Raw genomic sequence first — 72,089 nt, 5'->3', positions numbered from 1 at the left:
TGGCTTGGGCTTTAGAAATAGGGTGTAGTGAGTTCTTAATGAAGCAGTTCTTTATCTCTGAAACTAAAAACTGAAATGCAAACGACTGCAAAATCATTAAACACTGCGGCTTGTGCAAACTATCTTCAGACATACCTCCTACCAACAATTTAGAACAGTGTTCTAACACATAAAAATTAGAATATAACATAATAATAATAATAATAAATAAAAGACAAATAAGTAATGCTGCTAGTAATGCACAGATCCATACCATCTCTCTCTCTCTTTCTCTCTCTCTCTCTCTCTCTCTCTCTCTCTCTTTCTCTCACACACACACACACACACACACACACACACACACACACACACACACACACAATTATAGCAATAAATACCTAAACAGCTGGTGTTGCACAGTGAGAGCCAGTACCTTTTACTCTCCCTGCATACACAAGCACACACAAAAAAAATATGATAGCAATGAAACCTACCTAGGCAGGTAGTGATGCACAGTGGGACAGTATTCTCTATTTTAAATTTACTTCTCCTCACTCACAATAAATAACCTAGCAATAACGAAGCCAGCTCCCCTTCTAGTAATAGTCATCTATTGGTGTAGCCATTTCTACCCACCTGCTTGGTTCAAGGCATCAGCAACTACAGCCCAGCCTTCCTCTGCACGGTTATGGGGCTCCTTTGAACTCATGTTTAACAATCACTTGAGCTCAATTGAGGTGCTCTTGAGATGCACCGCATGTTCTACTTCCTGTGTTTACTTTTCATTCTCAGTTTTCCTTGCCTATTGTTGGGAACCATTAACGCTTGAGCTGCTCACCAGTATATGCTGCTAGATTACATTCAGTCGGGACAAGAAAAAATCAAACGTCCCATATGCTCCCACTGGCTTGACACTTGATTAAGAGGCAAAATATACGAGTCTGGACTTCTCACACACTGCTACACAATCTGCAGACTAGAGGCGGTCACCACATATTCAGATCTGATGAGAGGCTAAAATCAGACTAAGCATTATGTAAGCCTGAATTAACACGTCAGTAGGATCATCAGCACTAGTCTATAGATTTTGGACCATCAGAATAAAATCTATGAAAACTGAAGTGTACCGGGGGCACAGATTCCATTTTCTTGCTTCTTGATCTAGTTTATGAAAGTAACAAAATTCATTTTTTTTTCCATCCTGACTCTGGATCTAATCTAATAGTACGAGCTGGTTTTAATGCATTTCTTCATCAAAGCACACTACACTACTCAGACCCCCCAGAAAGTCGCGATGTTGCGATTTGCAACTTCAACGCAACTTCAAGCAAACCCCGCGAATTCAGGGCGGTGTGGCAACTTCAGCCAATCACTGCAACATTCCCGCAAATTTGACCAATCACTGATGTCGTCTTGATGTGACGTCGACAAACTCCCGCCTTACCTCCGTATATACTAGGGGTGGGCGATACTCGGAATTTTGGTATCGATACGATACTGGTTAGTATCGCCGATACCGATACTTCCAAACCGTTGGGGGGGGGGGGGGGTAATTTTTACTTGAAATTATAATCCATTAATATAATAATTTATATTAAATTATATATATTTTTGCTGATGCTGGTCCAGCGTGTCGCGTGCCAGTGATTATGCCTCGTGCCAATGGTGGCACGCGTGCCATAGGTTGCCGACCCCTGTTGTAGACGGTCAACCAGTTTCAGCTGTGGAAAATTCAATTAAAACAGGCGAATACACCACAATTAAGCCAACTACAGGAAAGTCTGATGTATGGAAGTCATATTCCATTGTAATTAATGGAGAGGGAAATCGGCTTGTTGTGATTGATATCAGAAAGTGTTGGTGTACGTCACCTGACGGCATGTGTTTTGACTGTGGTAAGAAATGGGACAGCGCGATCCATCGCTATATTGCTGTTTTAATAAATACATAAGAAAATTTCAAGTACTAAATCTAATTAATTCAATTCATATTAGGATTGCGGGCGGGGGCGACAGAAATGTGTATGTGGCGGGCAGGTGCGGGATTAAAACAAGCGATTTTTTGGCTGGAGCGGGCGGGAGGGGGATTAAAACAAGCGGGAGCGGGATTAAAAAAGCAGTCCCGTGCAGACCTCTAAACTGCAGCAAAAGAATCGATATTTTCTCCGTGGTATCGATCCGATACCGATCCTCACCTTTGTATCGATACTATCGATATAAATATCGATCCGCCCACCCCTAGTATATACGTTCAAGAGGAGCAGACTGAAAGCAGCATGAGCGACGAAAATAACGGCAAAAAGATCGGGAAAAGCAGTATCCCGGTACACTACATGAAAGCGGGGATAAACTGTCCAGATCAGACCCGCGAATTGATTATCTATGGCCCCCTGGATGATATTTAATTACTATTAGAACCGGCCCGCAGGCCACAGCCGCCCGATGGTGTTTTGCACACACAAACACTACATTCCCCACAATGCAACAGTAGCCCGCGAAGTCACTGCAGCGCACGCAAGTGGCGAGGGTCTGAGATAAAGTTTATAAGTTTAAACTTTAAACTGAGATAAAGTTTAAAGTCAGAGATAAAGTTTATTTATCTCTGATCCATATCTATGAGTTACTAGTTCGCTCTGGCACCAACCACTGGCGATCGATCTCGATAGAATACTTAATTTGTGTCCTTTTTACAAGCCGCCCGGTAACAACTTACGTTCGCTAACCCCGCACCCCCCGCCCGTCAACAATTAATGTTCGCCACCCCCTCCAGGTTCAAATCTCACTTCAAGCGATCTTGAAAAGTTGGCAACCCTGAATAAATAGGTAAATAGATAATTAAAATGGACTACTAAATAGCAAAAACACACCGCAACTTCCATCGCAATTTTTTTGAAAAACACACGCAACATCAAACATTTTAGCCCGCAACAATCACAAAAAAGGCCCACGAAATCCTGGTGGGACTGACTACTGGATGTTATAGCTTCTGTCTCTGGCATTGTGGTTCCCATGTCACTTTGTTCCATGTTTGTTTCTTGGTGATTTTGCTTTAGCTTATGTGCCCCTCCCTGTCTGCCCACCCCAGTCACGTACCTGACCCGTGTCTTCTCCTTAGCACCACCTAGTGATAATCCCCAGATGTTCTTTGTCTGTCTTCATTTTCCTGTGTATATAATCCACTGTTATTGGCTTTGTTCCTTGGTGAGCAACGCATTTCTGTGAAGGTATCGCTCCCTGTGAAGGCATCACTCCCTTGTTGTTACTGCTTCTAAGTTTGTTGTTCCTTTTGTTTCTTAGTCCCCTCAAGCTACTGTATTTATTAGTCTCTTTGTATCTATACATCATTGTGTTTGATCTTACATCCCCCTTTGTTGCTATTTCTTTGTGAGTTCACTGTGAAACACAAATCTCCCATGTGTCCTGCTCCCATACACTACATGTCCACGTCTGCCTTGATATCACCTTTTGCAGGGATGTAGTAGATAAACAGAAGAATACGTGTCATCCCTAAACTTCAGTGTCCATCTGGACACCCAGCCTACACCTGGTCACACACATCTGGATATATAAAAAGAAATAATATTTGTAAGAATATTTGCAGTGCTGTTGCATCAACTAAACTATTTTTTTCAGATGAACAATGCCACCACTTTAAGATGGTCTTTGAAAGTCTTTCATATTTTACTGAAATATGAAGAATGGTGTACCACTGGTACTCTTGAGATGTTGATTCTTTGGGAGTCCTCCACACAGATGTCAAAAGATGTTTTAAATGCTCACAATTATATGGGCTTCTCATCTAGATGAAAATAATCTAATCTATTATCCATTATGGGTCTATGGACAGGCTAAGCAAAAAAAAGAGTGTGTTATCTTGTCATGTGTTATCGTTTGTGTGTGTTTGAGAGAGGGATAACGCTCTTTGATACTCCTGCTCTGTGTTATGGGCGTATGTGTAGAGGAACAGGCTGCCAGCTGTATGTGGAACACAAATACACCAGCTCACTTTCATTCTGTGGTTTTCATGAAGCAGATAGCTGCAAAATAAACTCCCCAGCACACCCACCGCCAATCAACAGTTAGCTACCTGCTCTGGTTTGTGGAGATTTATGCACTAGACATGTTCTACAGTTTGCCTACACCCACTCAGTTTCACATAGGATGGGGTACAGAAGGAAGACGTGGCCTGCTCTGTGGTCCCCAGGACTAGATCAGAAACTGGATTTAAAATTGGAAAACAAACTGGATTAAAAACTGGGTCCTAAGACTCCACCAGCACAAGTGTGGGGTAGTTAAAGCAGCTGAGAATAGACTACAAGCTAAAAGGTGCTCGTGTGATTCCTCTTTAATCAGCAGTTCCCTCTGATCAAATAAACCTGAACACAGTCTCAACATCTTTGGCAATCTGCAGTGTTACTGCAGGCCTCAATACCAAATCTTGTGCCTTTAATCCCAAAACAGCAAGGCAGCTAGATAGAACACATCAAGCATGAATATTTGTGCCTTCGGACCGAAGAGGCATATTTCAAAAGCGGGTCAATATAACCTAAAAGGAAACCCATACTTTACGCTATACTTACTATACTTTCAAGACAGGTCATGTCTTAGGTGTAAACGCCCATGATGTCTGTGTGTGTCTGTGTGTGTGTGTGTGTGTGTGTGTGTGTGTGTGTGCGTGTGCGTGTGTGTAAAGAACACTCATGCTCAAAAACCACTCATGCGTGTTCCGCTTTTAGCACTGTGTCAGTAACACGTGGAGTAGTGGAGTGTCTCTGGTCTCTGCCAGGGAACAACTGGCCCTGGAAATGCTCCCGTTCTCGTTTGCAAATGAATATTTCATGGCTGCTAAAGGTTACTTATGGACAATACCATCTATAATTCATCCTGCGCAAAAAGCCTTATGCAGCCCCCGTGACATTAGATTTGCTTGCCGCTCAATAATGCATGGGTCCCTTCTAAGGTTTGCATGTATTTTATCTTAAATAATTCATTCATTGTTTAGGTAGAAAGTGATTGGTTGTTGATGCAGCCCCCGCCCCCTGCCAAATGAATAAACAGCAGCTGTGGCTGTAATAGCGATGCTCTCGGACGTCACTACATGCCCCCATTGTGGGGGGTGGGATGCATGGGGGTGGGGTGTGGGTGGCGGGTAGTAATTAATGAGGCAGAAGTAAATAAATAATGACTAAAGCAGAGATGTTTGCTGTGAAATCAAAGCAATTTGTTGTGAAGAAATAATTACTTTCAAATAACTATTCATTTCCTCTTTTGTTTTTTTGTGTTCCTGGGTCAAGCGAAAATAATTTGTATTCTGGCCATAAGCTCTGATATGTGAGTGCAGCAGTGTGAGGATGAGGATGATGAATCATCTTCAGAGTGGGAAAAGTCCAATGGTTCCATTCACAACCAGCTCACTAACTGTGACTTATGTCAACATAGCAAATATGAAAATGAGATTATGATTTATTTAACATTCAGGGGGGTAACTGTAGTGTACACAGAAGTAGTACACTGGTGTAGCACACAAGGTTTTCAAAAGAAATAGCTGGGCAAACACAGTTACGCCAATAAAGGTACCTGTACAGAGCTCTGAACTGAATTGAAAGATATGAGAGGAACACAGTCAGAGACAGAATAGAGAAAGAAGCTCTCTCTCTCTCTCTCTCATATATATATATATATATGAGAGAGAGAGAGAGAGAGAGAGACCCGATAAAAAAATTAATCGAGTTAATTAGAAGCTTTGTAATTAATTAATCGAAATTAATCGCATTTCAATATTTAACATGAGAAATATTAATTTAAGTTTGAATGATGAATGAATCAATGAACATAAGCATAAACTTCAACATCTTATTTATTTTTCCACCAGTCTACTACACAGACCAATAGATGAGTGCAGAAAACAGAGCAAACAGTTTTCAGAACACTGGAAATTTTTTTGCTCAGAATATTGGAATAAGAAGAACTTAAGTAAATCAGAAGATGTTTTTAATACCATTTTAGATGGTAAAGTTTTTCTTTAATTTCCCAGGCCTCTGCCACAGCCATAAAGTTCTCTGCACAGGCATATTCATAGTGCTTAGAAGTGGTCTTCTGCATGCTCAAAGCAAATGACTGGATCTTCCATTCATCATCTATAATCAGAGGTGGAAAGTAACTAATTACATTTACTCACATTACTGTACTTGAGTACTTTTTATGAGTAATTTGTAATTTTCTGAGTAGTTTTTGAAATATGTAATTTTTACTTTTACTTGAGTAAATTTTGACCTAAGTAGTTTTACTTCACTACATTTGAACGCCCTCACGTTACTGAGTAAAAAATATTGATGGTGAAAAATTAAATGCAGGCAGAAATTTAAACTTCCCAGAGTCCCAGAACTGAAGCCCAATTGCGTGGCCTTGCCTTGCGCGCGCCCTGTCCATTGTCTCATAATCAGGTCGTAATCTGGTGCACTTTTAAAAAAATTTATCTTCTATCTATCAGGTTCTGTGGCATCCTGTGTGCATTTTATTGTGAATAGTGGGATCCGGTGTGCACTGTATTTTGAATAGTTGGATCCTGTGAGCACTTACTTTTAAATTGTGGGATCCTATGAGCATTTTTTTTTTGATGTGGGATCCTGTGGGCATTTTATTGTGAGTAGTGGAATCCTCTTGCATTTTAGTTTGATTTGTGGTATCTTGTGGGCACTTAATTTTGTGTGCATTTTGTTTTTTGAATACTTTGTAATTTAAACATCTTTATTCTCATCATGGTGTTGTCTGTTGGACGATAGGACTGAAAATTGTTTGCACTCTATGGTACAGGTTGTGACTATCCTTGTACTGTGAGGAAGTATGTTCCTGAGCCCAGCTGATCTTTTGCAAGTGTGGGTGTGCACTTAAATACACTTTGAAATCGATTAAAACAACTTGTGCTGAATTTGGTTCATGATTCATCCATGCATTAAATAACTGAAAGCAACTAAGTAACTTTTACTCAAATTACATTTTAAATGAAATAATTTTGTACTTTTACTCGAGTAAATTTTGAGATGGGTAATTTTACTTTTACTCTGAGTAAATTTTAGGCAAAGTAAAGATACGTTTACTCAATTACAATTTTTCAATACTCTTTCCACCTCTGTCTATAATATGAGCTGTCACACCAAGATAATTCTTTCCTCATCATACAGCTGCTGGATTTTCTTTGACATTGTGTTTCTGGACGGCAGCTCGTAACTTGCATCAGCTGACGCAAATTGCAGTGCTTCTTGTAAGCATTTATCTTCGACCACAGAGAGCGGTCTACAGTCCACAGTGATCCATCTCGCCAGTGAGTTGGTCAATTTGTCTGACATGGACTTTGACATTTTGTTTCTTAATTTGAACCCTGACATGTGGTCGAGTGTTAACTTGCGACACTGTTTGCAGGGTTTCCAACTTTTCAAGATCGCTTGGAGTGAGATTTGAACCTGGAGGGGGTGGCAAGTGTAAATTGTTGAGGGGGAGTGTCGAACGTAAATTGTTACCGGGGCAGTGTAAAATGGACACAAATTAAGTATTATATCGTGATCGATCGATCGCCAGTGGTTGCTGCCAGAGCGAACTAGTAACTCATTGAATCATAGATATGGATCAGAAGTAAATAAACTAGATTTTTTTTTGAGAAATCGGAAGTGTGGCATGAGAGTGTGTGAAGACAGTCAAATGCTTGTGTCTCACACTCAATGCGTGAGTTGGCAACCCTGTGTTTGCTCGTACTAGGAATAGGCTACATTTATCAGCTAAGTTATCATTACTTACCTGCGCATTAGCCCCAACATGTTTTGTGTTGAGGTGGTAACGAAGGGTGGGTGTGCTCCTGTGGTAAGCGAACTCCTTCCTACATAAAGTGCAAATAACACTATTTTTGTTTTCTCGTGCACTGAGAAACATTCCACTGTGCAAAAGTGTCTCATGCGTAAAAAAATTTTTTAGTTCGTTAATTTCCCTGTAATTAATTAATCGAAATTAACGCGTTAAAGTCCCACCACTAATATATATATATATATATACACACACACACACCCCAGAAAAATGATCTTCCAGACTGTAGTCCTTCATGAGCTGTGCAAGCAAGCTGCTTATATATAAACCGATAGCTTTATAGCTTTAGCTCTGTAGCGCTGGAGTGGGACCTCAGAAACATACCAGCTGTTGGTTTGCCTCCCCTCAGACCGGAGGCTTGAAATTTTGGACGTGTTTCACCTTAAATGCGTTGGTCTGTTCTATCTCTTATTCCTGTTAAGACCAGTTCTGGCCTGAGTGTCACTGTTAGTGTGTCAGCTGGTTCTAAAAGTCAATCTTCAACAGGCAGTCACGAGCTGTTACTGGCAGAACAGGTTTGGCGCTGAGCTCGGACCGGGGTTCTCCTGCTCCGACTGAGGTGATGTGAGGCCTCGCTGGTCACTGAGGCTTGCTCTGCTGGATTCCTGCACCGGTCATGGTGGAACCTCCCTTCTGCCATGGTTTGCAGGTAGCAGCTCAAGATCTTCTCAGTCATGGTGCTCACGCAGGGGTGTTGACCCCAGCTTGACCCCAGCGATGTGGGGTGGAAGGACATGGAAGCTTTTTGGTGCATCTATTAAGATCAGTGCACCAGTGCATAAGGCTCAGGGTAGTCTCAGTGTAGGCTCAGGGTAGGCTCACAGTAGGCTCAGGGTAGGCTCAGTGTAGGCTCAGGGTAGGCTCAGTGTAGGCTCAGGGTAGTCTCAGTGTAGGCTCAGGGTAGGCTCACAGTAGGCTCAGGGTAGGCTCACAGTAGGCTCAGGGTAGGCTCACAGTAGGCTCAGGGTAGGCTCACAGTAGGCTCAGGGCAGGCTCAGTGTAGGCTCAGGGTAGGCTCACAGTAGGCTCAGGGTAGTCTCAGTGTAGGCTCAGGGTAGGTTGCATGCTAAGCTCAAGGTAGGCTCAGAACAGGCTCAGGGATGGAACTTTGTTGATCAACAGTGGCCAGAGAAGTCTTGGCAGGACGCCATGCTGGTGTACCCACGGCTTGACCTTCTCCTGGAGGCCTGACAAGTCTTCCTGCCGGAGGCCTGCAGTGCTGCTCAGGGAGCAGTGGAGAAGATTCTTCCTCCAGCACCTGACAGGCTTCTCACTGCTGGAATTTGTACTCCTCCAGATGACAAGCGGTGCTTGTCTGACACTCTTTCCTTTTCAGGGATCTGGATTTGACTGCCTTAAACCCCCCCAAACCCTCCACCACCAACTCCCCCCGCCTCAGGGACTGCTGCTGCCAAAACAAACTTTTTTCAGTTCGTATGAATTTTTACACCTCTATCATGTTTCTTTTTCTTTCTCTCTCTCTTCCATCTCCATCTTCTCTGTCAGTCTCTGTCTGACTGTCTGTTCCTCTTGTGCATCTTAGATCAGTTCAATTCCACATTCAGATTATATTGGCCTGAGCGTACCAGGCTGCCAAAGCTAACAATTAGGGCTATAATGACTGGCTTCACAGAGTGCACATATTCAGAGTAGTAACAACACGAACAATTATGTTTGAGATAATATTAGAGATATAATATTAGAGACAGGAATGGTGGTTATAGTATTTGAACATATTATTAGACTTACCTCATCTCTCTCCCTCCCTCTCTCTCTCTCTCTCTCTCTCTCTCTCTTTGGTTCTCTCACTTGCTCTCTCTCTTGCTCTCTCTCTCTCTCTCTCTCTCTCTCCCCCCCCAACCACTTCCTTTCTCTCATATGAATCAGGAGGCAGTGGTGGTATTGCCTGTCAGCTCTCAGCCTTCTCTCCTCATAAAACAAAGAACAATGGCAAAGTGAGGGCTGTAAAGATGATGAATTATGTGTGTGTGTGTGTGTGTGTGTGTGTGTGTGTGTGAGTGTGTGTGTGTGTGTGTGTGTGTGTGTGTGTGTGTGTGTGTGTGTGTGTGTGTGTGTGTGGCAGTGTAGGTGCATGTCCATGGCCTCTTCTTAATAATACTGCCCGCCTGCTTAAGTTACAACATGTAACCTTGGAGATTAAATTAGGGGCAAAAAATAGCAACAGTTCACAGTGGACTCTGAGGTACTGTGTGTATGTATGTGTGTTTGTGTGTGTCAGTGAGTTTATGTGTGAGACAGCGAGATTGAGAGAGACAAGGAAATGATAGCCAGAGGTGAAGGAGAGCATTCGTTGAGGAGGAGAGAGATGCGTGTTTGGAGGGTTAAAAGAACAGTGGGGCTACTGGGTGGATATTTGGAAAGTGAGAATGTGGTGTTGAGGTGGTAGAGTTAGGGGTTAGGGGATGGATCTGTCCTTACCCCCTCACACACATCTACTGACAGAAAATGGATGTCTCACATTATCTGTCACATTCTCTCTCTTCTCTTTCTCCTTCCATCTTCATTACTCTTTCCCCTCCCCTCCTCCCTCTCTTTCACCCCTCGCTCTGTCATCTCTCTCTCATCTTTCTCCTGTCTACTCTTTCTGCCTCTCTCTCTTTTTCCTCTCTTTCTCCCCCTCTCTCTTTCTCCTCTCAACTCTTCTCTTTCTCCTCTCTCTCTCTCTCTCTCTCTCTCTCTCTCTCTCTCTTTCTCTTGCGTTGACTGTTGATGTTTTTTTTATCCCCTGAAGACAGCAGGCAGACGTAGGTGGAGGATTATTAGTTAGACCCCATGCTGGAAGACCTGAAACTGCTCATATCAACACACACACACACACACACACACACACACACACACACACACACACACACACACACAAACACACACACACACACACACACACACACACACATTTTGCTAACTCTCCTCATTGTCTCGCACCAATGTCTTGTGCATGATTTAGCACTTAAACTTTCAGATTTGACATTAGACTAACAAGCTAAATGTGGCAGTATTAAAATCCCATCAAAGACGCAGTGACACACACACACATACACACTCACTCACATACACACATACACCTCACACATATACACACACATACACACCTCACACACACACACACACACACACACACACCTCACACACACACACTCATACACACACAGACACACATGATTTGTAGAGCTCCAACTTGCCCCAGCTGACTGAAGCAGCAGTGTATTTGTGCTGCATGTGCTCTTTATAAGAGCATCTCCACACTATGAATAAGCCATCAAGAACTTCAAAGCAGCATCGAGGACCAACTCTCTACATCGACTGGAGTTCTGCCAGATTCTTCTGCAGGCCTCAGTATCACCATAAATCATTAATGCATAATCACATGGCGGAAATTAAATGATCACAGGCCGCCATTGATTTGCGTTCACGGACAAAACGGAGGGACAATTCATCTCTGGCGGTGGACACATGCACTTCTTCAGAATGGCTTTCAGCTCATCTCTTGTGGTGGAGATGTTCAGGGTCGGTGCGCCAGAGGATGTACTCCTCACAGGTCTGCAATGACACAGGCATCTCTATCAGGCTACAAAGACAGGACATGGTGTCTCAGCAAGGATGAGTGTGTGTGTTTGTGTGTGTGTGTGTGTGTGTGTGTGTGTGTGTGTGTGTGTGTGTGTGTGTGTGTGTGTGTGTGTGTGTGTGTGTGAGAGAGAGGGTGTGTATGCACGTTCGTGTTTCCATCCTAACTGATGTACAGTGCCTCTTGGCCTCTTTCAGTGTTATGATTGGTTGGATTGCTATCCACAGTCTGATTCGTTATCCACAGTCGGATTCCTGACTAAATCTGATTGGGTCTGAATTTACTAGTGTGTATGCTTGATTATTAGGATGCCTGGCATGTATGTGTGTTTGAGACAGGCTGGTACAACTGCATGCTATTGCTAAAGCCCTCAGTTACACAAGAGGATGTGGTTTTGATCAGTAAGCCTCACTAGTCTTCACGAGTCATAATGAACTCTTACCTTTCTGAACTCTTCCTGCCTTTCTGAACTCTTCCTACCTTTCTGAACTCTTCTTACCTTTCTGCTTTAAACCAAGCCTATCATACCTGATTAAACATTAGAAGTGCTTGGAATAGTAATGGAACTAGACACTTTGGGGCAGTAGGGCTGCTGGATCACGGTGGTAAGTAAACTAACTCTTTAGGGTGGTCGAACTCCTGAAGAAAATTGATCTCCTGGAGTAAGATGGGATTTGAACACCCTGCTACTTCTTAGGAAGCAATGACACACAAATAAGTTATTAGGAAATCCCACATTGTGATTTTCAGGTTTTTTAGATTATGTCTCTCACAGTGGACAGGCACCTAAGTTGAAAATTTCAAACCCGTCCATGATTTCTAAATGGGACAACTTGCAAAATGGCAGGATTTTCAAATACTTATTTTCCTCACTGTAGATCTCCCATTGCAGGGTGGTATCTAAACTCCTTGGGATGGTAGACTTTCTGGAGCGGGGTGGTATCTAAACTCCTTGGGATGGTAGACTTTCTGGAGCGGGGTGGTATCTAAACTCCTTGGGATGGTAGATCTGGAGCAGGGGAGGAACTAAGCATTATTTATGGACACTGCAACCAATCTCAGGGGCAAAAGGGGCAAAAATGGCATTTCACTGCAAACCAAGACTTTCTGGACAAGCTCAGTATAGTATGAAATACTTTTGAAAACAGCTCTGCAGGACTGTACTGTAGTCATGTCCACTGGAGCCCTGGTGTACTGTGGGAAACATCAGTAACTGAGGAATCTCAGTAAGCTTCAGCCTGCCTTAAGCACCCCAGCGCAGGAGGAAACAGGGAGCAGGAGACCAGGAAACTAGGTCAGAGCCTTCATAACAGTATTGGGGAGTGTGGGTTATCTTAACTGTTAGAGAGAACATTCACATTCATGGTACTTGCTCTGCTGCCTTATTGATCTTCATGTTGGGAAACTCACTGAGAGTGGCTTTTCTACCACATCATTAGGCTGGCTGCACAAATTAGCCTTTGGAGCTGGAGAGATGTTTATGGGTGCAGGGTTGGGGGTTTGGAGGTGGAGTTCCTGATCTGACTATATAGTGGAAGGTGGGGCCAAAGTTACTGATCTAGATGTAGGTTGGGGGTTTGCCTAGGGATTTTTTAAAATGAATTTATTAATATTGCTGCCAACAATGAGTAGAAAGTGCTGCACTGATTAATGAATGACTTATCATTTCATTTTCCACTGAATTCTCCACAGTCCTGGGAGAAGTGTTTGCCATTTTTGGATTGTCAAGACTGCAAATGAAAATGGAGAAGTTAATTTGACGCCATACAACTACTTCATGACGCAGTTCGAGCTCTGTGTCAGGCTGCAGCGAGCGACTCCTGCTCACATTTCGGCTCTGGACACTCGAGGTATCAAACTGCTCAGCCTAGTTAAAGGCAAAACAAATGACTCCCTGGGGGAGTGTTTTTTAGTCCTGCGCCGACAGTGAAACCCTGGCCTCTGTTACCTTTCTTGTTTAAGTGGTGTTTAATGGCTGGTTTTCAGGTCGCTGGTGGATTTGGTCTGCGTGAGCGTGGCGAATCCCTGGAGCGGAATGCATTAGCATTGGCTCGCTGGATCACGGGACAGAAGTTCGTGCTGCAGGGACTCGGGAGGCCTCGGTCTTCATGGCTTCTGCTTATGGACAAGGTCAGGTGACACATTCATGGCCATCCTGAAGACAGCTAGCACTGTTCTCTCCCACCTAATAGTTCAGTTTTATATGTTGGCTTTGATTAGCAAAGTAGTTATAATGTCCATTATTTCTGAACGCAGACATTGTGTTCTAGAGGAAGCAAATGTAACAGGAAGTAAACCCATGATAAATGAACACATGGTGGGTGTTCCATGCTGACATGCAGGGTTTCTTCTTATTTACCACCGTTCTTGACCTCCATCGTCCCAGTTTCTCTATACAAGCTCCATAGATCACCAGAAGTGTTTTGTCATTGAACACCTGAATTGAGGACCACCTGCAGTGATCGGTCATTTTAATGAATCAACTATGAACTAGCTGTACCAAAAAAATAAACAAAGAATAATTGATTCAGGTTGTGGAAATGAATTCAATTTAGGCAGTCCAAATGAGTTTGTTGAACCAAAATAATATCAAATAGCTATGAAATAAAGGTCCCACAGATACACGATCTAAACAAACAAACCACAACAACAGATAAATACTACTCATGGCCAAGTTTCCAAGCCTCTAAAAACGAAAAAAAGAATAAATCTTCAAAACTGTGGAGTTCTTAGAAAAAAGCCTCTAATGACTCGTGAATGATTAGCAGTATACTTTCACTCGCTGAACGATGTAGTCAGGATGGCTTTTAATGGTGACTAGAGATTGGCAAGACACACGGCATGTATCCTGTTATGGGCTGTAAGGGTCATGATCAAGTTTTACAGTAAAAGAGTGAGCCACAGTAAACTAAACCCAGGGCTGGAGACTCAGTTTTATTGCTACTGCGTTGTTAGAAAAGAGCCTTGGTGTTACAAAACAACAGTCGGAACAAGAGTTGTTACATCACATTATAAAAAAGTGCAACGTAGCAGAAAAGAAATCCATGAAGCTGACTGAGTTGAGAGTTTCTCTTAGTGCTTCATTCTCCAACTAGCTGAAGCTTAATTTAAAGAGGCAGCAGTGTTTCCAGCCAGTAACACAGCAAGGTTACACACTTCGTTGTGCCCAATCTAGATGGTATTCATGCATACACTAGTGTCCCAATGTCATGCAATGCTAGTACTATTATATTTGTTAAGTTATTGTGTGGTTATAGAGGTCAAATGTTATGGGGTTTAGAGCCACTATTGCATTAGGTTGCACAATAGCATTAGGATTTAGAGAAACTGTTTCAGTTTTATCATAATAGTAATTAGGGAAAATGAAATTATTGCTGTTATTTAAAACTGATACACGTCTTTACAATGCTGTTTTCTTGAACCATAACAATCTGATATTGCAGATTGTAAATATACAGGATATATTTAGCATATGTTAAGACCTCAACAGTCCCAATTAAAATATAAAAGTATCTTCCCATCAAGTTCTCACTCAAATGCAGATATGTGTAAATATATGACAGTTTACATTTAATTAACATATCAACATGTGATAAACATTACTCAGGTCCAACAGTATATACACACACACTCACACACACTCACACACTCACACACTCACACACTCACACACACACACACACACACACACACACACACACACACACACACACACAACACACACACGGTCGTATGTGGTGAGTTGAGATGCCAGAAATAATATATGGGGCTTATGAATGAATTCAGAAAAGATTTAATTATTATATTTTTTAATTTGAGAAATTTGTAACATGAATACTCTCATAAAAAAATTTAATTGGATTACAACTTTTTATCCTACTCACAACAGGAAAAACTTAATAATTATTTGTAAAGTTCATTTACACAAAGACATCAGGTTTAACTGAAGCCATATTCATCCTTAAGAACACTAGCATTAGAACTGTCTGTGGATTTAGAATTAAAATCGTTCTTTTTATCTCATTAACTCCCATCCTAATCTAATAGAATGGATGTAGCTGGACAGGCTTTTGAGTGGGCTGCTGGTTTATTGCTATATGAGGATCTCCTCATGTATATGTGTCAGATCAGGTTGAACAAAACTGCCTTCCCAGCAGCTGGGGAGTGAGTGGTCCCACGTGTGATTCAATGGGGAAGTGTGTGGTCCCACGTGTGATTCAATGGGGGAGTGTGTGGTCCCACGTGTGATTCAACAGGGGAGTGACTGGTGCCACGTGTGATTCAGCTGAGGAGTGCAAGTGGGCGTAGAACTGTATTGGACAAATTTATCATCCTACGGCTCTTTTTGAATGATAGCAAAAAGCATGTGTTGTTGTCATGGTAACATCCGGGCGTACTTCATTCTTCGAGTTACACTGGGGCAAATCACACTTTATTAGGCGAGTGAGATGATGGACAAAGTGATATTATGGACAAAGTGATATTTTTTGTATCATGTGAAGGTGAAAAAAGTGCCCAGTTGTGCCAGCATGTTACCATGGTGACCTCTGCTTTAAGTTTGATTGAAGAGTTTATAACTGTATACAGTGAATGCTGCCAACATGGACCACAGAGTCACAGCAAACAGATTTCAAATATGAACCAAATCTTCTCTCTCTCTTTCTCTTCTGTCTCACTCTATCACTATCTCTCTCTCACACACACACACACACACACACACACACACACACACACACACACACACACACACACACACACACATGCCCTTTACACAACCTTCATGACTGAAAGGTAGAGAAAATTATATATATATATATATATATATATATATATATATATATATATATATATATATATATATATATATATATATACACATACATATAGCATATATGTGTGTGTGTGTGTGTGTGTGTGTGTATGTGTGTGTGTGAGTGTACACGTGTGTATGTATGTGTGAGTGTATGTGTGTGTGTGTGTGTGAGCGTGTGCGTGTGTGAGTGTATGTGTGTGTGTGTGTGTGAGCATATGCATGTGTGAGTATATGTGTGTGTGAGCGTATGCGTGTGTGAGTGTATCTGTGTCAAATATATTCAATCAAATATATTTGTATAGCGCTTTTCACAACATATGTTATGTGTGCGTGTGTGTGTGTGAGTTTATGCATGTGTGAGTGTATGTGTGAGCGTATGCGTGTGTGAGTGTGTGTGAGCGTATGTATATGTGAGTGTATATGTGTGTGTGTGTGTGTGTGTGTATGTGTGCGTGTGTGTGAGCATATGCGTGTGTTAGTGTGTGTATGTGTGTGTGTGTGTGCATGTGTGTGTGAGTGTCTGTGTGTGAGTGTATGTGTGTGTGAGTGTGTGTGTGTGTGTGTGTGTGTGTGTGTGTGTGTGTGTGAGTGTGAGTGTGTGTATGTGTGTGTGAGTGTCTGTGTGTGAGTGTATGTGTGTGTGCGTGTGTGTGTGAGTGTGTGTATGTGTGTGTGAGTGTATGTGTGTGTGAGTGTCTGTGTGTGTGAGTGTGTGTGTGTGTGTGTGTGTGTGTGTGTGTGTGTATGTGTGCGTGTGTGTGAGCGTATGCGTGTGTTAGTGTGTGTATGTGTGTGTGTGTGTGTGTGCATGTGTGTGTGAGTGTCTGTGTGTGAGTGTATGTGTGTGTGAGTGTGTGTGTGTGTGTGAGTGTGAGTGTGTGTATGTGTGTGTGAGTGTATGTGTGTGTGAGTGTGTGTGTGTGTGTGTGTGTGTGTGTGTGTGTGTGTGTGTGCGTGAGTGTGAGTGTGTGTATGTGTGTGTGAGTGTATGTGTGTGTGAGTGTATGCGTGTGCGTATGTGCCCGCGCATGTGTGTGTGTGTGTGTATATATATATATGCCTGCTGAAGTTATATAAGAAAGTGCAGGGTAAGCATGGGAAGGGATGCATACCAACCACTGAGATCTTATAGTCCTTGTTCTCATCCCTCGTCCTTCTCTCCAGTTTCACTTTGCTCTTATTTAGTTATATGCTCCATTTAATCCTCTTCCACTCTCAGAGTAATGTTCTCTCTCTCTCTCTCTCTCTTTTTCTCTTTCTCCCTCTCTCTCTCTCTATCTCTTTCAGATAAACAATGCTGTGGTCTCAGAAGTGCAATTATTAATGAATTATTCATTATTAATAATTAAATAGTACTGAGAATTTTGAGAGCATTTTCTTTGATAGGTGGCAAATCACACACACACACACACACACACACACACACACACACACACACACACACACACACACACACACACACACACACACACACACACACACACACACACAGATCCCCTGATATCACTGGGATGGGTATGGTGGCTCAAATCTATCTCTGTCTTCCCTTCTCTTCCTATCGATCACACTACGGCGGTGGTACCAAGGGCAGGACAGAACCAGCTCCTGATTGGTCAGTCAGCAGAGAGCAGATGGAACAACATTATGCCGTCTGTGATTGAATTGTCTAAGAAATTCAGAAAGACTTTTAACAGACATTGCACCCTCAGGTTCCCCAGGTGCAGCCCTATAAAGACACAAGCTCAGACACACTGAACAGCGTCCAACTCATTCCAGAGTGAGCAGCATTACAAACACTTCAGTGCAGTGAGAATCAGGCACTGGGGCCCTGCACATCCTTATACTGACCTTAGGTAGTCCTCTGCTATTCTGAAATGTTAAGTACCATTTATAAGTGGAGACAGGGTATCTGCGCTCAAAGTTTGCATTGAAATCCTGGTCCTGAGATTATTGATAGTTCCCCACAAATGCAGAAGGTCGAGATAAGGTTGAAAAAAGTCAAATATTCCTGTAGGTAAATGATCAGTACCTCTAACTGAGTCTATAAGGCTACTGAATAAGTTCTATATTTATTTATATATATGCACTACTCACAAAAAGTTAGAAACATTAGGCTTTTGGGTGAACTTTGAGGATGAACCTAAAATGCATGATAGACAACCTGCAAGGGTACCTGACCACACCACCAGGAACTGGCATCATCATCTTGCATAGGCCAGGGAGCAGGGACCAGTGTGCCTCAGTGATGTTCACTGATGAAACTTGATTCACACTGAGCAGAAATGATGGTTACCAACAATGTTGGAGACATCAAGGAGAGCGCTGTGCTTCAGTGGTAGTGGTGGTGTTACAGTGTGGGCAGGTGTGTCTAGTCAATACAGAACTGCCCTACACTTTGTCAGTGGTACAGTGACAAGCCCGTACTACTTGAATAACATCATTAGTCATCAGTCATTGTGCCTCTGCATGATCAACACAGACCTAATTTCATCAGCTTGATTGACAATACTCAAGCTCATTGAGGTCGTATTATTAGGGAATGGCTGCTGGAGACTGGGGTTCCTCCGATGGAGTAGCCTGCACTTCCTCCAGACCTGAATCACAAAGAAAACAGAGTTGCAGTGTAGAGACTCTGTACCCCAGAACCTCAGTGACCTTTTTTTGACTTTTTCCCAAATCCAAATATTCCTAATATTTTGGAATATTAGTAGTGTATATATAGAAGCCCTTTGTAGCCACATACTTACTTTCTTACTATTTATGAATTACCTTAATGAAATTTGTTTGTGAGTGCAACTTCTTCATGAAGCCTCAGAACACGATTCACTGTCAGTAAACAGTTGGTCGAAATGTCTGCCCCACCCGTGTAGTCAACGTCACCTACATGACGTCAGCTGGAGCTCGGTGCACACATCGCTAATGGCAGCGGACCGGTTCGTATTCACCCAGCGCAGGCACCGCACGGCCTAAACAGAAGCACGATTCTCACCGAGCAAGCGCAGATACTCGGGAGCAACAAGCTGTTGCCTGTGCAGTTCGTTGCCATGCTCAGCGTCAGCCGGAGAGATACCGTTGCGTTTAACGTAGTTCAGCCACATGCTGCTTCCTCATGCGGAAAAAGCAAGACAAGCAAGGCGTATCGCGTGCTTGGCATATTTTATAATAAACGATCACCAACAATCACACTTTTGGCTGCTGAAGCAAATGTAAAGTATGAATATGAGTTCCGGCTTTCTTTGGCACGACTGCATGTCTGTACTGAGAGGAAACCGCCACTATATTCACATGGACACAAGTCTTTTGAAGGATAGTGTACCAGCCTGAATGCAAATGTTAGGCAGGTCCTGGGTCAATTTACCATATCCACCATCGAAAACATCATAGCCTTGTCAATAACTGAGGTTCAGCTCAGCCAGCACCTCCCCAAGGCAGTGTGTGGAGCGTGTGTAGAGGGTGGAGTGCACTGCATTAAAGGATGATGGTGATCCTGGTTCCAGTGGGGACACAAGCTGCAGAAACCGCCGTGGAGCCCACACACCCATATAAAGTAGTGATCCTTTTATAAACACCAATAACAAAGAAGTAGATCTGCCGTCCCACTAACGTTTAGCACTGTATGTGATCCGTAGTGCAGCAGATCCGTAGTGTTCTTATTGTATTGTTTCTTCTGACCTTCTGAGGATTTACACAAGTTTAGAGAGGGCCAGTGTACTGAGTCCCTTTGGCAAATAAAGTCATTGTGATTCTGACCCAGTCAAAGAGGTCATGATTTAGTTAGACTGAATTGGATTGGGTATTAAGGAGTTGCAGAAAAGGAAACCCAACAAGAATACAAACAAGAATACCAAAGCAGTCCAAATATGATGTCAGATATTATGATATCACTGAAAATATGACACAGCACACACACTGCATATAATTTCTTTTGATGTTAGTTTGTATGCAGTATGATTCATTCACTCAACCACCACCTTGAACACTAACTCAAACACCACCTTGAACACTCACTCAATCACCACCTTGAACACCAACTCAAACACCACCTTGAACACCCACTCTAACACCACCTTGAACACCCACTCAAACACCACCTTGAACACTCACTGAAACACCACCTTGAACACCCACTCAAACACCACCTTGAACACCCACTCAAACACCACCTTGAACACTCACTCAAACACCACCTTGAACACCCACTCAAACACCACCTTGAACAACCACTCAAAGAAAACAGCAGCATGGAACCCTAGGTTCATCAGACCCTCCTAATACTGCATAGTTATTTCAGATCTTGCCAATTGTGCTTGGAAAATATGCTTAACTGCACAACTCGGTGGAAAGATTACACTCCACTCTACAAGATGTGGTTCTTAGGCAGCAAATAAAGGACATCCACAAAAGGATGTTGGGACATATTTTTAGGTGCTGTGGAGGTGGTGCAGCAGACTTTCTGGAGAGAAAGACCGATGCTGCCCTGTTCATCTCACAGCCTCTTGATAGCATCTCAGAAACAGACACAAGCAATAGACAATGTCTGTTACACTTATACTGGTGGACAATGTCTGTCTATTACAGTTATACTTGTGGACAATGTCTGTCTGTTACGATTATACTGGTGGACAATGTCTGTCTATTGCACTTATAGTGGTGGACAATATCTGTCTATTAAACTTATACTGGTGGATGATGTCTGTCTATTACACTCTATTACAATGCTTACAATATGATATTAATATGATTTAATATGCTTTAATAGGTTTTTCTCAACTCTGCAGACTTTTTCAGGACATCATAACTCATAGTAAACCTACTTGAAAACTAATAAAGGACCTGCTCATCATTTTTGCTGTCCCTTTATTTCTAATCTTCAATGTGAGCAGAATGTGGATCAGAAAACGGCCCCTTAAGCAACAAAGTGAATACTGTGCAGGACAGTGCAGGAACGGATTGCACTATGTGAAATGTGAATGCCATGTTCTCAGTGCAATATGCTGTGTCAAATGTACGTTTAAATGTAGCTTTAAATTTACATAATGTTGTCATGGTGGGTCAGCCCAGATGTCACCAGAGGGCGCGCACTCGCACGCACTCACGGTCACTCGCACCCACTCCCGTGAAGCACACTCCCTCTCGTACCAGACCACTCCCTAGATCACAATCCCAATACTGACACCTGTTTCTCATTTGCGGCCCACAGGTCGTGCAGTTCAGTGCTGCACATTGCCAAGCCTTCGCCTCGCAACACTGGATGTAGCTTACTACCGCCACAATGAAGCCTCCGTACCTGCTGTCTGCCTTCAATTCCAGCCTTGATTAGTCTTCATGCATTATTGTTGCCTATTGGCCTGAGAATTTATGTTTGTTGGACAATGGACAATAAAGCACTTGGTTTGCAGCCTCTGCCTTCTGTCGCCTCTATCCCAGCATCACAAATGTGAGTTGATTCTTCCGTACATGTATAAAGATTGATTGTTTTGTAAAATATAATAATATAAGTATTATTGTAAATATAATAATATAACTATAAAAATGGGCCAGACAAAGAGTGATCCAAATAACCCCTATGGAATTTTAAAATAACAGAACCCAGATACCCTTTCCCAGATGAGCATTACTGGGGCCTCACCCTGGAGCCAGGCCTGGGGGAGGGGCTCCTTGGCGAGTGTGACGCTGGAAACATGAAGCAACACAGACGCTTGCAGACTTCGAATAATTGAACACTTTAATACTTGAAAGGGAAATCCAAAGAGAGGTCGAGGGCAGTCCAGGTCCGTACACAATAAACAATCCAACCGAGCAGAGGTACCAGAGGGCAAATTCAAAAGGAGAAAAACGGGAAACGCTAATCAGGTCAAACCAGAGAATCAGAGAATAATATAACGCTTGGTATGCTTTCAGAGAATGTCGGCAATACTTCGCAACAATGTATACACAAGAGAGGTCTTATGTAGAACCTAGCTAATAAGCGACAGGTGTCTAAATCTCTGGGGAGGTGGATCTCCGCCTTCGTGGCATGCTGGGAAGTGGAGTTCCCAGAGTTGGAGGCCGTGACAGCGAGCGCCTGGTGGTTGGGTTTCTACCTATGGGGCCCGGCCGGGCACAACCCGAAGGGGACACATGGGTTCACTCTCCCATGGGCCCACCACCTGTGGGAGAGGTAGTACTAGGGGTTTGGTGCATTGTGGATTGGGCAGTGGCCAAAGGCGGGGGCCTTGGCGTACCGATCCCCGGTTACTGAAGCTGGCTCTTGGGACATGGAACATAACCTCTCTGGTTGGGAAGGAGCCTGAGCTGATGTGCGAGGATGAGAGATACTAACTAGATATAGTTGGGCTCACTTCAATGCACAGTTTGGGTTCTGGATCCAATACTCTCGAGAGAGGCTGGACTTTATTATTTTCTGGAGTTGCCCAGGGTGAAAGGTGGAGGGCAGGATTGGGCTTACTTATATCTTCCTGGCTCACTACCTGTGTGTTAGAGTTTTCCCCAGTAGACGAGGGTTGCTTCCCTGCACCTTCTGGTCAGGAAACAGGTTCTGACTGTGGTGCTTATGCACCAAATGGCAGTTTGGAGTACTCTGCCTTCTTGGAGTCCTTGAAGGGGATACTGGAAGGTGCCCCTTCTGGGGATTCCATTGTTCTGCTGGGGGACTTCAATGCACACATGGGCAATGACAGTAGGACCTGGAAGGCCGTGATTGGGAAGAATAGCCTCTTCGATCTGAACCCCGTGTGGTTTTCTGTTATTGGACTTCTGAGCTCGTCACACTCTGCCTATCACGAACACCATGTTTGACCACAGAGGTGTGCCATAAGTGCTCATGGCACCAGGACACCTTACGTCACAGTTCGATGACCAAATTTGTAATCGTGTTGTCGGACTTGCGACTGTGTGTCTTGGACACTTGGATAAAGAGAGTAGCTGAGCTGTCAACTGATCACCACCTAGTGGTGACTTGGATCAGATGGCAGGTGAGGATGCCAGACAGACCTGGCAGACCAAAACGTATCGTGAGTGTTTGCTGGGAACGTCTGGCAGAGGAACCTGTCAGAAAGATCTTTAATTCCCTTGCAGAGCTTTGAGTCAGAGTGGGCTTTGTTTTGTCAATGCGGCAGACCAGAGCTGTGGCTGCAGGGTTGTCTGTGCCTGTCGTGGCCGCAATCCCCAAACCCGGTGGTGGACGCTTTGGCCGCTTTGGCCGTCAAGGTGAAGAAAGACTCAAGAAAGAGTCCTATTGGGCCTGGTTGGCTTGTGGGACTCTGGAGGCAGCAGACGGGTACAGGAGGGCCAAGTGGATCGCGGCTTTGACTGTAGCAGAAAAAACTCGGGTGTGGGAAGAGTTCAGTGAGACCATGGAAGGTGACTTTCAATCGGCTTCGAGAAGATTCTGGAAAACCATCAGGAAACTCAGGAGGGGAAAGCGGTTCCCAACCAACACTGTATACAGTGGGGCTGGGGATGTGCTGACCTCGACTGGGGATCTCATTAAACGATGGAAGGAATACTTCGAGGATCTACTCAATCCCCCCATCACGCCTTCCACAGAGGAAGCAGAACTGGAGGAATCGGACGGGGGTCTGCCCATCACTCAGGCTGAAGGGACTAGGGTTGTTGTGAAACTCCTTGGCGGCAAGGCTTTGGGGGTGGATGAGATCCGCCCTGAGTTCCAACCCCTTTGTGCAGAGGCCATTTTTGAGCATCTTGTACTAGTACACTTTACATTTACATTTACATTTACTTTAAGTTGTACATATAGGAAAATGATCATCTAAGGCTAAAACTGAAGTAGACAGTTGGGCCAACATATTGATTCACCTCCAGGCTTATTTTTCCATAATTTTGTTTCTATGTGAGCCTCTAATACAGAAGAAAATGTCTAAAAAACAAAACAGCAGTTTTGACTTTGGAGATGTAGTTTGTATATGCACATTGGTGATGTGGAATTGTTCTATAATATAATATATAATTCAATAGGGTCTTGTCTGACAAAATAAAAAATATTGAGCACTTACATGCAAGTATTGAAGAGTTACACAGCATTGTGCCTTACTTGTCCCAAGTGCCACACCCTTGTCCAAATATGGCACACCCTGGTCCAAGATATTGGCCCATCATCAAAAGCAAACAGCATATATATATATATATATATATATATATATATATATATATATATATATATATATACAAAATATTATATTAATAGGATAGAGATGTCCAAGAGTCCAAGAGGCTAGCTAAGCTAACCATGCTAACTAAGACCCTACACGATGCTGAGAAAGTACTACAGTTCTTAAATTCTGTAATACTGTTTATTATCTAATATTTAGGTGATATTTAGTATGAATTCTAGCATGTACAATTGTTTATTTGTACTCACAAACACAAACGACTCCTTCATAGAGCTTCGTAGCTGTTGTTCATTCTATCTTCCGTATCAATGTTGAACCCAAACAACTGGACATAAACTCCAGCCAAAGTAAGCCTTTTCTTTTCTATGATGTTCAAAAGTATACGCGATCAAAATATCAACTAACAAAATTATCCACAACTTCAGTTTCGCCAAACAGAGTCAATCGCGTGTGTGCTGGCAAGCGTAGCTTATCTTGGCTTAGCCTACCTTAGGCTCGCATGTTTACAACCCAACTGGCTTGTTGCGCATGTCCTTGTTGGAGCAAACATTTACCAATCATGGCAAGTGAGGTGTTAATCTTTTCAGCTTTGAGTGAACTATTGGTTAGAACTGCTATCAATCACTTGGAAGGTGTCAGCTGGTCGCTGTCAAGGCTGTTGCTTGACCCACTACCCTTTCACACCTCGCCAGGCAGAGTCATTCAAAGTCACTACCCAATCCAGACCAATAAAAACGACGGATTCTGAGCCAGAACAGCTCCAGCTTTGTAAGAACCGATGAGGTATCACAATGCTGCGATGTCGCTGAGAGGTCGAGAATTGTTTGTTGTTCTCAGCAAGGGAGGATTACGCAATTTTTTGCAATGAAGTGGGCAAGCAAAAAAAGGTATTTACCAACATTTCCTCTACTGTTTTAGAGTGTGATATTGAAGCTTTGTTAGTAACTGAATTTTAGGTGACAAAACATGATCATTTCATGTTGTAAACCTGCATTTTAAATGGGCATTTAAAGAGATCCATGTGGTCCAAGTCTTTTCAACAACTTCAAAGCCAGACTTCTCATGATCGGCTGGATGTAGACGGCAAAAAATCTGTATGCATGTAGAGTTGATAGGAATTTTTTTATTTATCTGGTTTGTTTTGAATTCTGTCAATGTTAAATACGTGATTTGATGTCAAATTCATGCTGGGCTTGTTGGCCCAGCAGGGGGTGCTGCTGTACAAAAGAGAGGCTCTGGATGTTGTGAGACTGTCCTAGCTGACATGTCTTTGCAGCATCGCATGTACATCAGGGGCAGTGATGAAGACATTGTGGGTTCCGTCCTGGTTGTGAAACACTGGACCAGCTTTTAATCCTTGCAAGGGTTCTAGAGGGTGCATGGGAGTTTGCTCTACCAGTCCACATGTGCTTTGTAGATTTGGAGAAGGCTTTCGACCGTGTTCCTCTGGGATTCCTTTGGGGGGTGCTCCGGAAGTATAGGGTACGGGGCCTGCTGCTTCGGGCTAAGGCTAAGGCTAAAACTGAAGTAGACAGTTGGGCCAACATATTGATTCACCTCCAGGCTTATTTTTCCATAATTTTGTTTCTATGTGAGCCTCTAATACAGAAGAAAATGTCTAAAAAACAAAACAGCAGTTTTGACTTTGGAGATGTAGTTTGTATATGCACATTGGTGATGTGGAATTGTTCTATAATATAATATATAATTCAATAGGGTCTTGTCTGACAAAATAAAAAATATTGAGCACTTACATGCAAGTATTGAAGAGTTACACAGCATTGTGCCTTACTTGTCCCAAGTGCCACACCCTTATCCAGTCCCTGTTCAAATGAAGCAGGAACTTGTTTTGCATGGGCGGCAGTAAGTCAAACTTGTTCCCAGTGGGAGTTGGACTCTGCCAGGGCTGCCCTTTGTCACCAAGTCTGTTTATAACTTTTATGGACAGAATTTCTCTGCGTAGCCAGGTGGCAGAGGGGGTTCGGTTTAGTGGTCTCAGGATTCCGCGTCTCCTTTTTGTGGATTATGTGTACCTATTGGCATCATCAGCTCTTGCTGGATCAGTTTACTGCTGAGTGTGAGGCAGTCAGGATGCGAATCAGCACCTCTAAAATTGAGACCATGGTACTCAATCGGCCAAGGGTGCAGTGCCATCTCTGGGTCGGGAGTGAGTCCTTGCCTCAAGTGGAGTAGCTCAAGTATCTTGGGTTCTTGCTCACGAGTGAGGAAAGGATGGAAGGAGAGATTGACAGGCGGATCGGTGCTGCGGCTACAGTTCTGCGGATGCTGAACCGGACCGTTGTGGTGAAGAGAGAGCTGAGCCAAAAGGCAAAGCTCTCAATTTACTGGTCAATCTACCTTCCGACTCTTACCTTTGGTCACGAGCTCTGGGTAGTGACCAAAAGAATGAGATCGCGAATACAAGCGGCTGAAAAGAGTTTTCTCCACAGGGCTCTGCCATAGAGATAAGGTACGGGAGAGGTTTGGAGTACAGTTGCTGCTCCTTCATGTAGAGAGGAACAAGTTGAGGTGGTTCGGGAATCTGGTCTGGATGCCACCTGAGCATGTCCAACTAAGAGGAGACCCTGGGGAACCCCAGGACATGGTGGAGAGATTATATCTCTTGGCTGTCCTGGGGGTGCCTCGGTATCCCTGCAGAAGAGCTAGAAGAGGTGGAAGGGAAGAGGGAAACCTTGGCCTCTTTGTTTAGGCTACTGCCCCTGCGACCCAGACCTGGATAGAGCTGATGAGAATGGATGAATGGATGGAAGTTATGGAAATAAGTATTTTTTCCTATGTAATACAGAGATGGCTTTTGTCACACCTTCAGCCTCCAGCAGGTCTCAAACTGGTAATGCTTCCCAGAATCCTCTGGTGCCCTCTCAATATCCTGACTATTAATACCACCTGTTGCTATATGTAGGTAGCAAATTTCATATTTTGCTGCTTCAGCTGTTCTGTGCTCACCCTTTTGCCCTTATAGCTTTTTTGTTTTGCTCTCTTGAATTTGCATGCTTTGGCTCCATTTCCTGGACTGTGTTTTCTACAGTTCCCTTTTTGGTGTCGATCAAACCTGTGAATTAAACCTGTTATAGGTACCTGTGCTTCTGCTTCCTGACAGCTTTCCATTCCACGTTTCCCTAACAACCATCCCTACGTCTTACTAATCAGCCATGTCATTGCACTGTTTGACTGAAACACCAATTTTAGTCAATCTTGCTTTTGGGTGTGTGAGTGAGAGATGATGATTAGAGACAAAGAGAGTGCTCGTAAGTGTGTGAGATGATGATTAGAGAGAAAGAGTGCTTGTGAGTGTGTGAGTGAAAGATGATTAGAGAGAGAGAGAGAGAGTGCTCGTGAGTGTGAGTGAGAGATGATGATTAGAGAGAGAGAGTGCTCGTGAGTGTGTGAGTGACAGATGATGATTAGAGACAAAGAGAGTGCTCGTGAGTGTGAGTGAGATGATGATTAGAAAGTGAGTGTTCGTGAGTGTATGAGTGACAGATGATGATTAGAGAGAAAGAGAGACTCTGCTCATGCAGAATAAACAAAATTAAAATGACTTCAAAGTCCGCTTCCACTCCGCTTCAGTCAGACTGCTTCACAATTCAGACACGAAGCCAACAGTTTCTCATGCAGAATAAATTCTTCCTAAAGTTAATTCTAATTAAACTCACAATTAAGTGGCTTCAATTGTACAAGTATCATCTATATTGAACACCATATAATTTTTTTTTATCTCAGCATTTATACCAACTGCAAAAATAAGGCTTAAATATCAATGCTATGCTAAGATTTTTGTACAAACTCAAACATTTGTTTATTGAAATTGCACATTTAGAAATCTACATCATGTAACGTCTGGAGTGAAGAGGCAAATGGTCATAGAGGCAGATTTAATAAAGGGCAAATCATACTCAGGGTCATAGAAGCAGATTTAATAAAGGGCAAACCATACTCAGGGTCATAAAGGCAGATTTAATAAAGGGCAAATCATACTCAGGGTCATAGAAGCAGATTTAATATAGAGGCAGATTTAATAAAGGGCAAACCATACTCAGGGTCATAGAGGCAGATTTAATAAAGGGCAAATCATACTCAGGGTCATAGAGGCAGATTTAATAAAGGGCAAACCATACTCAGGGTCATAGAAGCAGATTTAATAAAGGGCAAACCATACTCAGGGTCATAAAGGCAGATTTAATATAGAGGCAGATTTAATAAAGGGTAAACCATACTCAGGGTCATAAAGGCAGATTTAATAAAGGGCAAATCATACTTAGGGTCATAGAGGCAGATTTAATAAAGGGCAAACCATACTCAGGGTCATAGAAGCAGATTTAATAAAGGGCAAACCATAGTCAGGGTCAACGAGGCAGATTTAATAAAGGGCAAACCATACTCAGGGTCAAAAAGGCAGATTTAATAAAGGGCAAACCATACTTAGGGTCAAAGAGGCAGATTTAATAAAGGGCAAACCATACTCAGGGTCATAGAGGCAGATTTAATAAAGGGCAAACCATACTCAGGGTCAAAGAGGCAGATTTAATAAAGGGCAAACCATACTCAGGGTCATAGAGGCAGATTTAATAAAGGGCAAACCATACTCAGGGTCAAAGAGGCAGATTTAATAAAGGGCAAACCATACTCAGGGTCATAGAGGCAGATTTAATAAAGGGCAAACCATACTCAGGGTCATAGAGGCAGATTTAATAAAGGGCAAACCATACTCAGGGTCAAAGAGGCAGATTTAATAAAGGGCAAACCATACTCAGGGTCAAAGAGGCAGATTTAATAAAGGGCAAACCATACTCAGGGTCATAGAGGCAGATTTAATAAAGGGCAAACCATACTCAGGGTTAAAGAGGCAGATTTAATAAAGGGCAAACCATACTCAGGGTCATAGAGGCAGATTTAATAAAGGGCAAACCATACTCAGGGTCATAGAGGCAGATTTAATAAAGGGCAAACCATACTCAGTGTCAAAGAGGCAGATTTAATAAAGGGCAACCCATACTCAGGGTCATAGAGGCAGATTTAATAAAACCGTACTCAGGGTCAAAGAGGCAGATTTAATAAAGGGCAAACCGTACTCAAGGTCAAAGAGGCAAGCTTGGATCAAACCTGAGAGACAGACTGACATGGACCAGAGCAGCTTGCAGCATATGGTTATCTTTATTAGATAGTTTGTTTACACGTTAGTGCTTAAACACACACAAGTCAAAATAAACTGAATAATGACAGTCCGTCCGCCCATCCACTGGAACCAGGGGGGTCTGGGAACAGAACAGCCTACAACAGCCTCCCTAGTGACTAAAAAGGGAAGCAAAAAAGGGATGAACACCAGGACAGAGATAGTCACAAAAACACAGAGGCACATTGAAGACCGTAGGCACAAATGGAGCCAGCAGGTTAGGTAGACATACAGGGACAGACACACACACGGGAATAGAAACAGGAACATTAATTAAGGAGTTTCCTGGACACCATGCCGGGAAACCTGCATGAGGCTGAAGGGGGGGGGGAGGGGGGGGGTGACCCTGAGGAGGTAGGTGTAGGAAACGTGCACCTTCGTTGTCATGGGCAGTCATGGCCTGGTGGTAGGGAACTGGTCTTGTGACCGGAGGGTCGTGGGTTCGATTCCCAGACCTGAGGCCATGACTGAGGTGCCCTTGAGCAAGGTAGGGCTAGGGCTGCCCATCGCTCTGGGCACGTGTGATCCACAGCCCCCTAGTAATCACTAGTGTGTGTGTGTGTTCTAACTGCACAGATGGGTTAAAAGCGGAGGACAAATTTCGATTGCGGTGTAAAAAATCACAATTGACAAAATACGGCACATTTACATTCACATTTATGGTGGGGTGATGCCCCCATGCAGGCAACACTTCTCCTCAATCTCCTCGGCCTCCAAAACCTCAGACACCTCCTCAACTAGAGGAGGTTTTTGGGTTTGTTCGGGCAGCTACGCATGCTCTTGGTTTGGTCACTCCCAGCTTTCCTGGGCTTAGCCTTGGGGTTGTGTTTGAGCTGCACTCCTCCAACTCAAGGGGAGGAGAGTCAGTGGCTCCCTCCTCTTTGAAGGCCTCGGTGAGCTCGGCCATTTCCTGGTTCTCCAGGAGAGTTATCTCCCTCTGGCTGTCTTTGCTTTCTTCTCTGCATTCCGTCCTCTCTGGGAAGACCCGAGCTCCAGACGACCCGAGCTCCCCCCCCCGGACAAATCAGGCAGGTGTGGTGAGCACTCATAGCCTCAACACTGGGACATCCTTTGGGGGCTCAGTTGAACTCCCCCGATAAGAGAGGGATGACATGGAGAGAGTGTACTAGTCTAGTCCTCTGGACCCCCCCCCCCCCCCCCCCCCCCCCGGTGAGAATCTCTGCCCTGCCTGCTGTGAGAGGTCTGGCTGGAGTACAGCCAATCGGTCCCTAGCTGCAGGTAACCTACTCATGGCAGTAGAGCTGAAGTAAAAATATGGTCAGTGATAGACACAACAACAAACACATAGATACGCCTGAGGGAGGAGTTAGGGGCTGCACTGTGACAATCAGTTTTTAATGTGCAAAAATTTAATCTTACAAATTATCTGGTCAAATGTGTCACTACATAAGGGGAATGCACTGGAACAGAATATAGTCATAACATCCACAAAGAAATCAATATATATGTTTACAGTAAAATAATTTTTATAACAAGTTAAATGTATAGTTTGTTCCCATTTTTTTATTTACTGCGCCAATGGACCAAATGAACCAAACCCTCATAGTGGAAAAACTCAAGTGATTTTCACAGTTCAGACAGAAAAATAGCTTGCGTGTGTGTGTGTGTGTGTGTGTGTGTGTGTGTGTGTGTGCGGATTCCCTGTCAAATCTCAGCTTGTTATGTGGCCTTATCAGGTCTCTGAAGCAGGTTGAAGTGGTCATCAGGCACGTCTTGTGAATGGTAGATGAGCTAGCACATGCTTCGACAAAAACAAGCAAACGCTAAAGCGAGAGGCTTTCGCAGGTCAGTTCTGAATGACGGGCTGCAGGTTGTTTGTCTTCACGGAGATGCGAATAAACACAAGGAAATCCTTTTATTCTGGGGTGTGCCTCTCAATAGACCACTCAGTCCAAAAACAGAAGTAGTTTGAAATTTATATATTTATATAGCTCTGGAAAAAATTAAGAGTCCACTGCAAAGTTCTACCATCCTTAAAATTTCTAAGATGGCAGTTCATCACAACAAGGTCAAGCAGGAGACATTAGGGACAACAAAGCTGAGTGGGATGACCGTCACCTTATTTGAATGTCAGTCAGCAACCGTAGGATGTCATCAACCTACAAAAGGAATGGTAAATGGCAGCTGGGGTGAGGTGCACGGCAAGAACAGTTCGTAACAGGCTCCTAGAGACAGGGCTCAAGTCATGTAAAACTAGAAAAAAGCCTTTCATCAATGAGAAGCAAAGGAGTGCCGGGATGAAGTTTGCAAAAGATCATAAGGATTGGACCGTAGAGGACTAGAGTAAGGTCATCTTCTCTGATCAGTCCAATTTTCAGCTTTGCCCAACATCTGGTCATCTAATGGTAAGTCGGAGACCTGGAGAGGTGAACAAGCCACAGTGTCTTGCACCCACTATGACATTTGGTGTAGGATCAGTGATGATCTGTATAATGTCAAAAGCAGCGTGAAAGACTGGTGGAAAACATGCCAAACATACCAAGCTGTGATTAGAAATCATGGTTATTTGTTGTTAATCATGGAGTTAAAACATTTCTAATTGAGCATGAGCACTGCATTCTTTTCGTTATTTTGACCATTTCATCATTTTCTGCAAATAAACGCTAAATTTTTGTTTGGAATTTCAGAGACATGTTGTGAGTAGTGTAACGATTTGGCAGGAGGGGCTGGACGCAAGTGCAGGAGAGTTTTAATCAGAAAGACTAACAGAAGGGAACTAACTATACTGCCAACAAAATATGATAAATGTAACCAAACAACTGATAAATACAAACAAATACCAAATAATTCGACAATGAGGCAATGGGGAAGCATCAGGAAATACAGACATTAAGGAAAACTACTAACACGGAGGTAAGTATATATAACATAACTTACACAGAATGACTGAACCTAGCACGTAGCTAACAAGGAGAACAAGGAGATAGATTGCAGTAATGACAAAGACAATATTGTCGGAGTGGTCGGATGTGGTCCTGGATCTGGTGTTCCTCCATAAAACCATGCGGGGCAACAAATGGTGGTTTACCTCAAGAGGCACCTTGAGGCAACCTGCACCGGTCGGTATTTCTATTTCCATTAGGTATTATCCTTCTTACTTTAATCTAGAATGGTTGTTATTGTTTTATATTTTGTTGGATATTGAATAAATCTGGTTAATTGTGTGGCCACAGTCTTCCTTGGTTATAGCTATAGAGGACCAGCTGAGCTCATTATTAATATCAGATAAAGGTAAATCAATGCTAATACCAATTCCCTGTAAAGTATCCCATCTGCTGCGCATGTTTATGATAAACCTCTGACAAAGCAGGCTATTGTTTATAGCAAGGTACTTTATAAAGTTGGTTAGGTATATTTTATAACCTGCACTGATCTATCTGAGAAGTGAGTTCTTTTAGACTATTTGGAATCAGATATTTTATTAAGTTTTATGCACGTCAATCCTTCTGCACCCATTTCCGTCCTTGGTTGTAAGCAAGCAGGCCTGTATAGGCAATATCATAACTAAAACCTCCACAATATCAAACTTACTACATCCAAATTTACGTCATTCAATAATCCACACCACAGGAGACGAAGCACAGGATATAAATACACAGACCAAACAAGGCACTAATGAGACACAGATGAAAACAATTGGATAAGGCAGAGACTGAAACAAGGGGTCTGAAAATAACACAAACAAGGAAACACAAACAGTAGCAATAGGGTTGCCACCTAAGTCTGACAAAAAACAAGGACACTGTCATACGCGAACGTAAATTGTTGACGGGGTGGTGGCGAACGTAAATTTTTGACGGGGGGTGGGGGGGTGTAAAATGGACACAGCGAGAAAAAAAAGACAGACAAGTGTGCAGAAACAGTCTAAATAGTCGTTTGAACTAACCTAGTGAAAACCGGGACGTTAACTTTTTATTTTTTATTTTTATTTTTGTCGGGACCGAATATTAAAAAGAAGGACAACCGGGACAAACTGGGACAGCCCGGGAAAAGTGGGACAGTCACGTGAAAACCGGGACAGTCCCGGGAAAACCGGCACAGGTGGCAACCCTAAGTAGCAGACATGTCGGGTGTGACCAAAACAATGCAAACACGGAAAACGAACACAAAAAAGACATGACGGGTGTTGCCTTGGGAACCACTAAGGAGGATGCGATCGTGACAACATATACCTATAAAGAGTAAAATCAGAGAAACTGATAATTTATATATATATATATGTGCCATATTTTGTCAATTGTGATTTTTCACCGCAATCAAAATTTGTCCTCTGTATTTACCCATCTGTGCAGTTAGAACACACACACACTAGTGATCACTAGGGGGCTGTGGTGTACACGTGCCCAGAGCGGTGGGCAGCCCTAGCCCGGCACCCGGGGAGCAGTTGAAGTTAGGTGTCTTGATCAAGAGCACCTCAGTCATGGCCTCAGGTCTGGGAATTTAACCCACGACCCTCTGGTCACAAGACCAGTTCCCTACCACAGGACCATGACTGCCCATCACTATAGATAAAGGGAACACTTAAACAACACAATGTAACTCCAAGTCAACCAAACTTCTGTGAAACCAACCTGTTCAGTTAGGAAGCAACACTGATTGTGAATCAATTTCACCTGCTTTTTTTGTGATAAATTTTTTATTGGAAGCATAGAGATATACATTCTGTGTACATCTTATATACATACATACATACCTACATGCACACACACACGCATGTATGTTATTGTTTCTTAACAAAAAGCCATACACATAATGTCTAATTGAAAATCTCTTTAACCATTAAAAAACCCTCCTCCTGGCGACTCCGATGACACTCCCCCCCCCCCCCCCCCCCAGTTCAAATTACCCAGGATCTCTCTCTATATATCAGTTAAGATACACATGCACACCTTTGTGTGTGTACACAGACACACATTCAAACATGTTTCAAACATATCATAGAAAAGCAAACAAATCAAAACATCTTCTCTAAAAAGACAAACAGAAATATAAATAGATATGGTCAATCACACTGCACTCTTTCTTTAACTACACTGTATGCCATTTCCCAAGCCCTCAGTGTTTTAGGGCTAGCTGCATGCATTTGAGCAACCGATCTTTCCATAAGAATAATATCAAGAAAGGAATTAGTCCACCATCACCACTCTAAAGAATGTGGTGGTTTCCACCTCAAGGCCAACATGTTCTTGGCAGCAGTGAGCCCAGCCCATAGAGTACGTTTTTGCTGTAAAGACATGTCTAGGGACGAGTCGTCATTAAGCAAAAGTAACACTGGAGAATGTGGAATTGTACTTTCAAGAATGTCGGATAAAGTGGAAGATACCTGTTTCCAAAAAATGCTTACATCAGGGCAATCCCAATATACATGTATAAATGTCCCTGAAACATTAAGTGTACATAGATCGCAGTTAGGAGATGAGATAATCTTCATAGAGTAGCGTCTTCTAGGCGTTAAATACATCCTGTGAACGAATTTGTAATGTATTAATTGATGATCAGGGTTTTTGGATGTATTACATATATTTTCCCACACTGCGCTCCAACAAATCTCGTCATTTTCGACTGACAAATCTCTCTGCCATGTGACCTCTACTGGGAGGGACCTCTGAGGTTCAGAAGCAAATCTATAAAGTCTTGATACTATGCCCCTAGTAGGTCCCATTACAGCCAGCAACCTATGAAGAGGGTGAGTGGGCAGGCCTGTACCCCATGGGACACCGTATGCCCTCATGGCTGACCTTAACTGCAAATACAAAAAGAAGGATGATCCAGGTAAACCATAGTCAGCTTGTATATCACTGAAAGCACGTAGACCATTTTCACTGTAAAGATCTTGCAAAACCTTAACTCCTAGTTTTTCCCACTGCGGATGTGTAAAAGGTTCTTTACCCCTAAGAAGAGAAAAATTGTTAAATATTGGTGTATGTCTATGCCATTTAAGATCTACATGTACATGTTTCATTAGAGCATAGTAAGTTTTGAGTAGACATGACATTACTGGACCTAATCGCGGTTTTAATTTCTTCAAAGGAATATTAGCGTATATTAGGTCTTGTAGTCTATGAGGTAAAGAAAGGTTTTCCTCAATCTGCCTCCAAGAGACAAATGAATTAGGATTAAACCAAACAATAAGAGGGCGTAACACAAAGGACCAGAAGTACATCTTAAAATCTGGTAAGGCCAACCCACCCTGTCTCTTGTCTCGCTGGAGCGTAGTGAGTTTTATGTGAGGTCTTTTTTTCTTCCATACAAAATTAGAGCTTAATGAATGAAGCTTTTCCCAATATCCCTTTGGGGGCGCAACAGGAATCATGGAGGAATAAAAATTAACACGAGGTAGTATGTCCATCTTAATTATCGATATGCGAGAGTGTAAAGAGTTTGGAAGTGTGGACCAGCGTTCAAGGTCTTTCTCAACTTGACTGTAGATATTTTGGTAGTTATTCTTGACTATAGAAGAAACAGAAGGGGAAATCTCCACACCAAGATATTTAAAATTTTTGACTACTGGTATTTGTGGGGGCAGGATTGTTTGTGATGCACTAGAATTTAAATGTATCAGTGATGACTTGGTCCAATTAATCTTATAACCAGATAATGTGCTAAACCAATCAAAAGTTTTTTCTGCTGTTGTGCTGTTGTGCAAATGGAACAGACAACATGTAGAAATGAGAGTCAATTAGCAAGACGGTGGTGAGCACAGACCTTTTCTCTGTTCTCATCCTTTCTGGCTGATGTTTTGGTCACTTTGGCATTTTGTCAGTTCTCTCACCATAGACGTAGCATGATACGTTGTCTACAACCCACAGAAGTTGCTCAGGTAGTGCAGCTCATCCAGGATGGTACATCAATGCGAGCTGTGGAAAGAATGTTTGCTGTGTCTGTCAGCAGTGTCCAGAGCATGGAGCAGTACACCAGGAGACATGGACAGAGCACATGACAGAGTCTGGAGACGTGACAGAGTCTGGACGTGACATCCTTCAGCATGACCGGTTTGACAGTGGGTCAGTAATGGTGTGGGGAGGCATTTCTTTGGAGGGCCACACAGACCTCCATATGCTAGCCAGAGCTACTCTGACTGCAATTAGGTACCGGGATGAGATCCTCAGACTCATTGTGAGACCATATACTGGTGCAGTGGGCCCTGGGTTCCTTCTGATGCATGACAATGCTAGGCCTCATGTGGCTGAAGTGTGTCAGGAGTTCCTGCATGATGAAGACACTGATGCTATGGACTTGCCCGCCCGTTCCCCAGACTTGAATCCAATTTAACACATCTGGGACATCATCCACCAACCACAGACTGTCCAGGATTTGACTGACGCTTTAATCCAGGTCTGGGAGGAGATTCCTCAGGAGAACATCCGCCGTCTCATCAGGAGCATGCCCAGGCGTTGGGAGGTCATGCAGGCACATGAGGGCCTCACACACTACTGAGCCTCATTTTAACTTGTCTTGAGGAATTTCCAGTGAAGTTGGATCAGTCATTTTTCCACTTTGAATTTGTGTATGATTCCAAATCCAGACCTCCATGGGATAATCATATTTATTTACATTTATTATTTTACAGTTATTCTGTTCTCAACATATTCCACTATATAATAAATAAAGATTTTCAACTGGAATATTATATTAATTGGGATCTATATATATATATATACATTGTGTCACAGTACGGCGGCCCCCTACTGGTCGCCCCCGTCTACAGCAGCAGCTTGTCCTGTGGGTGTGGCGTTGTGTTCGTCCCTCAGGTGGGCGGAGCCCGCGATCCGTCTCACCTGAGGGTCGTTTGTTCGTCTATATATGTCTTGTCTTTGTACCAGTTGACTGCTGGTTATTATATCCTTAATTCGGATCAGTTCACGGGTTTTGGTTTGCGCACTTTACATATTAAACCATCCTATTTCCCTGAGACTTGGCGTGATCGCTTCCATTTATTTTCGCTCACCCTACCCGTCACAGAATAACCAGCCACCCTTCGGAAGCCGCCAGTCTCCTTTTCTTTCTCCTTCGTTCGTGGTCATGTCTCGTGGTAAGTGTTTGTCTGCGTGGTGTTTTGTGTGAAGAGCTTCGCCGTGCTTATGTGTTTTGTGTATGTGTGTAGCACGGCGAGGACCAGGGCAGTCTGCCCTGGGAAAGCTCATCATGTCCGTTGTTTGTTTGTCTGAAGAGTTTCGCCGTGCGTTAGCGTTGTGAGTGGCACGGCGAAGACCGGGGCGTCTTCCCCGGGAAACTCTTCATGTTGTGTGAGTGTAAAGTGTGTACGTGTGAACGGGCGTCTGGATCAGTGTGCGTGCTCGTGGTGTTGAATGTTCAATGTTTTGTGTAAAGCGCGGAAGCCGCTCCTCACTGTCGCCTCGCTCCCCGTTGTGTTGTGTTTCATGTGGGGAGCGACTGCGAACATGAGCGGCGTATCGCTGTTATGTGTTTAAACCGAGCGCGCATGTGTGGGTCTCGTCCGTTTGTCGTCTGTACACCGTTTTTGTCTAGTCTTTGCGTGTGTGTTGTTCTTGCGTGCCCGTGATTATGTTGAATGTAATTCCACACATACTCCTCCCCCTTGAGTGTGTGTTGGGGGTGGACCACTGATGGTCCCGTGCCACGGGGAGTGGCACGGAGGGCGTCGCTCCAGAGGGAGGCCCTGACCAGGAACGTGGGGGGTTCTCCTGAGCAGGTGGAGGTCCCCTGCTAAGACGGAGACCCCTCCCCCATTGTAAGGGGGATCAGGGCAGTGCGCGTCTATGTTTTGTGTTGGTGTGTGTGGGTGTGTGTGTGCATTTTGTGTTTTATGTGCAAGTGCTTCTCCCTGGCGGTGGATCGTGGCAGTCCTGGACCTTGTGGGGGTCTCCAGCTGGCAGGAGCCCCCTTATGTTGTGGGGTGACCGGAGCCCGGTCGGAAAGAGCCCCTCCCTAGAGGGCTGGGGCCCCCGGATGTTTGGGGACGATAGGGCTCTGGTCCGAAGAGCTCCTGCTGAAGATGGAGATCCTCCCTCCTGCTCGGGGTGACCAGGAGGCCCTTGGGGGCTGTTCCCCAGCCCGTGATAAGGGTGCTCTGGGCCTCGGTCTCTGGCGCTCCTGGGTTGGGTGGAGGAGTCCACCTCGTAAAGTCAGGCCCCGGCTGGGGCTGACTCCCCAGGAGGCTGGGGTGGCCCCTAGCAGAAGGCAGGGGCCAGCTCCGGGAGGAGGTAGGTCCAGGAGGTGACTTAGCCACGCCCCAGGGAGGTAACCTGCACACATACACCCCGGACGGACACGGAGCCGTGGCCCGCCGTCCTCGCACTTGTGGGGCTATGCGGCTTAAGGCCGGTTAGGGCATGAGGGCCCTGTGACCGACCGGGGCGTGGTTTTGTCTTGTTGACGGCCCAGTCGGTCCAGGGTCCCGCCCAGGTAGGCGAGCTAACCTGTGTTTGTGTTTTGTGTTTCAGCTCCGGGACTACAGGGGGTGTGTCCCTTGTCCCTGCCTGCCTGCCCCTTTGTTTTGTGTGCTGCTGCTGTAGGCCGCACAGCCGGTGGAGGGGAGTGCGGCTTGGAGGGGGGATCTGTCACGGTACGGCGGCCCCCTACTGGTCGCCCCCGTCTACAGCAGCAGCTTGTCCTGTGGGTGTGGCGTTGTGTTCGTCCCTCAGGTGGGCGGAGCCCGCGATCCGTCTCACCTGAGGGTCGTTTGTTCGTCTATATATGTCTTGTCTTTGTACCAGTTGACTGCTGGTTATTATATCCTTAATTCAGATCAGTTCACGGGTTTTGGTTTGCGCACTTTACATATTAAACCATCCTATTTCCCTGAGACTTGGCGTGATCGCTTCCATTTATTTTCGCTCACCCTACCCGTCACACATTGCAATTCATATGTATCTGAATTGTATAAATGCGTAGTGTATAAGCCATGCCTGTTTACATTAGAATCCCCATTATTTTTACATAAATGTAAGTATCCATTTCACATCTTTGTGAGACAGTGATTTGTGGGGTTCTCAATAGCTGGAACAAGGTTTGTCAGTATGTGTGTGTCCTATGGATGTCACCTGTCATAGTTATTTATTTCTGTTTACTCCTGTTCCACTAAGATAATCACTTCTAATTACTAATTGATCAATTATGCATTTGAACTGATTGATCACCACCTCGGTGTCCCAGTGATGTGGCATATTTTATGGGCTGATTTGCTGAATGTTTGTGGTGCGATTGTGTTCTTACAATGAGTGTATTTGTTTTATATAAAATTATCTGTCTGAGCATGTAGTGATCAAATTAGTGTTTCAGGAGTTCTAGTGTCATAGTACTAGTTTAATTACTAGTTTAATAATTAAAGGGCCCCTGTCATGGAAAACTGACTTGCTTCATTAAAACTGAATATGAAAATATTATTAAGTTAAATTATTAAACACAGGACACAGTGTTCACTCCCCCAGGTTATATAGTCCATGTATGGAATCTATGCTTAACCCTGCTTATTCTGAGATTGGGATGAGTTCTTGAGATTAAGGTCTTAACATCAGTGTCTTGCACCATATCACAAAGCAGTTTATGAAGTTGCAATGAATAATGAATGTAATGAATGTGTACATTGTGATGAACAGCGCAGCATAGTGAAGTTGAATTTCATCACATAGTCAGTACCAATTATGAAAATCCAGTCTAGTAGGCCACATTTCCTCAGTTGGAAGGCAACACTTTTACTAGGTGATATAATGAGCTTGATTACCAGCACCGGCTGTTCTCTACAGTAAAACTGTCATTTCTTATTTGGAATATTATTGGTGCTAAGCCTCAGTATTATAGATTAATATAAAAAAACAACAACAAGGAACTGGTCTCATAAAAAGCTAGAAGAGCTAACTGTTGAGCCTTGTGTGTCAGACGGATGGCTGGTTTCCAGGATGAGGCATCTGATGCACTCTGTGGTCGCCATGCAGGAGCAGAGCACGGGAGAGCCACAGGCTGGGGAGAGTCTGGCGGTATTTGTGGAGCGAGCTTGAATGGAACTTGATATCCATCCAAATCATAATCCTTCTGGCTTCTCTCCAGGAATGAAGAAGCTTGTTAACGGTGTTCCTAGAAACCGACAAGGAGCGCCTTGATTTCCCAGGGTTTGATCATTTCGTTGGCCCTTATTTGAAGGTTTAGTACACTTGAATTCACTGGCTTTCAAATCGCTGATCAGATGTCTCCAGTGTGTTGAGTATGCTTTGGGGCAGGCCTCAAACTGTCTCAACTCAGTTTAGGACCCTTTCCAAGTTTTTGGGGACAAAGACATAAAAAAAAAACTAATGACCTTCTCTGATATTTTGCAGATGAGCCCACACATACACACACACACACACACACACACACACACACACACACACACACACACACACACACGTAGGTTATTATGTAACTGCCTCTACAGAAAAAAGAATGTTCCAAGCTTAACCCCAAGCCTAACCCTAACTTTAATCTCAGTAATCAAAAAGAAACGATTTTGCTCTTTCAGTTGTAATTATTTAAACATGTACCTTTTGAAAAAACCCTGTAATTTGTCAGGACAACCTTTCTTTGCTTCAGTTAAATCCCCCTGATTTTTCAGTTTTTTTGTATACTGTTTAACATCCAACATCTTTGTCCTGAAAATGATAAAAGAGCTCAAGAGGTATATGAGTGTGTGTGTGTGTGTGTGTGTGTGTTCATGCTACCGTGTACATTTGTGTGATCAATAGCCTGCTGTAATAAGCCATTAGTGAATGACTGGAGGGAAAGAGCAGAAAAGCCACCTGCCATAACAGCTCGATACACCACACACATATACACTCAGGGAAGAGAGAGAGAGAGAGAGAGAGAGAGAGAGAGAGAGAGAGAGAGACCAGTCCATTTTCTCTTTATTTTCATTTCTGGATTTAAAAGCATTTGTAGTAGATCCATAGGTACACATTTACCAAGATCAACCCTTGTGCAGTACCATAGTAACACTCATTGTGTGTGTGAGTGTGTGTGTTACTGTAATGGGTAGCACCTCTTAATAGATGGCAAAATGTCTTTTCAGATAAAACATGAGCTCAGATACTCGTGACAAGGAAACACAGATTACATTTTGGCATTTAGCACTTGGAGAGACCACTGAGAGAGACCACTGGGAGAGACCACTGAGAGAGACCACTGGGAGAGACCACTGGGAGAGACCACTGGGAGAGACCACTGGGAGATGCTCTGAAATGTGTACATTTAGTGCACATCCATGAAAAGGAAAGCATCGAAAAAGCCTTTCCTGGAGTCACCAGGAGGACAAGGACCCCTCCACTAATAAATATAAACAAACAGCTTCACAAAGCTATCACACACATACACTAACTCACAAAACCATAAACAGACTCTATTGAGCAAATGAATATGTAGTTCTAAAAAATGCCATAAGATGCACAGCACACAGTTCACATAATACACAGTAGGCCTACAGAGCACACAGTTCAAATAATACATATCACACAGTTCACATAATACATAATACACAGTACACAGTTCATATAATACACAGTACACAGTACACAGTTCACATAATACACAGTACACAGTATGAAGATCTATACCTGTTTTCCCTTGGACCAGTGAGCTCACCAACATCAAACTGCTTTCAGCCTCTGAAGCTGCTTAGGACACTATTAGCAGCTGCTAAGACCCAAAAAGTGTCCTTATAGCAGAATTTTTGAAAACACTAACCCATGTAGCCTGGTGCACTATTGACTTGGTGCACTAAAACTTAAGCACATTCATTGTTTTTTCTAGAAATTCTTAAACACGCTTTTTGCAAAACATAAAACACAGTTATTTACTTAAGACACAATATACAAAACTGAAAACCGTGTGTTTATTTTGGAAAACACTGCCACAAAACTGCTACTCTCACCTACCAAAATTCATACCTCAGTCCTCACAGCTTACAACACTTCTAGCTAATTTTTTACAAATCTTTAGATATCAAAGCCTAATCCCTATAAAGAGGCCCAAAGTGGCAAATCTTGGTTTGCACATCAATGGAGTCCAATACATCATGCTGGGGGACGAAGACAACTAACCACCTCATAACAGAAAGAGGCGATTGTAAATATGGTCAGAGCAAACAACAGCATGCGTTTCTACATGTTTCTACAACAACACATCATTACTGACTTCACCATCAGCAACATCCATTCAGAGAGCCTATCTGAACTGGGCCAGTGACAGTGTGAAACCACAGCAAGTATGCTCTGATATCCACTCACTGATAGTCCAGTGTCCTGTGCCACACAGCAATGACAACATTATGCCTATTTCACACTGTTGTACAATACTGTATGAACATCATAGGACACCGTGCCATTGTCAGAGTCCCTGGCAGCCTGGCAGCATCACACAGTGTGTGCAGCCATTTTCCAGAATGGTGGTATTCATCATCATGCCACGTTCTTCATCAGGCCCCTACAACACTGGGCACATCATCACCTTCCTCTACACAGATCACAACATACTCATTCTCTATCACTGGGGGGGGGGGGGGGGGGGGGGGGGGGTGGGGGGGTGGGTGGGTGAACCAGAACAGTTTGCACCAGGCTGCTCAAGTACAAACTGGTTCACTGAACAGCCACGACATGCTGTGATTCACCTCCACCAAACTCTCCATTACTGTTGAGTTCTTTTTGGCATGGCGGTGGTCGCCAACCCCCCCAGTGCAAATACACTCAGCAGGTGATGGAGGAAGCTTGAGGCTATTTTGTCTTTTTGTTCTTCTTTTTTTTGTCATTTTTGTTGTCCATGAGTTTTACAGTAAATACAGCATGGGATGTTTAAACCAAAAAACCTTCCCCTCGTAATTGTGTTATACTTTATGGTGTAATGTATTGAATATGCAGAAATAACTTTGTGAATATGCATGTGTGAGACCTCCGACAGACCTTTACAGCAGACTACAAACTGAACACTCAAACACATGGTAGTAGTGTTTTCCCCTTGTCACAGTGCGTAGTTATCATAGGGGAAAGGCTAATCGTCTGATATTTGTATGTAGTTTGGATGCAATAATATGGTTTTTGCAAAAGTTGCAAGAGGTTTGGTTGAAGTGTTTGCTTTTTCCAAAAGTGTGAGATGTTTGTTTGTTGTGTGTGTGGCATTGGCTGCTGTGTGTTAGGTTTTAACAAAAAATGACATACTTTCAGAAATTGGGTCTTAGCATTCACAAAAAACTTTCATTATTGTCACGGTACGGCGGGTCTCCTACTGGTCCTCCCCGTCCACAGCGGCAGTTGTCTTGTTGCGTAGTGTTCGTCCCTCGGGTGGGCGGGGCCTATGATCCGCCTCACCTGACGGTCTTTGTTTATTTTTGGTTTGTGCACTTTCTTCATTAAATCTCCCTTTTTCCCGAAGACTTGGCGTGATCGCTTCCATTTTATTTCGCACTCCCTGCCTGTCACGAATATTAGTATATCAAGAGTTATATATATATATATCTATATATATATACATATATATATATATATATATATCTCTCTCTCTCTCTCTCTATATATATATATATATATATATATATATATATATATATATATATATATATATATATATATATATATAGAGAGAGAGAGAGAGAGAGAGAGAGTTCTAGGGTCTGCATTAAAGCATCTTTAATTACAGCTTGGATTACCTTCCCTTACATGCACAGTCTCACCAAGGTGGATCCATGGAAAAAACTAAGGCAGTCTAGTAAAGTGTTGTAAGCCGCACATGTGAAGTGTAGCATGGTGGGTAACAGCTGTACATCATTGTTCTTCTTGTATGTACAGATTGCCAGTGATTGCTGAGAAGTACAGTTCACCTGGTGTGTGTCCACCTAAGCTAAGATGCTAACATATGGAGGAAGGGTATAGAAAGGACAAACTCAATCAAGAAGAAGACAAAACAAAGGGACTCCCAGATTGTGATGAATCAGAGTCTCTGGAAAAATGGTGGAGGAACATTTAGTCATGCTGTTGTTCAAACAACCACACCTCACAAGAAGTGAAGCAAGGGTAGGGAGAGAGAGAAAAAAAATGGGAGGAAGAGAGATGAAGCGGGAGATGGGGAGAGAGAGAAAGAAAGGGGGAGGTTGAGTTGGAAAGAGATTTATATAAAGAATTAGCAGTGTGAGATTAACTATGCACCACCAAAGAGGTAATAGGGGCGAGGAAGAGCGAGATAGATAGAGAAAGAGAGAGAGAGGGAGAGAGAGAGAGAGGTGCAGGAAAACAGAGGGAATAGGATGAAATAAAGTGGAATAAATAAATGAGAAAAATACATTTACTGTGAGAAAGAGCAAGAGAGAGAGGAGAGAGTAATTGGGCAGAGAGCTAAAAAGTCTGAACTCAAATATTAGTTTCCATTTAGAATACCTAATGACTAAAACACACACACACACACACACACACACACACACACACACATGCACTGACTTCTGCTGCACTGATTAATCTCATTAAAGTAGAGGCATGCACTTACAGAGTTTAAAAGCCTTCCTGACAAGAGGAAGTTTCAGACGTTCAATAATGGAGCACTTCCTGAATGTGTGTGTGTGTGTGAAAGAGAGATAACAAAAGAAGGCTATTAGACAGTAATATAGGATGTGTAGGATTGAGTTAGACAGAGTCTTGAGACAGAGTCTCGGCAATTACCTGCTAATGCAGTGCGCTTGCGCAACTATTGGAGTGCACGCGTGTGTGTGTGTGCAGTCCCACTTACAATAATGCAGCATTGGAACTAATCTCTTTCTTGCTCACACACACACACACACACACACACACACACACACACACACACACACACACACACACACACACAGTTGTAAATGACCTCAGTCCCTTAGTCATATTCCCAGTTCCCATTTTTTCCCTTTTGCCTTCACACACTCTCAGGAATGCACACACACCCACCACAATGAAAATACTGCTACTGGTTACTAGTCATTTGTCAGAAAGAGAGATGATGACGCACAGCAGCTGTTTGTGTGTGCGCGCACGTGTGTGTATGTTTGTGTGTGCGTGTGTGTGTGTATGTTTGTTTGTGCGTGTGTGTATATGTTTGTGTGTGCAAGTGTTTGTTTCTATGTGCTTGCATTTGTGATATAAGATGGAGGACGGCGAATTGGGTATTCCGTCTGTGCCATGTGTCTGGGAAAGAAAAACCAGGAGTGATTTCCTCAGAGAGAGAGAGAGAGAGAGAGAGAGAGAGAGAGAGAGAGAGAGAGAGAGAGAAAGATGAGGGAGGAAAAAAAACAGAATATATGTGTGTGTGTGTGTGTGTGTGTGAGACAGAGGGAGTGTTTGAGGGGGTCATTTATAAGGGTAGACAGATTGACAACGTGTGATATGAGAATTGATGGAACAGATTCACTCTTATAAATCGCTTAGGTGCATATTTTGCATGTGAATTTGTGAATGTGTGCAGGCGTGGGATGATTTTGTGTTTTCCGTGTACTCTGTACTCTGATGAAAGAATTCAGCTCGGTCAGATCGATTTTATGCAAAAGCTTGAAACAGATTCAGGGTGAACCTTCATGATGGGACTGAGTCGACTTCTCTCAAGTCCATCAGCCTCAGAGGTTGTGTTGATCACTAGTGGACTCCCCATGTCTACTCACCCCACAGGTTTTGCAGTGGAGCTTCTGAGGCTGTGATAGACATACTCACTGGGGAAGACCACTGAATCTGATCATAGCCAGTCAATTAAGATGTATTGCTTTTTACAGCAGGAATTACAGCAGCTTTACAGATGTCCTCAGTAAACACGCCTAATGCACGACTCAATGCATCTCGACTGGCATACCTTCCTCACCTCGATGCCTCCCTCCCCTGAAATATCTGTCCTCAATACAGCTCACGGTTTTTTGGTTGTGGTTCGGTTGGACCTTTTGCTGTCAGGGTTAGACCCAGGCGCGTGCCTCCTGCTGCCACTAGGCGGAGCACGCGAGCCAGAACCAGGGGCAATCAAGCCCAATAGATTGCAGCTGTAAGCAGCCTATTTAATACGGGTGACTTCAGCAACTCATTGCTGAAGTTGTTAGTTGTTCTGTGCACTCGCAGCCTAAGCCAGTTTCTCTTGCCTTCGTGCTATTTCTACGTTTCTCTCGTTCTCTAGTTTCTCTCCTGAGTGTTCTCAGGTTTTGTCTGTCTTACGTTCTGTTTTTTCCTTTCTGTTCTATGTCGGTTTGTTCTCCAGTGTTCTGGTTGACAGACTGACAGGTAACCAGGTAGGAGCTGCAGGTCGTGTTACCTAAGCTTCATCTTTAGTTTCTTATTTTTTCTCTTTTCCCTTCTGACACGTTGAGGCATTCTCCGTGTGATTTTCGTTTTCCCCATTTTTTCTTTATTAGATGCGTTGTATCCCGTTCCGCGTGTTTTTTGTTTGTTTACTTACCTGGTCTGTACACGTCGAGTTTCTCCGTGTCGTTCTTCTGTTGTTTCCCTCTGGGTTTTTTTTTGTTTTCATTTTTCCCGCAGTCGCGGAGGTTTCAGTTGGCTGTTTTTTGCCATTTGCTTTTAGTGGGCCGCGTTTGAGTCCTCGTCACGTTTAAACCAACGCGTCACCGCCGCGATCGGAGGCGGCGCGTAACAGAACAACTTCAGCCTGTTATGGACTCAGCTGACCCGTTCGCCGACGAGATGTGGAATGCCCTCGCTATGCAAGGGCAGGCTATCGGCAGGCACGAGCAGACACTTCGGGAAATACATACCCAGCTCCAGGCTATCTCCCTCGCGGTTCAAAAGCCAGATCCACCTATTACAGCTGCCAGCCCTCCGGTTTCCTCCGGGGCTGTAGGGCTGCCTGCCGATTCCCGTACGGAACCCGCATTGCCCGCTCCGGCGCGTTACAGTGGGGATCCCAACGAGTGTAGGGGGTTTTTATTATAGTGCTCCCTGATTTTTGAGCAGCAGCCATCACGTTTTCCCACCGAGCGTGCTAAAGTGGCCTATGTGATGGCGTTGCTTTCGGGGAAAGCACTACGGTGGGCTACACCAGTGTGGGAGAACCAACCGGAACTTTGTTCCTCTTTTGAGCTTTGTTTCGAGCTTTGAACCTTGTTTCTCTTTTCTCGGGCTATGCGGCAGGCGTTTTTTCATCCGGCTTCTGGAGTTATTGTCGCGTCTAAACTGTTGCGTTTACGACAGGGCAGATCGACTGTGGCAGAATACTCGTTAGATTTCCGCACACTGACGGCAGAGAGCGACTGGGGTTCAGAGGCGCTGGGGGCTATTTACATAGAAGGACTGAGTGAAGAGATAAAGGACGAACTGTCCCTCAGAGACCCACCCAGCGGTTTGGACGACGCTATAGAACTCACTGTTAGGTTAGACAATCGGTTACGGGATCGCAAACACCGCCGTTTGTTCGCTCCACCCAGTGTTAAACCAGTATCTCCAGTACACAAGACTACTCAAGGGGACAGCGAAACATCAGAACAGCCCATGCAGTTAGGGCACACTCGCCTCTCCCGTCAGGAAAGACAAACCCGCTTATGGGAGGGCAAATGTCTCTATTGCGGCCGGGCTGACCACAGAATCGCTGAGTGTCCCGAGTTACAGGGAAATGGCCAGACCCGTCGGTGAATGGGGTTGCACCGACGGGTCATGGCGCTTATTTCCCCGCCTGCGGTCTGATGCCCCACGTAGTGGTCTCATGGAGGGGTTCAGACGAACTCCGGGTTTTGGCTCTCGTGGACTCGGGGGCCACTGGCAACTTCATTGACTCCGCCCTCGTAGCTTCTCTTTCTGTACCTCTGGTTCCCCTAGAAAAACCTCTCTCGGTGTCCGCCGTGGATGGCAGGTTGCTCACTTCAGGTGATATAACCCACCAAACAGTTCCTCTGACAGTTACTATAGGGAACCATCATGAAACCCTCAACCCTTATGTCATCGCTGCGCCCAAACTGCAGCTGATTTTGGGGTTTCCCTGGCTTCAGCGCCACAATCCTGATATTGACTGGCTCAACCTTTCTATCAATCGTTGGAGTAAAGTGTGCGAACAGTCGTGCTTGGTGCCCCGCTGCAGTAAACCCGGGGAAAAGCAAGAAGAAATAGCAGGCTTAGAAAAAGTCCCTGCTGTTTACCACGACTTAAAAGACGTGTTCAGCAAGCGTAAGGCAGGTTTCCTACCCCCGCATAGAGCCTGCGATATAGCGATCAACCTCTTACCTGGTACAACTCCCCCTAGGGGGCGTTTGTTTTCCTTTGCACTGCCTGAACGCAAGGCTATGGAATCCTACATTCAGGAAGCGCTCGCTGCTGGTACCATCCGTCCCTCTACCTCTGCCGCAGGCGCTGGGTTCTTCTTTGTGGGGAAAAAGGATGGGGGCCTCCGCCCTTGTATAGACTACAGGGGACTAAATAAGATCACCATCAAAGACCGCCACCCCTTACCTCATGTCCTCCGCCTTCGAGGCCCTTCAACAGGCGACAGTCTTCACTAAGTTAGATCTGAGAAGCGCGTATAATCTGTTGCAAGTCAGAGAAGGCGACGAGTGGAAAACCGCCTTCAATACACCCTCTGGTCATTATGAGTATTTAGGTATGCCGTTTGGGCTCATGAATGCACCCGCGGCTTTCCAGCGGTTCGTGAACGGTGTACTTAGGGAGGCTCTGGATGATTACGCCTATGTCTATCTCAATGACATTTTAATATATAGCCGTACCGCCCAAGAGCATCAGCAACATGTTCGCCGCGTCCTCCAGTTGTTACTAGAGAATCACCTCTACGTAAAACTGGAGAAGTCCCTGTTCCACGTCTCCGAGGTGGCCTTCTTGGGGTTCATCGTCGCTAAGGGTCAACTGGCAATGGACCCTGCCAAGATCAAAGCCGTAACTCAATGGCCCGTGCCCACGTCCGTTCGTTTGGTTCAACGCTTTCTGGGTTTTGCCAATTTCTACAGACGGTTTATCAGAGATTTTTGCTCCCTTGCTGCTCCGCTTCCTGCCCTTACTAGTAAAAAGTTGGGGAAATTCACGTGGACCCCTGAAGCCCAGAAGGCGTTCGAGACGCTTAAGGGCCTTTTTACCAGTGCTCCGGTGTTGCGGGTTCCTGACCCTGAGCTCCATTTCATTGTTGAAACCGACGCCTCTGATTTGGGCGTTGGGGCGGTTCTCTCTCAGAGGGTTGGGGAACCACCTAAGCTGCACCCCTGCGCCTATTTTTTGCATCGGTTCACCCCTACTGAGAGGCGGTATGACGTAGGGGACAAAGAACTCCTGGCCGTTAAAATGGCCTTAGAGGAGTGGCGGCACTGGCTGGAGGGAGCCCGTCACCCTTTCCTGGTCTGGTCGGATCACAAAAACCTGACGTACCTCCAGCAGGCCAAGCGTCTCAATGCTAGACAGGCCAGGTGGGCCCTGTTTTTTAGCTGATTCGATTTCACTTTGTCATACCGTCTGGGTTCGAAGAACACTAAGCCTGACGCTTTGTCTCGTCAGTGGGAACCTCCTCTTGTTAACAGTCCTCCTGAAACCGTGCTTCCCCCGGGGGTTGTAGTGGCACCCATTCGGTGGGGGATTGAGAAGACAGTGCAGGACGAACTCGCCAATGAACCCGGGCCTAGCGTTGTTCCTCCTGGCTGTCTCTACGTTCCCTCGACCGCCCGGCGCAAGGTCCTCTTGTGGGGACATACTGAGCGTTACGCGGCGCACCCTGGCGCAAGGCGGACCGCCGAGCTCATAAAGAGGAGGTTTTGGTGGCCAGCTATGGATCAGGAGATCCGCGACTTCGTGGCCTCCTGCAAGGTGTGTAACAGAAGCAAGGCGCCACGCAGCAAGCCTAGGGGGTTGTTGCACCCGTTACCCACACCCTCCAAACCGTGGTCTCATATCTCCCTAGATCTCGTCACCGGGCTTCCGTCCTCTAAAGGACTAACCACCATTCTCGTGGTCGTGGACAGGTTTTCCAAATTCAGTAAGTTCATCGGCCTGCCCAAGCTGCCCTCCGCCCGGGAGACTGCGTCTCTCTTGCTGATTCATGTAGTCCGCAATTACGGGTTCCCTCAGAACATGGTGTCCGATAGAGGGCCCCTGTTCGCCAGCAGCTTCTGGAAGGCGTTCCTGACCCTCCTCGGCGCCTCCGCTAGCCTGTCTTCGGGTTTCCATCCCCAGTCTAATGGCCAGACCGAGCGTGTAAACCAGGACCTGGAGCAGACCCTCAGGTGCCTGGCATCCACTAACCCTGCGTCCTGGGCCGACCACCTGTTGTGGGCTGAGTACGCCCACAACACGCTGTGGCATTCGGCTCTGGGCATGTCACCCTTCGAGTGCTTGTTCGGGTATGCCCCTCCTCTGTTTGCAGATCACGAGCAAGCCGTGGCTGTGCCTTCCGCTGTAGCTCAGTTTCGCTCGGCCTTGTTGAAGGCCTCCTCCGCCTATTGCCGCAGTGCCAACAAGCACCGTCTCCCTGCGCTGTCATTCTGTCCTGGTCAGCTTGTGTGGTTGGCAGCAGGTAACTTACCAGTTCGGGGTGATACAAAAAAACTGGCTCCTCGCTTCCTGGGTCCGTTCAAGATCGACCGTCGCATCAACCCAGTCACCTACCGTTTGGTACTCTCTCCTTCCATGCGTGTCCACCCGGTGTTTCACGTGTCCCATCTCCGGCCGTTCTTGTGTGGTACTTCTCCCGCCCCGGCTCCTCCTGCGCCGCGTATGATTGGTGGGGGTCCGGTCTATACGGTACGGCGTCTTTTGGATGTTTGTCGGGTCAGGGGACGGGACCAGTTCCTGGTGGATTGGGAGGGTTACGGGCCTGAGGAGCGGTCTTGGGTCCCCAGGGCACGCATCCTGGATCGTTCCCTGATCACTTCTTTTTATCGTGACAGGGCTGTGGCCATGGGCCCGCGGGGTCTCGGGCCTAGAGGGGGGGGTTCTGTCAGGGTTAGACCCAGGCGCGTGCCTCCTGCTGCCACTAGGCGGAGCACGCGAGCTAGAACCAGGGGCAATCAAGCCCAATAGATTGCAGCTGTAAGCAGCCTATTTAATACGGGTGACTTCAGCAACTCATTGCTGAAGTTGTTAGTTGTTCTGTGCACTTGCAGCCTAAGCCAGTTTCTCTTGCCTTCGTGCTATTTCTACGTTTCTCTCGTTCTTTAGTTTCTCTCCTGAGTGTTCTCAGGTTTTGTCTGTCTTACGTTCTGTTTTTTCCTTTCTGTTCTATGTCGGTTTGTGCTCCAGTGTTCTGGGTGACAGACTGACAGGTAACCAGGTAGGAGCTGCAGGTCGTGTTACCTAAGCTTCATCTTTCGTTTCTTATTTTTTCTCTTTTCCCTTCCGACACGTTGAGGCATTCTCCGTGTGATTTTCGTTTTCCCCGTTTTTTCTTTATTAGATGCGTTGTATCCCGTTCCGCATGTTTTTTGTTTGTTTACTTACCTGGTCTGTACATGTCGAGTCGTTCTTCTGTTGTTTCCCTCTGGGTTTTTTTTGTTTTCGTTTTTCCCGCAGTCGCAGAGGTTTCAGTTGGCTGTTTTTTGCCGTTTGCTTTTAGTGGGTCGCGTTTGAGTCCTCGTCACGTTTAAACCAACGCGTCACCACCATGATCGGAGGCGGCGCGTAACATTTGCTTCCAGAAAATTCAATGCATGGGTGATCAGAGCGGCTCTGATCTCATCTGCTATGGTTGCTCATCCTTTTCCTCATTTTTGCCCTCTTCATCATCATCATATCTATGCAGTATTGGACTCCAGTTATGTGCAAACCAAGATTTGAAAGTTGTCTTTTATTTGGATCAAGCTCTAATGTCTGGAGTTGACCATAGTCATGAGGGCCATTGCTTTCCTCCCAAGTCATTGTCACAACTAGAGGGATGACATGGCTGAATGACAGCATCAACATCTCAGATTACCAGAAGACTCAATGACCCCCAAGCTCCACACCTTCACATGTAGAATATTATCTGAAGGCTTAATTAAATAGGTGAGTCTTAAGTCTAGATTTAAAGGTTGGAACTGTGACAGAACCTCAGATTGGAGCTAGAAGGCTATTCCATAACTTTAAAGGAGAGCTTTAAAGGAGCTTTAAAGGAGAAAGCTCTGCCTCTTGCTGTAGTCTTACTAATTTTTGGAACCAAGAGAATGTCACGTAGGGCAACGCCCCCTCTCGTGGCTGCCACTCTGGGTTCCCTCGTGTCTGTGTTCCGTGCCTGTTTACCCTGCCCCGCTCGTTGTCTCTGAGATTCCCTGATTGTCCGCCACGCCCCTGTCATAATCGTCCCCACCTGTTTCTAGTTTAGTTCAGTGTTCATATAGTCCCTGTATTTCCCCAGTCTGGTTGTCGGTTGTTTTGGATGTCTGACCGTTTATGTGTTTCTCAGTTTCGTGTTGCCCTGCTGTCGTTTGTTGCTTTCCGTATCGTTATGCCCCTGTACCTGTCCAACCTTGATGGCTCTCCTGTTATGACCCCTGCCTGCCACTACGATGACGATTATGGAATGCCCTTTAATAAATCTCGCTCTTCTCAGCGATTGTGTCCGTCTCCTCGCTCCGTGGCGCGAGCCACGTTACAGAGAAATCCTGCATTTTGGGAGCGCAAAAGGCAAGATGGGTTGTAGTAAGCAATGGGTTCACTCAGATATTGTGGGGCAAGACCATTTAATGCCTTATAAGTCAATAGAATAATTTTTTTAATCAATTAGATATGTAACCGGAAGCCAGTGTAATGCTAAGATAGTAGGACTATTATGATCAAATGTTCTAGCCCTAGTTAGGACTCTAGCTGCAGAATTCTGTACAATTTGGAGTTTCTTTAGGGACTGTTTAGAGCATCGAATTAAAAGACCATTAAAGTAGTCCAATTTGACGAGACAAAAGCATGGACCAGCTTCTCTGAACCAGATAATGAAAGTAAGTATATCAGCTTGGTGATATTACGTAAATGGAAAAAGGCAGCCTTAGTAACGTTGCATATGTGTGTCTCAAATGAAAGATCCGAATCAATAGTGACACCTCAGCTTTGTGCGGTAGATTTAGGAGTTACTGAAAATCCATCTAGGGTAAGGGGAATATTAGAACAATTGTTTCTAGCAGCATTTGGTCTAAGAAACAACACGTCAGTCTTATCGGAATTTAAAAGAAGTAAATTAGACACCATAGTAGTCTAATTTAATGATGCCGTAGTAGTATCAACATCATTTGGATTAGAAGATATATACAACTGTGTAGCAATGGAAGCTAATACCATGCCTACGAATGATTGTGCCAAGCGGTAGCACATACAATGAGAATAATATGGGGCCCAATACAGATCCTTGTAGGACACCATATTTTACATTTGTATGTTCTGAACATTCGGTATTTATTAGTACAAATTGGTAACGATCTGTCACGTAGGTTCTAGACTAGGAGAGTGCTTGACCTCTTATGCCAATGAGCCTCCAGCCTATTTATGTAATGCAGCTCGCGCTGCGGAGCATGGAGACGGACACAAACACTGAGAAGAGCGGGATTTATTATGGGGAATTCCATAATTGTTGTCAAAGTCACAGGCAGGGGTCAAAACGGGAGAGCCATCAGCATAAGATAAATACAAAGGCATGACGAACACAGAACAGAGCACAGAAACAACAGAGATTGCAAATACCACAATGGCAGCGAGGGTAACACAGAATCCACAAAAACACCAAATCACAATCGAACATCAAACCACAAAAGAACGAATAACCGACAAGGGGCTGGGGAAACACAGGGACTATAAGTACATGCAACTAACAAGACACAGCTGATAACACTGACAACACGGGCGTGGCAGACAGGGGAAACCAGGGCAACAGACAAACAGGGCGGGATAAACGAGCAAGGAACAACACAGACACGAGGAACAGGGACACCGGAGTGACAGCTAGGAGAGGGGGGCGTAGCCCTACGTGGCAATTTAGTAGAATGTTGTGATCGATGGTGTCAAAAGCAGCACTAAGGTCTAACAGTATAAGAAAAGAAACATGTCCTTTATCAGAGGATATTAAGAACTCATTTACTACCTTAGCCAGTGCAGTTTCAGTGCTGTGGTCGGGTCGAAATCCAGGCTGTAATAACTCTAAGACATGTTCTGTCTATCAGAAAGAAGAGAGTTGTGAAGAAACTACTTTCTCTAGAATTTTGGAAATGAACGACACATTAGACATTAGCCTATAGTTGGACAGTTCCTAGGGATTAAGACCAGGTTTTTTTTTTTATTAGTGGCTTGATTACTGCAAGTTTAAGTGATTTGGGTATGTAGCCTAGGTTAAGAGAATAGATAAATAATTATAGAAAGCAAAGGTTCTACATTACTGTGCAGTAATTCTTTGAGTAGATGAGTTGGTACGGCATCTAGTGTGCATGTGGAGGGTTTGGCAGATTTTACCAATAAAATAGCTCCTCATGACCAATTGACCACACAGCTGTCAGGTTGCATTTGCATGTTGACAGGGTCTGAAATAGTATTACTAATATTTTCCCTAAACAAATCATTTTCAGGTGTGTCTTATGTAAAGAACTATGTTTAATGTTTTGCAAAAAGTGTGTTTTAGAGATTCTAAATGAGTGTAAGGCAGAGAATGTGCTTAAGGTTTAGTGCACCAGGTCAATAGATAGGCTATATGGGTTAGTGATTTCCAAAATTGTGCTATACGTAACACCTTTTGTGTCTTAGCAGCTGCAAAGAACTATTCTGGTGTCCTGTGCCACACGGTATTGACAACTTTATGCCTATTTCATAAAGTGATAAAATACTGTAATTAACATCATATCCCTGGCAGCATGGTGGCAACAGCACAATGTGTGCAGCCATTTGCCAGAATGGTGGTGTTATTCCACTCTTAGTTCCTACAGCACTGTCCACATCATGACCTTCCTCAACACACTGCACAACAAGCTCATTCCACATCACCCAGGAGATGGACTAGGACAGTTCAAATACAAGATGAGATGCACCCTGTGTGTGTGGTGTGTGTGTGTGTGTGTGTGGGTGTGTGTGTGTGTGTGTTGAGTTTGTTTGTGTGTGTATCCCACTTTATCTGGTGAATAAAGTTCCTCCCACATGGGCTGACCCAAACCTGCTTCAGAAGGTGAGGAGAGGGGATGAAAAAAATAAAGGAAAAATACAAAAATAGCAAGTATATCTGTCCATCTGGGAGAGGCAGACTGTTTGTTCACTCTCCAAATACTCTGTCTCCACACCTGTTCTTCTATGTGTGTGTGTGTGTGTGTGTGTGTGTGTGTATATGTGTGTGTGTGTGGGGGGGGTGGGGGGTGGGGGGTGGGTGGCAAAATGAAAACAAAAGGGTCAGGTAGAATGACAGAGAGACTATGCTTTTTTATGAATATATGAATCATAATGTGTGTATACTTGTATGTATAATGCATATTAGGAATATTATGTTTGTTGGTGTGTGTGCTGTGATTCATTAAAAAGCATGTCTGTGCTATTCCTTTACGCAAGCCTAGATCATATGACATAAGGAGCCCCAATTGTGATTAGTCCCGTCAGTGGAGGAAGATAACACACACACACACACACACACACACACACACACACACACACACACAAATGTTCTTTTAATGTGGCCTATATTATGTCAGTACATGTCTTTTGTTAGATCATCTATGCTACACTCTCCCAGTCGACTACTTGCTGTGTATCTGTGATTATAGTTTGACGACTGCAGTAATGAACCTCCACTCTCTCACACACTTCTGCCAGTTTTCTAATTACTGTGATTAATTTTCGAGGCATGATTAAACGAGGCATGTGATTAGGCTACAGTGATATGAGACTACTGAGAGTGTGTATGTGGTTGTACATGCGTGTGTTTGTGTGAAATACAGCAAAAGAGAGAGAAAGAGGGAGAGAGAGAGAGAGGGGGGGGGGCAAACCCCATGACCAAAAAATATTTTATGTTCTATCAGTACATAATATAATTCTCATTATTATTACATTTCTACACTGGTTCACGTGGCTCATCAATTCTGTTTCCAGACCATTCTAGATATAACCACCAAAAAGCCTTGGTGAGCATGCAGGTGTTTGCTAATGGGTATTAGTGCACTACAGTAGTCACTATGCTGGATGTGTGACTACAAATCCCAAAAAGCTCAGCATCATCCCAACCCAAGGCCTTGGATTCATGTGTGGGCTGTTTATTCTCAGAGTCCCAGTGTACTCAGTGTAACCGCATCAAAACAGTGGGACCGTGATGAGAGCCAGAAGCTCTGTGGGCAGCTTTCGTTGGGGTTTTCTCAGCACACACGGCATGTGTATATGCAGCAGAGGCGTTGTGCTTGCACAGCTGATGATGGACCTCAAACCAAATCATCCTGTTTCTTTGCATAGCTTGTAGAAGAAGGGGGCGAGTTCTGGTGAATCATGGTTTACATCATGTGGGTGACCATGTGCATTTCTGTCACGTGGGGAAAAGACAAACTGGTGGAGGAAGAGTGATGCTCGGGGAAATGTCCTGGATGCTTTTACATGTACCACCCAAACATGGAGACAGTATTTCCTAACGCCAAAAGCCTCTTTCGACATTACAGCACACCCTTCCACACCAAAAAAGTGGGGGACCAGGCATTTCACACCTAGGCCTTCAGTAATGCTTAATCTACCCCTCAGAAACTAATTTATGGTTATAAAAGCCATCCTAATATGCAGAAATACAGTTTAACGGGCCATTGTATCACAGATATATAACTCCTGTAGCCTTAATAAATGCCTTTATTGAATAAACAAACCAGGGGTGAACAAGTCTCCTTCTACTGCAGCTACAGCCTCAACACACAAATTATTTGTAATAAAATCCCAAAAAAAAACAGTTCAACTACTCTGTTGTACAGATTATTTAGTTCCATCAAGAAGTCCTTTGCTATTGCTGTCACGGTGACGGCGCCGGACCCGTCCCTGTGGGCGTGTCGTTGTGTCGTCTGCGTGCGGTTATGTCCATGTTTGTACTTCCGTGGGTGTGGGTCGTTTGTGAGCGTGTTCGTAGTCGCACCTGTGCCTTGTCTCGATATCACGAGGGTATGTGTTAGTCACCTATTTAATGTGCGTTCGCGCAGTGTCTTGTGCTCGTCTTTGTCTAAAGTTTCGTGCCCGTGTGTGAGTGTCTGCCCTCCGCACGGAGCTTACACGTGTGTTTGTTGTTATTAAACGTTTCATGTTGCACTGTTCGACGCTCGTCGTGCCTCCTCCTTCCAGCGTCACAATCGCCATCGAAGTAATACTCTAATACTTTCAGCATTACCTTTGATAACAATAGAAAACTACCAACTGACCTCAAAGTGTCAGACAAATCTTCCTGGTTGTGACAGGCTACCTAGATTCGGAGTTAATCAACCTTTCTTAACAATGCCTACATTTTCTTGAAAATCTGTCTTGAAAATGGCTTAAATATAAATCTGCCACCAAATCTATTTCTTCTCCTTCAGACATGGTGGGGTGAGAACATTCATTTTGTGTTTCATTGACTTTTATTTTGTGTTAGAGGGCCAGCAGAATAGATTGTGAAGGCCTCCTGTCAGACTTCTTTGACTTTGACCCTGCCTGGCAACAAATTATGGTTGAAATGTGATTGGTTAAATGAAAATACATATCTGGAAACAGTACAACCATGTAAAAGCTATACAAGGAAGCGGACAGACCATTTGGAATTATTTAATAAGTATTCATGGACAAAATATAGTTAAAATCAGTTTGTGATTCTGATATTTTTTAGGCCAGCAAAGAAGGCCTTGCAGGCCCGACGGCCCAACACAGAAGTTGTCCTGTGGACTCTGTACTTTTGTAAAGTAAATTTTTTACCCACACCCACTTTTACTTTCAAGTGTAGGTTTTCTTTTACATAAGTGATAAAACATAACACAGATAATACACTCTCAGAGATTATTCTGCCCAAGGAAATGTTATGCAGAATCAAATTTTCCAGAATCAAAGGTGTGATTGCAGGGTCACGGTGTCACATCCACAGCTCTGGTTCCCTGCCAGCCATGCTCGGGTCAGTGGTGTCAGAGGGCAGATCGCCGCTCGCGGGTCGTTCGGAAAATGCGTGAAAATGACACCCCGGGTCACGGCACCACATGTAAATGCTCTGCTGGGAAGGTGAAGTAAATTTACACAAGAGATTCAATGGTGGGGGAGGGTGTTAGAAAACAAGTGAGAGCAGGAAGGAAGAGCTTCCTGTGTGTGAGTGTGTGTGCGTGTGCGTGGTTTTGATTAAGATTAAAGTAATGCATGTATTTCACTAGTTTTCTCATAAGTTTGAATAATGAGAACATTCTCTCTCCCTCTCTCGCTGTCTCTGTCCCTGCATCCTCCCAAAAGAAATGGACTATAATATTGGTAGTGAGAGCTGAGCAAAGCTGTTCATATTCTCTCTACTGGGTGCACCTTCACTGCATTTTAAGTAGAAATCTAATTCAAACACACACACTCTACTATCAGAGGTTTCGGTTGTTCATTTTGAGTTTGAATAACAATGACCTGCTTTTTCGCATCTAATGTGTGTGTGTGTGTGTGTGTGTGTGTGTGTGTTTCCAGCTGCCCAGGACTCTTTCGGCTTCAGGACACCTTGATCCTTTAAAAGCCTGCCTGCCAGCCAATCAGAGCTAACTACGAGGACATGGTGTGGTTGCCAGTTATGCATGCCCCCTTTTGTGCACACACAGAGCTGTTCATCAGTGGCCCTTGGCTTGCTTCTTGGTGCTCTGTCATCTGTAGCTCACCTGCTAGAGGAGGCAGCGTAAAGTGTTCGCTGACACCCAGCTTGTGGGTTCAAATCCCATGGACTGCAAGTACTGGTGTACCAACAAAATATATGTAAGTCACTTTGAATAAGAGCGTCTGCCAAGTTCTGAAAATGTAAATATACAGTTGTACAGTCTTAATGCATCCAGATGGAACAACGTTGCACAGAATTGACTTGCCCAAGGGATCACTGCCCATGTTTTATTGTATTTCTGCAGCCGTCTCACAGCTGAATGCATTTCTCTAGAAGCAATGTGATATTTTGAATCCACAGAGTTGTGCTTTGAGAGAAGATTCGTGAATGTGGCGTGTAGATGACCGGTGGGAGTTGTATGCTTTACTCTGCTATCCCACAATGCACTGCAGAAAAGCCTGTGGTCCTTAACAATGAACCATATTCTACTGTGTGTAGTTGACATTATACCATTTTATGTTTCCAGCAACAAAAGTGGCCAAAAGGAAATAAATGTCCATTGGGAAATCTTTGAAAGTAATGTAAGTTTCTTTTTTCCCTATTTGAGTAATGCTTTTTTGTGTATTTTTGAGTTGCCAATATACTGTATATCTACTAAATAACCTACTCTACACCTTTATCTATAGGTTACCGGTCTGGTTGTGGCCACACCTTGTATGAAGCTTCAATGAACACAGTAGTTATATGACTGATGGTGACTTGTCTTGCCTGCTCCCATAAATGCATCTTTTAAAAATAAAACACACGGCACAGGACTCTGGAACTGTGGGTCTACAGATATTCTGCATGTGAAGGTTTGGAGTGCGATCCCGGGGAGTACCCGCCTTGCGTGGCATCACTTAATTTACAAATCCACACAGGTATGAACAGATAATATAAATAGAAAGGACAAGAACACGAAGGGAAAGAACAAAATACAAAAATACAAAATGGAGGAACAGCACTCACGAACTAAGAGTATATGAGAACAGACCATGAAACACTGGATAATCACGAAACCAAACACAACGAGAAGATTAAGCTACCAGAAGACAAGACATTAACTTTAGCAAAACACTCACATATACACATGCGACGTAATACACAAAGGATGATACCAATGCAACGATAACAGACAGGAAGGGGAATGGGGTTAAACTCAAACAGATGGCTTGATCTAAAACATCAGTTCCACCCATAACCCATACAAAGCACAGAGAACAGAACTGCAACCCAACGACATAAACAACAAAGACCAAGAAGACAAATACAGACATATATAACCAAAAGACTATACAGAAGCCATGTAATAACAGAACATGGAAACAAATGTAAACCGAAAAAAAAAACAGGCTAGACTCTAGACTTCTACGTATATAACAAACACAAGTATAAATCAGGAGACATTATTAACAATAACCAAGGCAAGCAATATGAATGTAACCATGAATCATATACTGTATATTATTGGGGAAGCATTGCCACGCAGAATCCAAACACACAAACTTAACCATGAAGCATAACCAGAAACCATGAGACCTGAGAACCTTGACCATGATGTAAAAAAACATCGACTTGCCACAAATCCAAGAAACACCGAAACTAAATACGTAACACAATGACACAAACACAGAACAGCTGCGATAAAAGGGTGTGGCTAAACTAACAGGTGAAAAAATCAAAACAAAGATCAAACATACAGAGGAGGGACTACATAAACACATGGGCGGGGCCGGGCATGACAGAATGCCATGATGGGGCTGGGAGTGGTGGATTACAGCTTATTTACTGTCAGGTGTCTGGCAGCCAGGTATGTGCAGTTATAAAGCACCTAATACAATGACGCTGGTCTTAACGACATGGTCAAAATGGAATGCTATCCTGTCTGTCTGGACACATCCTTCTGAAGTGTAGACTCGACCTAAATGACTGCACATGACTAGGCTGACAGAAACTTCATCCAATCCTGACTGACTCAATCGTCCATTCTTCAATCTTCACTCGAGATGCGAGTCTCTTCCTGGTCTGAGGATGAGATCCGAATGATTTCATCAATCAGAGACTGGTTTTCTGCCCAGCCTACTTTGCATGCTGAGTTGCAGAAGGGGAATTGCAAAAAAAAATTCGGATTCACCAAATGGCAGAATATTAACGAGAGGGGCCACGTTTCCCTGGGTACATTAGACTCCTCCCTTGCTGCATTCTGATTGGCTGCATTCTGAGCGTGGCGCACAAATGAGCTTTATTGAATTTTGCTTTCTCATTTCAAAGAAATGAACCACAGAGTGACTGAAATCAATGTTGCCTGCAAGCTCTATACAGAACAAACTTTATATTGGTACAGCAATCTATTTATTGTAAGAATGTGCCATTTAAAAGTTAGATGGCTAAAATGCACTTAGCTGTGGACTTTGCTAACACTTTCTTGCTTGATTTGCTATGCTTTTCCTAATTTATTATCCAAAGTTTTTCTTTGATTGTTTGTGGGTTTTTCTTTTTGCTGTTTTGGGGGAGGCTTTCCTTGTGGAATGAACTGCCTGCCCCCACACCTTGTCCGAGGCCTCTGATAAGTCCCCTGGTCCTCACTCTATATAATCTATCTACCCTGATGCTTCATAGCTGATTATGACCTACAACGTGGGAGCAAGGAGAGCAACACTATTTATATTCATGCCACACACAGAAGAGAGATAGATGAGGAGAGAGAGAATGAGAAAGAGAGCATGAGGGAGAAATCAAGCACAGAGTTCAGAATCATTATGCAAAATTCTGAGAAAAGAGGCAGGCTCCTCTATAAAGAATAAAGGAAAAAATAGAAAAAGAGAAATAGGCCCATGATGGTGAAAGATAGGATGAAGTTAAAGAGATGAAGAGAAACAGAGGGTTCGTGAATGGGCACTCAGAAGGAAGCAGAATGTTCTGGAAGAGAGCAGATTGCTCTGATATGTGAAGGTTTCTTGAAGGTGCTTCACTCATCTTTTGTACTATAAGGTCTCACACATCCTCAGAGCGTCTCTCCCACCACCCTGCTGTCTGCCCTCCTGCTAAGCCCCATTCCCCACTCCACTGCCCCTATAAAGAACCGTGCAGGCTGGAGCCAGACATTAAAGACCACTGGTGCAGGTGGGTGGGTGAATTTGGCATTGCTCAGTTCATGTTTGCAATGAGAAGGGCATGTGTAATTGCAAAGGAGAAAGATTGAGGAGGTACCTGAACGTGAGGGATGCACCACCATCAGAGACTTAGGTCCAGAATCTCAGGTCCAGAATCTCAGGTCCAGAATCTCAGGTCCAGAATCTTAGGTCCAGAATCTTAGGTCCAGAATCTCAGGTCCAGAATCTCAGGTCCAGAATCTCAGGTCCAGAATCTCAGGACAAGATCCTCAGGACAAGAGCCTCAGGTCCAGAGTCTCAGGCCAGGTGTTCCAGCAGGAGATTAGTGGAGATGCAGAGATCAACCTGCTTTTATCCAGGCTTGGCCTGCAAAAGTACATGCTCCAGCCACACACACAGTCCATGTTACGGTTTGCTCTTTCTCTGTGTGTGTGTGTGTGTGTGTGTGTGCCTGCGAAAGTGAGGAACATCTTTAGGGCACTAGTGAAAACCATTGCTGGGCAGCTTGTAGTTTCACCATAGTTGTGATGGACATAACCCCTGGACATAACCACACACACACACACACACACACACACACACACACACACACACACACACACACACACACACACACACACACACACACACACACACACACACACACACACACTTGTCTTTCTCTCTCTCTCATATATACACCTTTCCCTGAGGGTATCCTATTATTCTATTATCAAGTGTGGTAGTGCTCTGTGCTGTATTGTGATTTATCCCTCATGAAGAACATGTTTTATTCTCTCTCTCTCTCTCACACACACACACACACACACACACACACACACACACACACACACACACACACACACACACACACACACACACACACAAATGTAATTTCTACTGGCTGTTTGGCCAAGACTTGTGGCTGTTCCTGATTGGTTGGTAAGGAGGAGAGTGACTAAGCACACCAATGATATAACATATCATTGTCCATATGTGACTACGGAATTACCATTATGGCATTTTGGGAAGTTTTGCCTTGACATTCCTCCATCAGAGAGCAATTAACTGACAGTGACTGAGAGGAGACAGAAGAAGAGAGATACAGACAGACAGGGAGAGATAGGGAGAGGGAGGGAGAGAAAGGGAGAGAGAGATTTTCTGTCACCCTTATACAGCATCTTATCACAGCATAATAACACCTCTGACCTACAATATTTCTATGAATTTACTAAATCATAACTGCCAATTCAGGCCCCCTATTACATGTACAAGTAAATTTGAGATTAATCCCATTTTCCCTTCAGTTTTTGTGGATTTTCTGTCAGAACTCACAAAATCATGTTGTCAAAATCCACAAAAAATCTAATAAATAAACTAAATTGGTTCAAAAAACAATTGTTTTGTGACGGAAAAATCCGTTTCCGACACTAATTCTCCAGGGCCCATATGTCCCTTATAAATCTCTGAGCAACGGCAGCTGTTGTCCACTCCATGGTCCTGAAATATAGTCACACACATATACACATCCACACACACACAAACACAGAAATATATTCACCAGAAACACACAGAAACAAACACACACACACACACACACACACAGAAATATAGTCACAGAAACACACAGAAACAAACACACACACACACACACACACACACACACACACACAGAAATATAGTTACAGAAACACACACAAACAGAAATATATTCACACATACACACACACACACAATGTTTTAATATTATTTACCATATTTAATTACTTTCAACATACTCACTGTAAAACAAGTTTGGCTGCGATCATCACGTGCAGTGTGGACATTATAGATGGCATGGAGCCTTTCCTCCATGCTCATTAAGATGCGTCAACATCAGTAAAATTGTCTCATAACACGTTTGCAAACGCTGCGGGGGAAAAATTAATAAAATAAAAAATATAAAACCTCACCCAGTCTACACTTCGTTTAACAGGTGATAAATGTTTGCAAATATGAGCAAATTTGCATGGTAATTAGTATGCAGTTCTCTCCTTGTGATTATATACACATATACATATTATATTTTATTGTATTACATATTATATACATACATACATATTATAATACATATTACACGCAGACACATATATATACAGTCACCGGCCACTAGGTACACCTGTCCAACTGCTCATTAACGCAAATGTAAAATCAGCCAATCACATGGCAGCAACTCAATGCATTTAGGCATGTAGACATGGCCAAGACGATCTGCTCCAGTTCTGCTTTGAACGTGGCATTGTTGTTGGTGCCAGACAGGCTGGTCTGAGTATTTCAGAAACTGCTGATCTACTGGGATTTTCATGCACAACCATCTCTAGGGTTTACAGAGAATGGTCTGAGAAAGAGAAAATATCCAGTGTGCAGCAGTTCTGTGGGCGCAAATGCCTTGCTGATGCCAGAGGTCAGAGGAGAATGGCCAGACTGATTCGAGCTGAATGGCAACAGTAACACAACCGAGGCATGCAGAAGAGCATCTCTGAATGCACAATACATCAAACCTTGAGGTGGATTGGCTACAGAAGCAGAAGACCAAACCAGGTGCCACTCCTGTCAGTTAAGAACAGGAAACTGAGGCTACAATTCACACAGGCTCACCAGAATTGGACAATTGAAGATTGGAAAAACATTGCGTGGTCTGATGAGTCTCGATTTCTGTTGCGACATTTGGATGGTAGGGTCGGAATTTGGCGTGAAAAAAAACAACATGAAAGCATAGATCCATCCTGCCTTATATCAACAATTCAGGCTGGTGGTGGTGGTGCAATGGTGTGGGGGATAATTTCCTGGCACACTTTGGGGCCATTAGTGCCAATTGAGCATCAACACCACAGCCTACCTGAGTATTGTTGCTGGCCATGTCCATCCCTTTATGACCACAGTGTACCCATATTCTGATGGCTACTTCCAGCAGGATAACGCGCCATGTCATTAATATGAATCATCTCAAACTGGTTTCTTCAACACGGCAATGACTTCACTGTACTTGGATCTCAATCTAATAGATCAACTTTGGGATGTGGTGGAACGGGAGATTCACATCATGGATGTGCAACCATCAAATCTGCAGCAACTGTGTGATGCTGTCATGTCAATATGGACCAGACTCTCTGAGGAATGTTTCCAGTACCTTGTTGAATCTGTGCCACAAAGGATTAAGGCAGTTCTGAAGGCAAAAGGGGGTCCAACCTGGTACTGGCAAGGTGTACCTAATAAAGTGGCCGGTGAGTGTACATACACGCATGCATTCATGTGCTAACACATAGAACACACGCAGGCAGAGGAAAGAGCTAAAATGCTCTAATGTAGTGGCACTACAGACAACGGTTCCTGAATCGCTTGCTGGTGAATAATTCGCCACCTGTGTGCAGTGGTGCTAATCATCTCTTAATGACTTAATATCACAGCTTGTTGGGCTCTGTGTCAGTGGAGGGCACTCCTAGATTTCATCCTTAACTATGCCCAAAAATCTATTGAGAGCAAAGTGGCAATGCAAAGTGCTAGAGAGAGAGAGACAGAGAAAGAAAGAAAGAGAGAGAGAGAGAGAGAGAGAGAGAGAGAGAGAGAGAGAAAGAGAGAGAGAGAGAAGGTATTAAATATTGATGCTCTGTTTTATGGTGGCATCTGCTGTATGAGCTTATGAAATATTAAAGTGGGGCACGAGGAGGCTTAGCCCATACTTCAAACACTCTGGTGTGTGTGTGTGTGTGTGTGTGTGTGTGTGTTTGTGTGTCTATGTGAAAGTCTGTGTATGTGTGTGTGTATGTGTGTGTGTGTGTGTGTGTGTGTCTATGTGTGTGTGTGTGTGTGTGTGTCTGTGTGTGTGTGTGTGAGTGTTTCATTTACATTAACTGAAGCATGAATGCAATGCTCCTTATAACATGAATACATGTATGTGTGTTTGAGACATGAAATAGAAGAGCTTGGCAGTATGAGAAAGAGAACAACAAGGAGGAGTGGACCAGACGGAAGAAAGGATGACAAAGAACAATTATGCAAGACTAAGGAAGGGTATGCTCCGTGTGTAAAGTGTCTGAAGAGAGTATTAAGTCTATAAGGGAAGACGTTGGATGTTAGCTGTTTGAGGAGGTTAAGGAACATTTGATGTATGTTTGAAATGTTCACTGTGAGAATGTTTAATGACGAATGTGAGGAATGTTTACATGTGCAGGGTTAAATGTTAAGAGTGTTTTCTGTGAGGTCTGTGAGGATGTGGTGTCTTTGATGTTTGCTGTTTTAGAAAATTCAAGGTGTTTGTGAGACACGTTTGGTGTGTGAAGAACGGCGAGAATGCTCAGTGTTGGATGTTTGTTGTAAATACTGTGTGTTTGTTGAATATTTGATGCGTCTGAAGTTTGCCAAACACCAGAGACAGGACAGTGTTGAAGAAGCGCATGGTTCACAGAGAACAGCAGTCACATTCATCAGAGCACTAACGAGCACCCTGATAATTAAAGTAATTATGACACTCATCATCAATCTTCCACACACCCCCTCAGCTGTTCGCCCAGGCTAGGCCCTCCAGACATTGGGGGGGGGGGGGGGGTCTCCGCCTGCCCCAGGCACAGTAAGCCTCCCCAGGGACAGACAGGGACCAAGACCTGCTCTGCACCGGTATAGATCTAACCCAGAGAGTGCTATATACAATGAGACGTGTCCCAGATTTCTGGCTAGAACACACACACACACACACACACACACACACACACACACACACACACACACACACACACACACAGAAGAGGTAAGATTCTTTAGTCTCTTGCCAGTTTAGGTCTCATAGTGCTATTCCGTTGAAAGAAGTGGGACTTATCTCACTTGGCATCAAGCAAGTGTTTGACCTCTACAGATTCACACACCCTCATACATGCCTGCGAGGACATCACTAGCCTTTGAGGCCATAACAGTTAGCCTCTGAGGCCATAAGAGTTAGCTTTTTGGGCCATAACAGTTAGATTTTGAGACCATAACAGTTAGCTTTTGAGGCTAGCAACAATAGCAGTGAGCAGTGCAGAGGGTGTTTAGCAAACACCAAACTGCCCATGAACACCTCAATCAAAATCTCTCCTATGTAAACCCATAGCATGATGGCGAGAGACACTGTACTTCAGTCATGCTGTCCACACACTGCACATACAGATATTTTATGTTTCTATCAAATGTACATATGAATCTGGAGCAGACATCCAGAGGGAAATTGGGAGTTGAATTAGGTGGACAGTTATAATAGGGAATTTTTAAACATTGTCTACAATTTGGAACAAGGTGATTAGGGTCACATTAGCTGCCTCAAATGACCAGACAGGTACCGTGGCTCGAGGACAGAGTGAACCAGTCTCAGAAGTGCTAACATGCCAACAAGAGGGAAAGTGACCTCTGGGACGCAGCTCACGAGGTCTAATGTTGTTGGGAATTTGCTGCGTGTGCCATGGGTCACCGTTGAGAAGGGTCTCCTCTGCTTACCTGTAGTGCTACGGCCAATAACACTGACACACAAGTACAATATCATGACACTTTGTATAGCTGTGGATTTAAATATACCACACTTAAGCCGCTAGATGAGTCACTCTGGAATGTGGACAGTGGACACTGTGAGGGAATTTATCATTTATTGTCTCAATCTGAACATTGTGACATTTTGTTCATTCTGTTTTCTGTGTGTCTGCCCCTCAGTTACAACTCCTCTTTTCATTCGTCTTCCTTGTGTATCTTGTCATTTTCCTTACCACCACATTAATCTGACTGTCTCCACTGCATCTATTTACCCAATAAGTACAACACCAATCATACATGTTTTATTATTTTTAACCAATTGTTTTAAGACACAACATTTCTTCTGTATTTAACTAGATACTGAATTCCGTTGTCAGTGTGGGAGGTGCCCGCTCTTCCTTCTCGCTCTGCGCAGGCAGCTGAATTGATTGCTCTTGCCTGTCATCTAGATCATGTGACTCTATGTTCAGACTCATGCTATGCCTTCAGTGTGGCTCATGATTTTAGAGCCATTTGGCACTCTAGGGGTTTCAAAACAGATGGAAAACCCATTTCTCATGCAAATCTTGTTTCATCTCTCATAGAGGCGGTTTCCCTTCCCTCGCACCTGTGGCCAAGTTAAGGGGCAAGACCCTTCCTCCGCTGACATGGCTAGAGGTGACATAGCAAAGAGGGCTGCTCTTCGAGAAACTTCTTTGAGAAACTTCTTGCTTTTTCTCACACCATCTTGTCCCAAATGATGTCGATTTGTTGTTTCTCAAGCGACACCTGATTGCTCGTACTGAGTGGTCGAGTCATGCACTCCAGATAACTCCAGTCTGATCTCTGCATGGTAGGAAAGTACTTCCCAAGTCTTCACTACCATTTTCAAATCTTCAAATTTTCAAAGTTTCATTTTCAGTTTGCTTTCCTGGTTTTATACATAGGTATTGTAGGGGGATGGTGCATTATGGTCTATTTTACTGACAGTCCAGTGCTGGTAATAAAATGAGGGTTTTGTTTGTCCAGTGTAAACTTGTAATGCAAACAGTACAGCTAGCAATTTGTAAGAGCGAGGAATCTACCTACCTGCAGCTAAAGTAATTGATCCTAGTGCCTGGAGAATTATCACAAGATACAGTTTGACTCCAAAGGAGCTCTTAAAGATCTTCTGCTCAGCAGTGACCGGTTCGAGCCAGGAACTCTGGGAGTTCACCACGCTGCAGTTATTCAACACCATAAATAAATTGAGCATCGTGTCAATGCCACAGCCTACCGGAGTATTGTTGCTGACCATGTCCATCCCTTCATGACCACAGTGTACCCATATTTTGATGGCTACTTCAAACGCACCATGTCATAAAGCGCGAATCATCTCAAACTGGTTTCTTCAACACAACAAAGACTTCACTGTACTTGAATGGCCTGCAGTCACCAGATCTCAAACCAAATAAAATGTCATATTCAGGCATGTCATCCCTATATTAGAGTAGCGGTGTTGTTCAGTCCCCACCTGTCAGTCGTGTTGTCGTGATCTGTTCAGCCCCTCTGTCTGTCTATGTCCTATCTCTTATTTTGGTTTCCCATGTGTTTTCCTGCCACGCCCCTGATAATTTGTAACTACGCCCCTTGTAATTGTTGTCACCTGGTTCCAGTTTAGTCACCTTGTTAGTTTTATATTTAAACCCTGTGTTTGGTCTTCTGTTTGTTGGTCAATGTTTTTAAGTACTTTGTGTGTTTTGTGTGTATTGCTTTTCCTGGCTCTGCAAAGTTATTGTAATGCCTGTGGTGTCTGGGAGCGATGAGGTGGACGCATGTGGTGAGCAGAGCGAGGTGTTGTGAAGGGCAATCAAAATTCAGGTTCATATAAACAGGCAAGGGTCAAATCCACAAGTGAGTTATTCATATTTAATAAATATACAAAGGACTAAACCAAACGATAGAAGCAGACACACGGCCCTCAGGACTGAAACACAAAACACAGGGCTGTTACACAAACAATGACCAGCACTGAACAAGACAAAGAACAGGGTTTAAATACACTGGACTAACAAGGGAAACAACTAGAAACAGGTGTGAATGATAATCATGGGGCGGAGTTACAAATGATGTGGGAGTGGCAGGAGAAACACATGGGGAACCAAAACATAGACACATAATTAAAAAAACTAAAAGTACGTTGAGGGGCGGGGCTAGATGTGTTATATCCTCTGTTTTGGTTCTGTGTGTGTCAGGGTTTTCTGTTAGATGTCCTTTGTCGTTGCTGTCAGTATTGTTCAGTTTGGATGTGTTGTTTTTGTGTTCATAGTGTTTGCTTAGATTTGTGATTGTGATTCACCTCCGCCTACCAAATGTTGCATAATGACAAACCTACCTAAGGGCGCAGCGAATCAAAAAGAGACGCTCTTAGACTGTAATCAGTTTCTGGAGGACTTATGGTTAGCAGATTTACACAGATTCAGTCACAAAAAATGTCAATATTAACATACATAATCAGAAAATATGTGCACAAGCGACGAATCACTACATGGATTCACGCTGCACCGCATGGTCTCCATAGCTATCGGCTACTTGGCAGTTTAGCTACATACAGTAACGTACTAACGTACACATTCCATCAATATTCACAGATTTCTAACAATCACCCGAATATACATCCTTACTGGTTTTAAGAAATATATCAGCGGACATGCTCTAGTAGTACTCCATCGGACTGCTGTAGTACCAGCTGTAAGACCATCCCGTAGAGCAGGGCTATTCAACTGGCGGGCCGCGGGCCAGAACATTTTATTTGCAATATTTTACGACACCATGTCGAAATTTACGTTCGAATTTATGTTGACGAATTTACATCCCCCCCCCCATCAACAAGTTACTAAGTTACTACGTTTACCCCCCCCACCCCCACCAGTCAACAATTTACGTTGTAGTGTTTGCTTCAATTTTACATCCACTATGACAGTATTGTTAAGGTGACCAAATTTGGGTTTCTGAAAAGGAGCACACCTGGGTGGGGGGTCATTGGTGTATCGGTGAATGATTTAGGTGGATGGTGTGTGTGTCAGTCAAACGTTGAGCGGGGAGGGGGGGGGGGGGTGTCAAACATTTTTTTATGTACACGTAAACGTTCACTTTCGTTTCGTACACTTGCCGTAGAACCAGCTGACACACGTGCTTTCGCTTGTAAACACTTTTGCACTGTACATTTATTCTGTTTGAGGCAGTCGAACAAAATCCCGGACGATTTTGAAATTCCCCCGGACATTTTTTTAGGTCTCAAAAGTAGGAAATGTCCGGAAAAAAGAGGACGTCTGGTCACCCTAAGTATTGGTATAAGTCTGAAAATTGTCTGGCCCACAGGTCAGAGCTCTCTGCCAAATCTGGCCTGCAGAAAAATATAGTTGAATAGCCCTGCCGTAGAGTTCTGCTGACCGGATTCTCATCTGGATTTACTCGCTCTCAGAGAGAAAAAGTACTTTAATTCGCTTAAATTAAAAATAAGATTATTAAGCAGAAGACCTTGTCCAACTAAACTAAACTTTCTCAATGTCATGAAACTTCTTCTAACTTGTGCATCAGCACGTCATGGAAAAAAATGACCAGAAAAGATGACAAGAAATTGGTTTTAGTTAGTGTCCAATAGGAGTGGGAGCATCGCACAGAGGAATTCACGCCATTTGCCAGCACTGTCACCCTCATGTCAGCAATGGATGTGGGTTACATCAGCAAGTCTTGAGTTAATCTACATTATAACCCCCAAATGTAACCAGCAGAAGTGAATAGCCTACAGACATTGAATATTTTGTTTCAGCATTCCTATTCTCCAGTGTGAATCCGTTTCTCTACCACTTTGCAATCTTTACAGGCATGGATTTTTCTTTGAAAAACGTGCAAATTGGCGGATTTAAAATGGCAACTGTGAATTCCGAGATGCCTTTAGAAGATTCTTAGAAAATTCAATGAGTTTAGTCAATTCCTCAACCAAGATCTCCTACACCATATAGACACGCAAGCCCACAAACTACAAATGAGGACATATAAATAGGATAGGGAATAATATAGAGGATAGGAATAGAGGATAGGATAGAGGATAAAATAGAGGAGAGGATAGAGGAGAGGATACAGGATAGGAATAGAGGAGAGGATAGAGGAGAGGATAAAGGATAGAGGATAGGAATAGAGGATAAAATAGAGGAGAGGATAGAGGATAGGAATAGAGGAGAGGATGAGGGGATAGGAATAGA

At 43.9% G+C, this 72,089-nt stretch overlaps 1 long non-coding RNA gene across 1 annotated transcript; it reads left to right on the top strand.

Moving 5' to 3' along the window:
• Positions 1-11,872: 11,872 nt before the first annotated feature.
• Positions 11,873-21,649, top strand: LOC143482462 (uncharacterized). Its single transcript, XR_013122231.1, has 4 exons — positions 11,873-12,020; positions 13,108-13,265; positions 13,402-13,545; positions 21,429-21,649. It is a non-coding gene; the product is annotated as an uncharacterized LOC143482462 (long non-coding RNA).
• The last annotated feature ends 50,440 nt before the right edge of the window (positions 21,650-72,089 follow it).

The sequence above is a fragment of the Brachyhypopomus gauderio genome, chromosome 18 (assembly GCF_052324685.1).
Source record: "Brachyhypopomus gauderio isolate BG-103 chromosome 18, BGAUD_0.2, whole genome shotgun sequence".
NCBI classification, from domain to species: Eukaryota; Metazoa; Chordata; class Actinopteri; order Gymnotiformes; family Hypopomidae; genus Brachyhypopomus; species Brachyhypopomus gauderio.
The sequence above is the reverse complement of the archived record's forward strand: the minus strand, read 5'-3'. Positions and strand labels throughout refer to the sequence as shown.